Below are 72089 nucleotides of genomic sequence, written 5' to 3' on the forward strand. Positions count from 1 at the left end.
GGAGGCTGAGAGTTTTGCGACAGTTTGCCGGAGACATCTGCACACTGCTGCACCAACACCTGGAGCCCATAGGAGCGGGTGGACACCCCTTACCAGTGGCTGTCAAAGTCACCACCGCACTCAACTTTTTGCCTCAGGCTACTTCCAGGGATCATCAGCGACATCTCTCAGTCGGCCGCCCACTGTTGCATCACGCAGGTTACCGTTGCCCTTTTCGCAAAGGCCCACAATTACATCCACTTCCCAAGGGATCAAGCAAGTGTAACCGCGCATTCAGTTGGCTTTGCAAATATGGCAGGCTTGCCAGTGGTGCAGGGCGTCATAGACTGCATACATGTGACCCGTAGGGCATCCCATCACAACCCAGATATCTTTGTCAACCGTAAGGGCTTCCACTCCCTCAACGTACAGCTGGTGTGTAACCACAAAAAGGAGATTTTGCATGTTTGCGCCAAGTTCTGTGGTAGTTTAGTTGCCATGACTCGTTCATCCTGCGGAACTCTAGTGTTCCTCTGCTCTTCAATCCGCCAAATCAACTTAATGGATGGCTCCTCGGTGACAAGGGCTACCCCCTGAAGAAATGGCTAATGACGCCGATCAGGAGGCCAGCTAACGAGGCTGAGGAACGCTACAACGCCAGCCACATTTTGACCAGGTTCATCATCGAGGAAACTATTGGCTTGCTGAATATGCGATTCCGATGCCGCAACAGATCAGGAGGAGCCCTGCAGTACTCAGCAGCCAGGGTCTCCAGAGTAGTCGTGATCTGCTGTGCACTGCACAACATGGCACAGCATCGTGGCTTGCAGCTTCCTGATGAGCAAATAGCTCAGTTCATAGCCTCCTCAGATGAGGATGAGGAGGAGGACTGAGCGGCAGCACATCTACTAGCAGCAGCAGCACGCGAGCCCAAGGCTGCCCGTGATGCAAGGGATGCACTCATCCTGGCCAGATTTGCATAGGTTGCCCATTGTGGCACATGTGCTTGGCTCCTCCTTAACACATGATAGACAATGGACATGACTCTCTGGCCTCCTTTCACTCTGACCACCAACCTGACCACGCAAGTGTCGCGATGTGGAGCTGCCTAAGTCGAAATAACAGATGCCATCACGCCAACTGTTTGCCATCACCTCATTTTAATACATTCACACAGGGATGGCATTTCATCAATAAACAGAAACAATCATCCAAGGGCCTACCACTTGTAATGATATCAGCAAATAGTGATGGTCTTTGCCTGTTTGATTATGATGCCTTACCAGCATGTTTGCCTGACTGATTACTTATGCCTGACCAGCAGAGGGCATGTGAGAGACAAGCAGTTTGGTTTTACTTTTGTTCTAGATGGATCTCTAACATGATGTCTCCTGTAATGCTGTTAACTGAGTTGAACATACTTTAGATAAAAAGACATCTCTTTCATGAATGTGTCGTCATTGAACCCACATACAAATCGATACATGGTGTCAGAAGTGATTGAAAGAGATGAAGAGGAAAAATCTGAAGTTACATAGATACATAGAAGATAGGAGCAGGAGTAGGCCATTCGGCCCTTCGTGCCTGCTCCGCCATTTAATGAGATCATGGCTGATCCTTTAATTCAGTATCCCATAGATACATTAAATCAGCTCTCCACATATTAGCAAGCCAAAAGAGAACATCGTTACTTACCATTGGAGAATAGCTAACAAAGTGAAAAAATGGAAGGTTTACACCCACCGGCGAAGCTTCAATTGACAGGTAATGTGGCTGAAAATTGGAGGAGGTTCAAACAACGTTTGGAGTTGTATTTATCAGCAATCGGAGCTGATGAGAAAAGTGATAAAATGAAAGCGTCAGTGTTCTTACATGTCGTGGGTGATGAAGCGCTGGAGGTGTATAATAACTTCACATTCACTGCTGATGGAGACAAAATGAAGCTAGATAAAATAATGGAACAGTTTGAGGCCTACTGCATACCTAAACGTAACGTGACGTTTGAGAGGCACAGATTTTTCACATGTGTACAGAAAATGGGAGAGACTATTGATCAGTATGTGACTGAACTGAGAAACCGAAGCAAAACGTGTGAATTTGGGGGACTGACAGACTCGCTGATAAAAGACAGACTGGTGTGTGGTATTCCAGATAATGGTCTAAGGGAAAGACTGCTAAGAGAGCAAGATCTAGACCTGGTAAAAGCCATAGCACTGTGTAGGGCTACAGAGACTGTGAAATTGCAGGCAAAGGAGCTGTTCAGTGACAGTAGCTGCAACGTGGATGCAGTGAGTAAGAACGGACACAAACCGTTTAACAAAAAGAGTGCCAATGTGAAAAAAGAGGCATGGCCAGCGAACAAAAATGAAAGGGACAATCGAAAGTCATGTAGTCGATGCGGTACACAGCAACCACCAAAAAAGTGTCCAGCATATGGTAAAACATGCAATAGTTGCAACAAAAACAACCATTATGCCCGTTGCTGTAAGAACCAAGCGCAACAAAGCAAGGTCCATGCAGTAGATGAAAGCGAGATAGAGGAGTTCAATGTAGATGTTGTGTCTGAAAACAAAGAAGAAAAAAGAGACTGGATGTTGACACTAAAAGTGAATGACATACATATTCCATTTAAATTGGATACTGGAGCACAAGTTAATGTGATATCAGAGACTGATTTTAAGAAAATTAGACCCAGACCAAAGATACATGGAATAAAAGTGAAAGTGACAGGATACTCAGGTACTGATATACCAGTGAAAGGAAGATGCATTGTCAAAGTAACACACAAGGACAGAGAGCACACGCTAGCATTAATCGTGGTGCCAAAGGATGTGCAAGCCATACTAGGTTTAAAAGCCTGTGAGAGACTGAACCTGGTAAAGAGAGTCCTCGTTGTGGAAAGCGAAGGAGAGACAGTCTATGATGAACTCATGAAAGAGTACAACGACCTATTTAAGGGTCTAGGCTGCATTCCAGGACAACACACGATCAGAGTAGATAAAAGTATGCCAACGGTCATACATCCATGCAGAAAAGTTCCGTTTGCTCTTCAAAAGCAACTGAAGGCAGAGTTGGACAGGATGGAAAGCCTGAACGTGATTCAGAAGATAGATGAGCCAACTGAGTGGGTGAGTTCCCTCGTCGTTGTGGACAAAAAGAATGGAAAGCTCAGAATTTGCCTGGATCCAAGAGATCTAAACAGAGCAATAAAGAGAGAGCACTTCAAGCTTCCTACACGTGAAGAAATCATGTCACAGTTTGCAAATGCAAAGTAGTTCAGCAAGTTAGATGCATCATCAGGATTTTGGCAGATGAAACTGGACGAAGCAAGTTCAAAACTGTGCACGTTAAACAGTCCATTTGGCAGATACAGATTCCTAAGGTTACCATTTGGCATTGCCTCAGCTCCTGAAGTGTATCACAAAACTACCCATATGATCTATGAGCACCTGGAGGGAGTTGATACATCAATGGATGACATCATAATATGGGGAACCATGAGAACTGAGCATGACGAGAGACTGAAAAAAGTGCTGGAAGCAACAAGGAAAACAAACCTGAAGCTGAATAGAGAGAAATGCCAGCTCGGGGTGACAGAACTGACATTCGTGGGAGATATCCTTAGCAGTGAGGGCATCAGACCAGATCCCAGAAAGGTGTCCGCCATTGAGAATATGCCAAAGCCACAATGTAAAAAGGACGTGCAGAGGTTTAATGGAATGATCAACTACATGGGTAAATTCATATCCAACCTCTCAGAAAAGATGGCGCCACTGAGAAGACTAACTGAAAAGAACATAGTATGGGAATGGAATCATGAGCATGAGAAGTCATGGAGCGATCGAAAGAAACTGCTCACAGAGGAACCAGTTCTGAGGTTTTATGACCCAGCGAGACCCATCAAGATATCATCAGATGCATCACAGAGTGGGCTCGGTGCTGTTCTTCTGCAAAAATATGACTACTGGCAACCTATTGCATATGCATCGTGCTCAATGACAGACGCGGAGACGCGATATGCTCAAATAGAAAAGGAGCTGCTCAGCATCACATACGCCTGTGAAAGATTTCACCAGTTTGTGGCAGGACAAGCAATCAGTGTAGAGACTGACCATTAGCCTTTGATTGCATTGTTCCAAAAGCCACTAAATAGCTGTCCGCTTAGAATACAAAGAATGATGATCAGGCTGCAACGCTATACACTGAATGTTGCGTACACACCGGGTAAGCTGATGTATACAGCAGACACGTTTTCCAGAGCTGTTGACCCAAGTGAGCTTGCAAACACCAAAATGGATGAAAAAGTGAACGCCTACATGGACATGATCACAAGTGCACTGCCCATAGCAGATGCAAAAATGGAGCTCATAAAGACTGAGACAAACAAAGATGAAACAATGAGACGACTGAGGAAAAGCATCTTGGATGGATGGCCCAACATGAAGCAAGACTGCTCACCTGACATGGCAGAATACTGGAACTGCAGGGCGGAACTATCAGTGGTCGAAGACATCATCTACAAAGGAAGTAAAATAGTTATCCCAAAGAGTCTGAGAAAAGAGATGCTAAAAAGGATCCATGGAGGACATCTGGGAATCGAAAAGTGTAAGAAAAGAGCACGAGAGGTGATGTACTGGCCACGAATCAACCAAGATGTGACAAATGAGGTGTCAAACTGCACAATATGCCTGAAGTATCGAGCAAGCAATCCGGTAGAACCACTAAAGCCACACCCAGCACCAGACAGACCTTACCAGAAGGTAGGCGCTGACCTATTCGTATCACAAGGGAAGGACTATCTTGTAGTCACAGACTATTACTCCCTGTATCCAGAGGTTTGTAGACTGTACACCACTACTGCAGATGCTGTGATAACATGTATGAAAGCCATATTCTCCAGACATGGCGTGGCAAGCGAGGTCTTCACAGGCAACGGACCCGAGTTTTACAATGCAAATTTCCGACACTTTGCCAAAGAGTGGGACTTTGTCCATACAACGTTAAGTCCTCACTATCCACAGTCCAATGGACTAGTGGAAAAATCGGTCCAGACAGTGAAAAGACTGATGTACAAGGCAAAAGACAGTGGAACTGACTGCTACCAAAGTATGCTTATATACCGCACAACGCCGCTCGAGTGTGATATGTCACCAGCCCAACTCCTTATGGGACGTCGGCTAAGGTCAAACCTACCCATCCCGGAGAACCTCCTGAAAACAAAAGAGGGGGAGAAAGTGAGGAAGTTCAAAGAACAACAGAAAGAAAAGCAAAAGTACTACTATGACAGAGGAACACAAAACCTACCTGAACTCCACACTGGTGACCAAGTAAGGTTCAAAGACAAAACAAACATATGGACTCAGAAGGGAACTGTCCTGAGTGAAGTTCAACCAAGATCATACACCATTCAGACAGATGAGGGTGCTGTTCTGAGAAGAAATTGTCGAGATCTTCTCATGGGACCAGCCACAGCAAGTCAAAAGACTGATACTGTTGAACAACCTGATCACACGGCAGGTCAAAAGACTGATACTGTTGAACAACCTGATCACACAGCTGAGAAACCATCATCGGAGGCAACAACTCAGATTCAAGGACAATCAATCAGAAAATCCTCAAGACACGTGAAGCCTCCTGAGAGACTCATTGAGCAAATTTAAGGACTATTGTTATAGAAGGAAGTAATGTTATCTTATTCTTTCTTCAAGTTCTAGTGTATTTACATATTTCATGTGAACACACAAAGCAAGGTTAAAAAACCTTGATAATGATAATGATAATGTAAGTTCATTAAGTGTTACAGTTAAAATGCAGATTAATACAAAGAAAACATGTTGTTAGTTAAAAGTAAAATACTTTTGTTTTAAGAAAGGGAGATGTAATGATATCAGCAAATAGTGATGGTATTTGCCTGTTTGATTATGATGCCTTACCAGCATGTTTGCCTGATTGATTACTTATGCCTGACCAGCAGAGGGCATGTGAGAGACAAGCAGTTTGGTTTTACTTTCATTCTAGATGGATCTCTAACATGATGTCTCCTGTAATGCTGTTAACTGAGTTGAACATACTTTAGATAAAAAGACATCTCTTTCATGAATGTGTCGTCATTGAACCCACATACAAATCGATACACCACTGTGACTAATGGTGCTTTATTTTTCACTTACGTATGCTCCTACGTGGTGCTCCCCCTGTGGCTTCAGCAGAAGTGGAGGCCCCTTGTTCACTTTCACGCTGCTCCTGCTGCGATGCCTTTGGCGGGTGTCCTCTGGGTTTCTGAGCCTGTGAGGGCTCGCCAAACGCCTGCTCATCCTGCGGCAGTGCAGGTGTTGAGACGCCGATCTCAGTTGAATGCGGACTCTGGTGGTGCTCTGACCGAGGGCTACACAGTGACACGGAAGTGTGAGCACTTGGAGCCCCCACTTCCTTGTTCTCTGCCACCAACTTCCCTCTCATGGGTCAGGCCCACCTCAGCGCTTACAAGTGGCTTGAGAGCACCTTGCTGCACATCAGGGGGGCCATGGGGACCCATTTCTGCACTGGCAGTCCTACTGAAAAGGACATCCATGAAGCTCTGGTTTCTCTGCTCAGTAGCAGCCCATTGCTCTTCCAGAGATGTCAGTCTATTCTGAACATTCACCATGTTTTCCAGACTCTGGTAACTTAGGTCCTCCATGGCCATAGTCATCCTCTCCTCTACCATAGACACCCTTTCCAGAGAGGTAGACACCCTTTCCAGAGAGGTAGCCATCATAAGCACGGAGGTAGCCATCCTTTCCACTGAGGTTGCCATCTTTTTCGTGGTGGTGCGCTCATGCGCAATTGCCTCCGCAAAGGCACTGCTCACGTTAGAGTTGGACTCCTCCATCCTCTCCACACTCGCAGTGACCCTGGAGACAAAACCTGTTAGAGACTCCTGCACCTGCTCCTGGAGTTCCAGCACTGCTCTCCTTCTGGATGGACCCAGAGGCACAGGGTCCACATGCAGCAGAGCAGAGCTAGGAGTATCCTGCGCCCTCCAACGAGGACTCTCCACTGCTGTCCATGTCTCCACCACCTGCTGATGCTCACTTGTGAGATGTGATACACACGGTGACAACACTACTCTATGTCCCGAAGATCCCACCAAGGTGTGCGTATCTGTGCTGGTGCTGGGTGCGCTTACATCTGCTCACACTGCGTCCTCAGAGGATGCAGGTTCCCCTGAGGAGTCTTGCTGCTCAGCCTCTTCCTCATCGACAGTGGGGGGGCTCTGTGGATGGTCCTGTGGGGGAGTAAGGGCATGGGTTAGACATTTCACGGAAGTGTGGCATACACATGCAATAGTGCAGATGCTCAAGTGGCATTCTAATAATGTACACCAGCAGCCATTTCAGTCACTCAAGCAGTGTTAATGAGAGAGACGCAAAACTATTCTGTCACCAGCTTTGTCTACATCGCCCGTCTGTCCGTCCCCCACTTCCACCTCCGCCTCTGCACCAGCGATGTCCAGGGCCGCCTCTTCAGCCTGGGTGAGAAGGGCTAGGGAAGGTGGCCCTCCTCCTGTCTTCGCCCTTTCCCTTCTATTGTGGGCTCTCTTTTCCTGCAGTGAGGGAGACAAGTGGAGTTGGAGTGAGAATGATGGTGTGAGTGTAGAGTCCAGAGCATAAATGCTTAGAAGGAGACAAAGATGGAGTGAGGTTCCATGTCCAAGGGCCCTCCCTGTGCGTTGTTAGTCGTTGTCATTGCATAACATTGAAAAGGAGTGCGAGGGCAGCATAGTCGAATAGTGAAGTGAACGGGTTCATAGAGTGAGAGGGATGGTGAAGGGTGCAAGGGTTGTAAGGGTAAAGTGAGATGTGGAGGAGGAGGTTGACAATGCAGAGTGCTGGTAATGAGAGGCGAAGGGGAGCAGAATGAGGGTAAGGGTGATGGTATACTCACTTTGGCTGATCTTACAAGGTCATTGAACCTTTTACGGCACTGCAGCCATGTCCTGCTGCACACAGGTCTAGAGGTTATATCCCTTGTCAGCTGGACCCACACAACCTTGGTTTCTTTGGGAGGCCTCTTCCTCCCAGATGAAGGGAAGAGCACCTCCCTGCTAGCTCTCAACCCCTCAACCAGGATACCCAGCGCCTCATCCGAGAACCTCGGGGAGGCCCTTGCCTTGGAGTTGGCCATTCTTCAAGGAGATAACAGTTTGGAAGTGATGCAGCATCGACCAAAAACCAGTGGAATGAGCCAAGGCAGCAAGCAGCCCTTAAATGAAGCTGGATAAGTGACGTCAGCAGAGGCGAGTTTCAGTCCCAAAAGACTAATTGGCCCAGGGGAACCCACACCTCTGAAATTAACTGGCCAATTAGGGGAAAATCGCAAATTTTTACCACCTGACAGTGGAGGCGGGTTTAAAACCCGCCTCCAATGGGAAAATTGCCCCCATAGTTTCAGGATGAGGGGTCAGCAATTTAAGATTGATTTGAGGAAAAATGTCTTCACTCAGAGGGTTGTGAATCTTTGGAATTCTCTACCCCAGAGGGCTGTGGATGCTCAGTCATTGAGTATATTCAAGGCTGAGATAGATAGATTTTTGGGCTCTAAGGGAATTAAGGGTTTTGGGGATCGGGCAGGAAAATGAAGTTAAGATCAAAGATCAGCTCTGATCTTATTGAATGGCGAGTAAGCTCGAGGGGCCATATGGCTTGTTCCTGCTCCTGCCTCTTACGTTCTTATGATCTTATTTGTCCCTTAGCCAACATCATTAAAACAGATGATCTGGTCATTATCTTGTTGCTAGTTGTGGGAGATTGCTGGGCACAAATTAGGTGCCGTGTTTCCTACAATACAATAGAGACTACACTTCAAAAGTACTTCATTAGCTGTAACGTGCTTTGGGACTTCCGAAAGGTGCTGTATAAATGCAAGTCCTTTCTTGCATGCCATTGATAAGGTATTTCGATAACAGTCATGAAATGCACATTAAAAGGATGTTGTTCAATATTTTTTCTAACAAAATTATTGACAATTTTCTTGCGTGATTCTACCTCTGACATTACTAAGGGGCTCTGAGGGGAAGGACGTGTACCACTTTTGTCTGCTCTTCGCTTTCATTTTACTTTTGCCATCATAATTTTGATCTGTCAGTGTGATATTCAGAACAAGGTACATCAGGAAGTTGAAATTTGAACAAAAATTATGGTCGCATTTATGCATTTATTAAACCAGTCAAATTTATGCTATACCTCTTCAGGTAAAGTACATGCAGTTTTAAACAAACACTTTGAATTGTGCAGTAACATTTGGAGGGGTATAAATAAGGAAATTGATGCTTAAAGGCAACTTTTTTTGTTGTTTGATTAGGTTTATTTAATAACCAGTTGGTCCAAGTGTAGTGAAGGTATTCTGAGTGACAATAGATGTGACATATTTTCTCCACTGCAAAAAGTAAGTTTGCTACCTAGACCAGAGAGCAGAGAACAAAGGTACAGTATATACTGAGATAATAATGAGGTGAGGTTAGCTTAGTATCTATTAATGATTCTTTCGGAAGTCTCTGTGGATTGAGTTAAGGAATAAAAAGGGCTTCCTGCCTGGATGTGAGCAGCCCCTCTGCCAGTTCCTGCCTGCTCCTTGGCATTGTGTGCCAACTTGTCCACTTATCGCGCAGAAATAAGGGGAGCTTATTAGTGAATGGCTCTGTGTAATGCTTTTTGAGGTCATTTGAGCTGAAAAATGGAACACTTGCCTACTCTCTGCACTCAGAATCAAATATTTTCAGGTCAGGTTGCACGGGTTAGATGCAAATCCTCTGCTCAGCCCCGGAATATTCTTTATCCCCAACCAAGAAAAATACCAGTATGGCATTTTGTCTTTTACGTCAATGATATTAGTGAGATTGTCAGATTGGAGCAGTTTTGAGTTGTAGGCTAGCACCCACTAGGAACAGGGCTGAGACTATTTGCACCATGAATTCTTTATTCATGTGACACAAAAGGTTAGTAATGCTATATTAATTAGACTTTATTATCAACATAACCAGATTCAAACGTTAATGCCTGAGTTATATTGATCATCTGTGCACTGTCACAGTATGTTTTTTGTATATTGCATTAATAGAAAGCGTGCAGTATAACCCTGACAAATTGTCATTGGCTTGGCATTTTGAACAGGGTACAATGGGATATATGCCTAAAAAGTACACTAGCTACTACAGTTAATGCAGTATTGGTAGAAAACTGACCCACAATGCATACTGATGTCAAGAGATCAAAGCAACCACACACCACAGTATACTTGCAGGCACCAATGTTAACATGTCTTGGCACATGCATTTGGGTTGTACATTTGAGTTTGCAATTGTGCGATTCTGAAGCAGTTTGAGCAACAATATAACTCCATGCCATCTTTTTACAGTCTTTCATGTCGTTACCAACGGCACAAATGACGCATCAAACACTATGCTATATGGCCAAAGGTAATGTACAGTATGTGTTTGGGTAATATGTTTTAGAATAGACAGATCTTATAATTGGATTTTTCACTGAAATCTCCAGCAATTAAATGGCATTTTGAATTCTTAGAATGACCATTAGTTATCTATGAATCTGTTTGTATTGAGCATTTTTAATGCCTTTAAATTATATTAAAATTCTTTCAATTGTACAAAGTCACACAAGTATCACATTGTACTAATTGGATATAAAAAAGCTGCAGTGGGAACAGAACACAGGTTAGTACCACACAGGGTATGTTTTGTTCAAACCTAAATGTAGGTTTGTGGCTGTAACAGAACTGAACCCTGACACTACTAGGAGTGGCTGCAGAGAGCAGAGCATGTTCATCATGTCGGGGGAGGGGGCGGAGAATCAGTGATACACAGCATCAGCAAATAGATATAAAATTAGGGAAATATATTTGTACTATGACTGTGTTATATCAATTTTCACTCTTAAGATACGCAGTCAATGGACTCAACACTGCAGAAAGAAATCTGGCTGAAGTTGTAGTCAAATCCTGATGCCTTTACCTTTTAGCATAAGGGTTAAGAACAAGCTCATACTTTACTTCTAATTTTTTTATTTTATTTCTCCTTCTAAGTTATTCATGTCTTCTCCTGAGGCAATCATTTCATTCATGACAACTGAGTAGGGCACTGATCTCAGTTATACATTTTATCCTGAAAGGGAAAGGAAATATTTAAAAGCCTTTGCAGAATAACAAATTGCACCCTATACCGTTTTAATGTTTATTTTGCTCATGTGCCTGAGTGTCAAGAAGACCTTAGCAACAGCACATGAGAGAGAAAGAGACAACAAATAAGGGAAGGGTTGGAGGGTTGTTTTTTAAAGACGGACAACATGATTAATATTCCTTTTAGGTTTGGGACAATACCAGATGTTAATATATAATTCATCATTTTCAGACCAGTTAATTCATTTGTGCAGTTTTTAGTTGGCCCCTGGTTTAACATTAGACAGTGTCTGCTCATTTATTTTATTTGAAAGAAGCTAATGCAGTTGGAACAGACTCTTATCAATAGTGCGCACTACCCATATGGCAATAAAGAGTATTAATTAACTAAGAAGCAAGTAACTCCCAACTCACCTCTACAACTTGAACCAAACAGAATGCACTGTGATGTGAAAGGGAAAAATCTACTTTAAAATGGATACTGAAATGGTATGTGATACAATTCACATAATAACACACTGCAAATAACCAAAAGTAGATAATACATCAGATGCCTTAAAAACTTAATTCAGTATTAATTCACTCAAAACTCTTGAATGCTGGGTTACATCTCCAGTTATCCAAAGTAGTTTGCATAAGTTAACACTGAGTACAGTTACGTAATGGACAATTTGCTGGTACTCCTGAGCTGTGAGGACATTAACTTCTTCCAACACCACCATCAGTGCTAGCACCAATGCATACTAATTTCTTCATATTGTTGCATTGAAATAAAAATAAAAATAAAGAATTTGTAGATTGTATAGAAGTCCTGATTCAAACAAACCATGTCCCAATTATTTGGATATAGCTAGAAATAACTGCATATATAGAAATCAAATCACTTTTTCTGTAAAATCAAGCTTAATTTAGATTGAATTCCTGGATGAATAATTAAATGGGCTGTGGTACAAATATTTAGTAAATAGGCTATTTTTATCCTCAGTTCATAGAAATCCTGATCCAAGCATAATCTTGATTTGAAGGTAACATTTATGCATGCAGTAGTTCAGTAATAATTGGGATTTAGCTGTACTGGGATTGCAGGTGCATTGTATCCTTCCAGACATTCTTTAATTGGACTGGGTACCATTTAGCATTGCTTGCAGAATCCATTTTTACTTCAATCACATGTCATAAAACCACTGCAATTTTTATTCAAATGCTAAATGTTAAAACTCTTTTTAACCTAAATATAAAATTGAAATTTAAATCTGCATATGCATAGATCTCCTGGCATACGTGTTTTTTCCCCCCGCTAGTACCAGTGTACATGGCTTTCTCGGTAAGTCAGAATAATATTCCACAGCTTTCTACTGTGGAATATTTTGTAGGTTTCAGTGATCTTAAAACTGCGAAAGAAGGTACACTGTCCCGTTTGAAATAATTTTGTAGTTCTAAGTTTTAAATAGTACATGCTGTGCACATAAATCGAATCCAGAATTTATTACTTCTGAATCCGTTTTTTCTCCTCCAAATCACTGATGCACAGTACCAGCATGAAATACAATTCTGTCCTATTGTGCAGGAGTGTTTTTGTTGAGATGCTGATGAATACCAGCACATTTCCAAGGTCCTGGAGCAGCCTGAGCAGTCAAGGCCAATTTCAATTTCATCAGGTTTGATTAAAAGCACCAATTATTGTACCTTAGCCAACTTTTCACTTCAAAATATAGGTAATCAGATTTGATTGTTTTTTCCAGTCTTCTTGAAAAATTGCCCATGCCATTTTGGACTGACAGAATATATTAGATACAATTACTGTTCAGTTGCTGATTGCACTTGAAACGACTGGAGCACTTTTGTTTATTGAACATGCTGCAATTTCATAGCCCAAAGTGCAGAAGTTTATTGTCTTCATTAGTATTCTGCAGGGCGTAAGTTGCATATTTAGTGTTTGGTATTTGATTTTTACAATTGTGCTTTGAGGCATATAAATCCTAAATAACTAAGACACAGTCAGTCGGCGCATTAAAAGCAATATAAGAACTCCATCCTTTTGTGTTGACTGCTGATATGGAATAAAAACTGAAAAGAAGGATGTTATAAAGCTCTCTTGTCTACAGTAATGACAGAAATTCATTGATGTAAAGTGTTTTATATTACATTTGGTTGTGGATTGAGATGACATTCCTGATGACATTGCTGTCTTTGGGAAAAAATGGAAAAAATGTAAGATTTAACAGCTAGGCTAAGAATAGAATCAGTTAGTGTAGAACTAAGAGCCAAAAGAAATGGATAATGGCTGTGGGAAAAGGACTCCGATGTGGCTTCAATTACAAATTGGAAAATATGTCTTTGGAAGTTGGATCATTTTACACAATAAGTTTAAGCTTGTACGATGGAAGCCATTAGATATTTCTACGGATGAATTTTTAACAGAAGTTAGCAATAGGTCATCAAAACTTGACAAGATTAGCTGATCTGAGAGACCAGGCAAGTATCTTCGAAGCATTCCCAATTCTCCTTATTAACCATGACTGTCTGCTGCATTTCATCCTTTAAGTAAGATCATGGAGGAAGATTAGGTTGCTATTTCTAGTAAATCTGCAAACATGTTCTTTTAGAATGCTTTTACGATTTTTCAACAAACATGTGCCTAGAAATTCAGTTGGCTGCGCCAGCTATTAGCGCCTTAGGAGGAGTAGATCTCGAGTGCTAGGCGCTTAGTGCCCGGGCGCAGCACGATCTGCGCCTCGCCCCAACTTCAGTAGACATTTAGCGCTGGCGCAAAGTCTTTGCGCGCGCTCATCTGCGCGCGCAGATCATGATGTCATTTCCTCGTGCAACACCCTTTGTGCGCCCGGAACCGGAACTTCACTCGCGCCGGTCCATTGTGCGCCTGGCGGCCATAGCGACTGTTGAGTCGAACGGTGCTCAGCCGATGCGGGCCGCGGGGAGCGCAAATTAAAGGGCACTCCTGCAGTAGAAAAGGCAGCCGTTTTGCAACACTCCTTCTTTGGGAGGAGGAGGAGGAGGAGGAGGAGGAGGAGGAGACCACATAACAAACTGATGGAGAGAGGCCCTCCCCAAAAACACAAATACACTAGTCACGACCTTTCAAAAAAACAAATCCACCCTCCCCCTTTAAGAGCTCACCGGAGCCAGAGTGTCTGCCAGCAATCAGCAGCTCGCCGCACCTGCCCTGCACCCAACTTCCGGTGTTAGCGCCCCGGGCTGCCGGCTTAGCGCCTAATGATAGTTGTGCATTGCCTGTTTTAGCGCAGCAGCAACCTCTTAGGGCGATGCAACTGAATATCGGCGAAGGGGGCTCGACTTTGCGCCGGGCGCAAACTTTAGCGGCCGCCCGACTTTACCGCCCCAAAAGTGGCTATACTGAATTTCTAGGCCATGATATTTTCCTATTATATTCCTAATCTTGCTGACATAAAGCAACCAGAAATTATCTTTCCTCCCCTAGTGCCCCATATATCTCTTCTTGATGTCTATTTTTCCCAACTTGTCTTCCTTTCTTTCTCCTTAACTTAAACTAACAATTGATGTCAATACATAATCCATTAGCTACTCCTGTGCAGCTAATACCTTGACAACATCTGGAAAGAACACGACAATCTGTCTGCAAACATGAATAACATTACATTTATCCTTGTTTACTGAATGGTGCAGAGAAACCTTGGCCAGAATTTTCCTTACCTTGACGGATCCGCTGCGACCGGTGTCCATGGCGGTCCCAACCACGCTCCATTGCGCTGTTAAATGGGGCCTATTAAGCCCACCCAGCGCGTTACCCAGTCCAATTAGATGGAGTGGGCCTGGTGACGTCACTCATGACATGTTTTAAGCCGGGATCCTTAAAGGGACCCTGGCCACATTAAATTTTAAGTTTAATCTGACATAATGGGTGTTGACTCTTTACTGTACAATAATATACTAAAATTGTATATGAGTGACAAATATTTAAATAAAATTATCATTAAGTAATATGACTCCATCTAAAGATACGATCAAGAACATAATTTAAAAAGTACATTAATTGGGAAGTTATTGGTGCTTTAGTCACAAATCTGTAGACTTTTGGATCAATAACTGGTAGAAATAAAAGATGTGTGTTTATAGGTAATACATAAAATTAAGCAGATTTTAAATGTAATTATTTTATGCAAGTTCAGTGGAAGAGCTGCGGAAACCCTGACAGTGTAAGTGGTGCTTACAATGTGTTTCTGGGATTTCTGCAGCTCTTCTGTTGAAGTTAACAATGGACAAGTGAGAGACCCTTTCCAGAAATTCACCCTAAAATCTCAGACTGAAAAATTAAATTAGTCATATTCCGGGACTGAAAGCAAATTGAACCAGTGGAATGAGTGATGAGAATGAAATTGTTATGGTTGATGACTTGATTTAATCTGTAACTGGACAATCACAGTATACTGTGAGAAAAACCTGACCAGAAACAACACAAAAATTTATTGAAATGGTATATGTCATTTTTTATAGTGCAGATCAATTCACTGCAATTACTGTTCAGTTGGAAGGCAACATCCGAGAATGGCCAGTGAAAAATTTACATTTACCAGTAGCTTTTCAAGTAGAATAGAATCTCCATCAATCTGTTAGCTGATGTAATCAACATATTTTATTTTGGTTTGTTTTCCATGCTGTCAAGCCATCAGCTGGAGTAATAGTCGCGGAACTCATGCCTCAGGTTGACAGACATGGTTCCCGAGCTGCGTAAATCCCATGACCATGCAGGGAAATTGTAAAAAGTAGAGGGAGAAAGGCTCTTAAGTACCTCATAATGATTTCAATTGAGTCCCCCGCCGCTGTCGGTTGGGTTGGCTCCACGCTGACAGATGCACCTGTGGGAAAGGCGCGTGGGAGCAAGTTGACAGCAGGTTCTTAACTTTCCCACCCGAACCGCCACCAATCGCGCCCGCTACCACCACAGGAAATTCAGCCCATATTCACTTGCCATCAGCAACAAACACATGTGGGGCCGATTTTCGTCTCACTACCACCTCATTTACATCTAAAAGTGAGATGGTAGTGGAACTAAAATGAGAACAAAAGTCCTGCCGGCTATCTTTTCCAATATTCGAGTGGTCCTTGATTTAGGTGGCTAACACTGCTTCTGGAAATGTGTGGGGTGGGCGGGGGCTTTAATGTTTGCAGATAGGGATCAGATGACGACCGGGCCCCCAGCACCACTATTGTCTCAACCCACTGCTCCCACAACTTCCTCAGCATACCCACAAACCATGCGTGGTACAGGTCGGGAGGTGGTCATTCCAACAGCATTTAAAGGGATCCTTAGCTGCAGTTAGGTAAAGCTGGAAGCAGCTCTGGCACTCACATTTTTCTGCAATCTCTTGTGTGTTTTGAGCCTAAAGGCATCCATTATTTCATTTCCTTGCTGCTGTGGGTGTTACAAATCCTCCTTGCTGCTGTAAACTGCTGTTCTGTGTCACTCCTGGTGCTTCCACTCCTTGCCTTTTGAGGTGCTGCTACAGGTCCATGATGATCAGTTGCCCTACTAGATTTCCTGTCCTCCCAAATGACAAGCTACCTATAAACAGCATGAATAGAGCTGGCCCCTCATCTAGTCAATGCAAATGAGGCCTGATCACAAAAACTGATCAAGCCTCCTGCTCACATCATCAGACAGAGCAGACACATTATCCACTCGATATACACTATAATTGAAAATCGCCCCCATAGACTCCAGTAAAAGTACTGGATGGCTCACAGGGAAAGTAAAAGCTGTGAAGGAACAATGAAGCATACATGGATATACAATCATCCCCTTGTTAATAAAATTCTTTCGAACTCCAAAGAGCAGTTTGCAATTTTACCACACCCATGTACCTGCTATGTTTTCTTCTGGTCAACAAATTCAGTGCGAGTATAAAATTAGGAAACCGGTTTTATTCTTGCACTGATTCTTTTGCCAGTATTAGTGACCAGGGAAAAAATACACATGGAGACAAAAATGTCATCTTCATCAAAAGAAATCAACAGACCACTGCAGATATGAAAGAAAGACTTGCATTTATATAGCGTCTTTTGTCACAAAGTGCTTTACGGCCAATGAAGTCTAGTTACTGTTGTAATCATAGAATCACACTGCATAGAAGGGGGCCATTCAGCCCATCACGCCATGTAGAACTATCTATTTAATCCCACTCCCCTGCTCTTACCTCATAGCTCTGTAATGTCTTTCTCTTCAAGTATTTATCCAATTCTCTTTTGAATGTTGAATCTGCTTCCACCACCCTTTCAGGCAGTACATTCCAGATCACAACAACTTGCTGTGTAAAAAAAAAAAATGTCCTCCTGTCGCCTCTGGTTCTTTTGCCAATCACTTTAAATCTGTGTCTTTTGGTTACCGACCCTTCTGCCGCTGGAAACAGTTTCTCCTTATTTACACTATCAAAACCATTCAAGTTTTTGAATGCCTCTAACAAATCTCCTCTTAACCTTCTCTGCTCTAAGAAGAACAATCCCAGCTTCTCCAGTCTCTCCACATATCTGAAGTCACTCATCCCTGGTACCATTCTAGTAAATCTCCTCTGCATCATCTCCAAGGCCTTGACATCCTTCCTAATTCCCAGAATTGAACACAATACTCCAGCTGAGGCCTAACCAGTGTTTTATAAAAGTTTTGGCTTTCTTGCTTTTGTACTCTATTCCTCTATTTCTTAACCACACGGACTGCTGCAGCTCAAAAAGACGGCTCACCACCATCTTCTCAAGGGCAATTAGGGATGGGCAATGAATACTGGTCTTGCCAGAGAAGTCCACATTCCGCGAATGAATAAATAAAAAATTGACAATAAAGCTAAGGATCTCATATGCATTTTTAACAGCCTTCTCAACTTGACCTACCACCTTCAAAGATTTGTGTCCATACACCCCAAGTCCCTCTGTTCTTGCACCCCCTTTAAAATTGTACCATTTAGTTCAGATTGCCTATCTTCCTTCTTCCCACCAAAATGTATCACGTCTCTGCATTAAGTTTCATGTGCCATGTGTCTGCCCATTTCACCAGACTGTCTATATCCTCCTGAAGTCTGTTACTATCCTCCTCACTGTTAACTACATTTCCGAGTTTCATATCATCTACCAACTTTGAAATTATTCCCAGTATACCCAAGTCCAGGTCATTAATATATATCAAAAAGAGCAGTAGTCCTAATACCGACTCCTGGGGAACACCACTGTATACTTCTCTCTTCCATGACAAACAACCATTCACCACTACTCTTGGCTTTCTGTCCCTTAATAAATTTTGCATCCATGCTGTTACTGTCCCTTTAATCCCATGGACTTTAATTTTGCTAATAAGTCTATTATGTGCTAACACATGTGGTAACACGACAACTAATTTACGTACAGCAATGTCCCATAAACAGCAACGTGATAATGAAATTAATGAAAATTATAACTCAAATGTTTTCAGGTAGTGCATTCCAGATCTTAACAACCCTCTGTGAAAAAAAGTTCTCCTCATTTTCCCACTAGATCTTTTGCCAATTATTTTAAATCTGTGATCTTTGGCTTCTGACCCACTTGCGAAAGGAAATAGTTTCTCCCTACTTGCTCTATCAAAACCCCTAATAATTTTGAATACCTCTATTAAATCTCCCCTTAACCTTCTCTGGTCTAAGGAGATCAATCCCAGCTTCTCCAATCTCTCCACATAACTGAACTCCCTCATCCCTGGTTGTATCCTGATAAACCCCCTCTGTACCTTCTCCAGGGCCTTGACATCCTTCCAAAAGTGTGGTGCCCAGAATTGTACACAATACTCCAGCTGAGGCCTAACCAGAGAGTTGTAAAGGTTTAGCATGACTTCCTTGTTTTTGTATTCAATGCTCCTATTTAAAAGCCAAGTAACCCATACACTTTCTTAACTGCCTTCTCAGCTTGCCCTGCCACCTTCAAGGATTTGTGAGTATGCACCCTCAGGTCCCACTGGTCTTGCACCTTCCTCAAAATTTAGATTTAAATTATTTTGGCCTAGAAATTTGTGTCGGGGGCTTCCCGCGGGTGCAAGCCCCCGACCTACACTTACATTGCGCGCCGACAGTTGAGGCCTGGGCCTGCGTGGATTTCCTGTCTGTGGCTTGGTCCACCTCCCGGCGCGCTGTGCTTGCGTGATCCAGCGGCGTACTTAGTGCGATGCGTCGGCTGGGATCACGTGAGCACAGGGCAACCAATCGGAGGAGGGAAAAGTCCATTCATGAGTTTGACATAAGACCTGTCAAACTCATGAAAACTCCGGGCGCCCAAAACAGTACATAACCTTAAAATAATTTTTTTTTAAATCACACTATTTAAATCAACTATAAATAACATTAAATAACCATTTTAAACAATAATTTAAATTTTTGAAAAAAATAATTTTATAAAAAATCGGTGCTAAAAATACACTTACCTTACTGTAACGTATTTAAAAATAATAAACCTGTGGAAAAAATGTTCTAATTTTAATTTATTGACCACTTACCTTTTAAAATGAAGTCCTTACGTCTGCTTTTATAATGTATAAAAAGTGGAGGCCTTCACGCACGGGCAAACCTGTCAAAAAACAAAGAAGTTCAACGTGCACGTGCTGCCTCATACGTCGCATGCGTTTCACCTCTTAACCCCTGCTTTCAGGGAACCGGAAGTGCCATTTTCCTGCGCATGCGCTGTGCATGCAAGAAACCGGCACTTCCATCGGGTCCACGCGTGAGTACCCGTGCGTACTCACGCGTTGGGACCCGAATTACTGGGCCAATGCCTCTGTCTGTTGTTTCTCCCAAAGTGCATCACTTCACACTTAGCTGCATTAAATTGCATCTGCCATGTGTCTGCCCATTCACCAGTCTATCTATGTCCTCCTGAAGTCTGCTACTCTCTTGTTCACTATTTACTACGTTGGCAAATTTTGTATCATCCGGAAACTTTGTACTCCCTATACCCAACTCCCGATCATTTATATATAAAAAGAAAAGCAATAGTCCTAATACTGACTTCTGAGGGACCCCACTGGATACTTACTTCCAGTCAGAAAAAACATCCATTCACCACTACGCTCTGCTTCCTGTCCCTAAGCCAATTTCATACCCAAGTTACCACCATCCCTTTTATACCATGTGCTTCTATTTTCTGAATAAGTTTATTATGTGATACTATATCAAATGCGTTTTGAAAGTCCATAGATACAACATGCACTACCTTCATCGCCCCCCCCTCTGTAACTTCATCAAGGAACTCATTCAGGTTAGGGACTCAATCAGGGAACTCGATGTGTTTCTCATTCTCCTCATCCATGATGATTGCAGTCCTTTGATCTTCTGAGTATATTGAGAAGGATGTGGGTTCTGAAAATATTTATTGCCTTCAGACACTCGCAGGACTCTGGATGGCAGAACTGGCAAAATGGAAGATCCCAGTAACAGAAATCTGAGTGATCAATTGCCGAGTGCAGAGATGATACTCCAAAGCTTTAATAGTTCTCCCAGGCTCAGAATCCTGTGAGAGTCATAAATTACATTGCTACCAGGTGATCAAGGGCCCACCTGCGCCCTTGCTTTTCAGTCTAAGTGGTTGCGGCGCAAAAGCTAGTGTAAATGCAGGAAATTAGCTTTAACCATTACCTTGAATGGTGGGGGTGGGGAGGCAGAGCTATGATAATGAACTTTTCGTTTAATGGCGCAAAAGTTCCAGGAAATTGTGGCAAAGTGTGAATAGTGACGTAACTCACTTTTCCTGGGACTTTTGCGCTGGAAAACGGACCCATCAACATAGATCTGCCCTTCGAATGGTGCAAGTTTCCAGGAAATTCCCACCCATTACTAAGGAGAACAGATCCTAATTGTAACGTTCTCTGACATATCACAGCCTCTAATACAATGCACACTTCACGTGACTCTCAGCAATAGAAAACTCATAAAATATTACATCAAAATGCACTCCTTATTAAAATACCCTCACAGAATTATGAAGATCTGCTTTAGTAGTATTTACTTAACCAGCAAACATGAAGGAAATGCAGTGTTCCATTGTAATAGATTAATGCTGCACTTTTATAGAGAAGAACATAGTACTAAAACATTATAACAAATGTTGAGCTGTGCAGAGTTTTTTCAAAATTATTTCTATATCACTCTGTATATTCCAGCTCATAAAAGGTTTACAGTAGAAAACAATTGGTTTAATGCAAAAGTATATAACTATAATCCATTCAATTCTGGAAAAAAATAGATTGGAAATTAAAGCTGTCTAAAGGCTGTGTTAGTGCATCTATAAGATAGAATGCTTTCCTGGTAATGCAGTATTTTTAAGTTGTCCAAAGAAACGTATTTACTTCATTGTATTCTTGCCATTTAAAAAAAATGGAATGGGGAACAGAATTCATTAGGAACATAGCTGAAGGACTTTGGGTAACATGTTTCCTGGATTTTTCCCCTGTGGATATATGGTCTTAAGGTTATTTCAAATGTTGTGAAATTACACTGCCACAGGCAATGAACTTTTGTGCAGATGTTGAATTAGGTCAATACATTTTGCACTAAATAGTTGATGTAGCTGCAGTTCTTCAAACATTTGTGTGGTAGGCAGACAAGGAGAGAAAAACTGAGAGAGTGTAACCTTTAGAGCCCTTAGGACTGAAATGAATATTGATCTATAAAATCAATAAATCCTGCTCATTGGACAAATAATTGGTTGTTGCTTGATGACATTTTCATATGTTGTGAGCAGTACGATGGCAGTATATATCTGAGTCTAGTTTAGTTAGCCATCTGGGAAAAATTTACATTTAAAATAAATGTACAGCATAGAAATTCAATGAAGTCCAGATGATAAAAAAATGAGAGAGTGCAGCTTGAGGAGTTTATAAACCTTGGGGTCCAGTAACTCCATCCCATCCATTTCAGAGAATTTAAAAAACTGAACAGTATGTGTACTTGTTGCATATAGTTGGAAAAGTTGTATTAATGAGATAATTTACTGGCCACAAAATTCCTTGCCATTTTTGGTGTTTCTGAAGTGCAAAATTGGCACAACTCAATTTACTGGACCGCACATTGGGGCAGAAGCTATTTCTGCTGATTTTCCTGCTCAAAATATCTGCATTTAAGGTTCCGATCATTCCCGGGGAAGAATTAAACTTATTTAAATGAGGGCCAGCGACAGTGGTGCATTAAAATCCCAGAAGTATTGTTTAAAATGCACCAGGGGAAACTTTGAAGAGCACAGAAACTTTGACTATTAGAGCTTAAGAAGGAGCTTTTGCCATGTGCTTTTTACCTAGACAGTTGAACTTGACTTGGATTGCTTGAGGGATATTTTTGCCCCCATCCACAGTGAGAGTAATTGAGGACCAAGTATAGGAATCTGAATGAACATTCAATTTTTTGCCATTATAATGAAGGAGTAGTAGCAGGAGAGGATGGAGGAAAGAAGAATGAGGCAGCATATAAAGAAGATGCATCCTTCAAGAATTAGCCATTTCCCCAAAGAATTTACAGGCCATACAAGTTCTATGCAGCCTGAATGAGGAATCTGTGTTAGAGGAGTATGCTTCACCAAAGATTCAACAGGGGAACTTGTGCCAGCTATTACATGAAGACCTGTGGTCATTTGCCCAGATAGTTTTACCTGTGACTCTGAAGGACACAACTGCACTCACCATTGGACCATTTCAAGTTGCCATGGGGGTTCTGTGTAATATCAACCAGGGCATTATTCAGGCATATATTCACCAGATAACTTTGCAATCCAAAGAAAGGTCTTATCATAGTGCCCCGCCGCCCCCCCCGCCCCGCCCCACACCCCCGCTTAATCACAATGCAGTGTGAAAGCTGGATTGTTCAGATAATAATTTCCGTGAATGAACAAGGTGGTTTTTTTTATTCGTTCCTGGGATGTGGGCGTCACTGGCAAGGCCAGCATTTATTGCTCAGTCCTAATTGCCCTTGTGTTAATACCAAAAGAAGAAAAGGGTGAGTGGCCGATTGGTTACCTTGCTTTTTTTATGTCATTAAATTTCTTCTGGCACTGGTCTGTAGTCCTAGGGGTAAGATAGATGCCACTCCCATCTCCATCCTCTTGGTAACTGAAAAACATTTTTTGAGGTTTCCTCCCATGAGCACCCAGCATTCTGTTTCTCCTTGGCTGCATCTCATCCAGAAAGATTTGTATGTTGCACTGTAAGATACCCTAGTCATGTATACATATATACGTAGGGTTAGGATTTGGTTTAATCTCATATAATTGAGATTTTTATTTTATTTTTACTTATAAATGGCTTGTGGATTTCTACTGTAGCTAGAAATAATAAAACGGTTAAAGTTGTTCATTCTCAGGATGCTTTAGAATTTAATGTATCAGGGTACAATTTGGCTGACTGTGCTGTTGAGCTTCTGCTGAAAGTGCAAGATGTGTGATTCATGCCTGTTGTCTTCTTCTTGTCAATAAAGTGAGCCCAAGATAATGATAGGAAGTGAGACAATAGGGCCAAGATGATTAGTTTCATGCCTAGATGGGAAACAAGTTGGCATCTGATGTTTTGTAGGAACTATCTGATTTCTGGGGGACTTGTTTACAACAAATTCTTATCAGGACATAATGAATTTAGGACAGTGTGCATGACTAGAGGCTTATAAAGATCTTGAGCTTCCCTTCACAATTTGTAGAGAGAAAGTCAGGACTGAAAAGATCGATGAAGGTTATGTCCCTACCCAGGGGAGAAACCGGGTAATTGTGTTTATTTCTCTGTATGTCTACTGCTTAAAGATATTGTACATGTCAAAGACTTGGCCAAACACAATAAAAAGATTAAGTTGCAAATTATATTTAGTTGTCAGATTCAAAGGTTCTTACAGTACGCTTTAAAAAAAAAAAAAAAAATTTGAGCCTTTCTTCTCTGTTTGCTTGTAATGACCTACTCCCTTTTTAGTGTGCCCATGCAAGGTCCTCCATTTGAAGACATGCTTTAAAAGTAGCACAAAATCACACAGGAGTCCTCTATGACATGTACCTGACAGAGAACTCAGTCTGTAAAACAGGTAATTGTTGCTCGCCCAGGCTGCACCTACAATCTTCAGTCATTCTTGGCTTTTTAAATTCTGCATTGCTAATTTCCAAGCTCCCTCAGTACAATACAGTTATGTTACACAAAATTTGCATGAATGAACATACAAAAGAGTTGACTCTGCAAATGTAGAGGGGTGCAACACTGATGTAAATGGCCCTGTGCAATTTTGGCCACTATTTATATGAAAAAAAACTTCGAGATGCTTCTACATATGTAAATAGCTTATTCTGAAGAAACTGAAACAATGATGTACAAAAGTAGTGAAGTTATGCTGAACCTTTATAAAGCGCTGGTTAGGTCACAACTGGAGTATTGCGCCCAGTTCTGGTCACCACACTTTAGGAAGGATGTGAAGGCCCTTGAAAGGGTGCAGAGGAGATTTACCAGAATGGTTCCGGGGATGGGGGATCTTAGTTACAAGGACAGGTTGGAGAAGCTGGATTTGTTTTCATTAGAACAAAGGAGGTTGAGGGGTGATTTGATAGAGGTGTTCAAGATTATGACGGGTTTGAATAGACTAGACGGGTAAAGGCTGTTCCCACTAGTTGATGGTAAAAGGACTAGAGGATACAGATTTAAGGTTTTGGGCAAGAGATACAGGGGGGATGTGAGGAAAAACCTTTTTACGCAGTGAGTGGTGAGGACCTGGAACTCGCTGCCGATGGAAGCGGAGATACTCGGGGAAAAATTCAGTTGTTTGCATCTCCCGTTCGCGCCTTAAGAGGACACTAATGGGGCGCAAAGCAATTAGCACCCGGGCGCAGTGATGTTTGCGCCGCTCACGAAATTAACTAGACATTTTGCGGTGGCGCTAAACATTACCACCACGATCTCCTGCACCAGCAGATCGTGACATCAGTCGAGTGCACAATGCCCCAGTAGCACTCAGGACCGGATATTGAGTGGCGCCCCCTGCCTTACCGCCTGCCGCTAGCAATGACAGGTTGAGGGGAGCGTTTTGCAGTCAGAAAGGGACTGATAGAGCGCTATTTAAAGGCGACCGCTTCCTGCCGTTTTTTGTTGGTGACATTTTTGCACTACGCATTCTGAGAGAGAGCGAGAGAGAGAAGACTGGAGAGATTCAACGCTGTGTAAAGGAGTTTTGGGTACTGAGCAGCACTTGCAGGTTCATTTTGATTTTCCCTTCTTTTTATCGATTTAGAAGAGACTGTGGGGGCTGCACGCTGAGCTCTTTCCCTGGGTTTCTCCATTGTTCTTTCCAGCAGATTTGATGTACAGGTCTCTCCAGGCCGAGATTCAAGGCTGCAATGAGCAGGTTGTGGATGGAGAGCAAAATCAACCCTCCCCTTTAAGATAAAAACAGATAATGTTGGAGAAACTCAGCAGGTCAAGCAGCATCTGTGAAGAGAGAAACAGAGTTAACGCTTCAGGTCGATGACCTTTCGTCAGAACTCCCCTTTAAGAACTGGCCGGCGCCAGTGTGTCTGTGTTCCATTGCTGACTGACATCACATGAGCTTCGCCAGTGCTCTGAGGTAGCGCCCCGCTCCTTGGCCTTTGCGCCTTAAGACAGGTGTGAAGCGCCTGATTTAGCGCTCCAATCACCTCCAGGGGTGATAAAAGCTAAGTTTGCCGTCGGAGGCGATAATTAGCGCCAGGCGCTAAACTTTGTGCACGGCCGATAATGGCGCCCCAAACGGGGCGATACTGAATATTTCCCCCTCAATGTTTTCAAGGAGTGACTGGATAGGCACTTGAGGGAAATAAACTTGCAGGGCTACGGGGATAGAGCGGGGGAATGAGACTGACTGGATTGCCCTACAGAGAGCCGGCACAGACTCGATGGGCCCAATGGCCTCCTTCTGTGCCGTTATGACTCTATGGGCTGGATTTTGTCAATGGGGACGTGATGGAGGTGGGACTCCCACTTTTTGGGTTGTAGTCCCGCCTCCATCGACTTGTGGCCAACCCACGCTATTTTCCCTTGATTGACCTTGTTATGCCCGCCCAGCGGGCTCAGCAGGTCAATTAAGGGACACCTGGTTACCGGTGACATCAGTGATTGACATTTCATTTGTCAAGAGCTTTTGACAGATGAAAAATAAACGTTTGACAGCTCTGTGAAGCTGTCAAACACTGACAATCTGTCTTCTAACTTGAGTCCTTTTACTCAGACTCAGTTAGAAATCTCTCCAGACCAGAAAGCAGAATGTTGCAGATTTTGACATTTCAGCGGCCATTCTGTTTTCTGTGCCGGTGAACTGAGGGGCTCCCGAGACCTGAAGGAAGGAAGCCTGTAGGAGAAAGTAAAGGTAAGTAAAACTTATTAAAACACTTTACACACACCTCACACACTTACTTCTGCACACATGCACCCATCACTCACCTGCACAACGGACATCTCGACCCCTCCAACCCCTGCAGACTGGCGGTCCGCCTCGTTAACTTGGCGTGGTTCAGAGCCGTCGGTAAGCCCACACTTCAGGGCTAAAAATAGGGATTAGGCAAAAAACTGCCTGTTAACTATCTGTTAACAGGCAGTTAATTGGCACTAATCCCCTTCCCGCCTCAGGGAGGCGGCTCCCAGCACAGGTCGGTTACCCACTTCCTGGGACATTGGCACGGAGGCAGGTTGGGGGCAGAATGGGCTCCTGCCCCCTGATTCTGCAATTTTCCCACCACTCCCACCTCCAAACCCGCCTCCACGGAGGTTGGAAATTCGAACCCTATGACTCTGACTCCGTGATGCACCTAAGCATCTTCATTTATATTTAAATATTTTCAGTTACGCTGACAGCAGTCTTAGAAAATTCATGTTCCATATATAGATTTGCTGTGTGAAATGTAATGAGTGCAGGTAATACCTTGCAAGTTTCAAGGAGAGTTTTTTTGAGCAGAATAAAAGTAATAGTCAGTCACTTCTGATGGCACATAAAATTTGGATCTGTATGCATCAAAAATTCAAATAATTGAGCAACCCAGGTTGTTCAAAACATTGTTGGATTATATTCACTGACAATACAAGTCTTCGTGGGTTTCTGTTCCCTACATCCCTTTCAAGTACTGAGAACATTCTCCCACCTTTATGTTCATGTAACTGTCTTCGTCCTTGAATTTCTAATCCTAACTCTTAAAGGAGAACAAAGAATGCATGAAACCAGAAGTCCTTTAACCCATCAAGCCTACTAGTTCTACACAATGTGTCGAACCATCATCATAGACTATGCCCAAACTGAAGAAGATACAGGCCTAGAAATTGGGTTGGGGCGCAAAAGTGGCGCAAAAGTCGCCTGAGCGCAGGTTTTAGCGCAGCGATCGGAGTGATACCGATCGCCAGAAATTCAGTTTCAGTGCCCCTCGAGGGAGACGGGGCGAGGCTCGAGGCGCTCCACGTACCTCTTAGGGCGCTGAAACTGATTATCGCAGCGCAACGTGCCGCAGCGCCACATGCTGCGACACGGCACGCTGCAGTACTGCAGGCCTTCCTCCCACTGTTAAGGGGGAGGTGCCTGCAACAGCGCGATCTCCGATCGCGAGTGCCGGCAAATGAGCCCGGCACCAAGGAGAAGTGCCGGGCTCTCGGGAAACAGCCGGCAATGCTGCGGGGGGTGGGGGGTTAGGAGGCCGGGGACGGAGGTGCTGGCAGGCGGCCGCCGAAAAAGCGGCTGTGCCGCACCTCCACCTTAACTTGCGCCGCTGCCGGCACAGTAAGGCCCCGTGAACTGGGCGCGGGTAGCGAGCGGCGCAACTGTGGCGTTCGCTACCAAATATCGCGAACAGGGCACGAATGGGGCGCTGCGCACACCGATGACATCATCGGTGTCGGCGCAGCGCAAATGCCTAGCGCCTCTACTGAATATCGCCGGAGACGCAGCCAGTGGGGCTACAGCCACTGACTGCCTCTTTAGGCGCTAACAGGTGGCGCTACTCACCCAATTTCTCCCCCACTGTGTCTTGAAGGTGATTTCTGCATAATTACACAAAAATATCCAAGCAAACGCCAGAATATTTGTTCATCTCCATTCATTAGATTGGCCAGCTCTCCTTTGCAATTCATCTACAGTAGAAGTAGGAATTCTCGTCCCATTGGGTAAAAAAGAACTTTAATTTATATAGAGCTAAAAATTCTGGGGGGGGGGAGAAATTCGGTTGCTTTGCGCCTCCCGTTAGCGCCTAAGAGGGCGCTAATGGGGCGCAAAGCAACTAGCACCCGGGCGCTAGATTCAACGCTGTGTGAAGGAGTTTTGGGTACTGAGCAGCACTTTGCAGAATCATTTTGATTTGACCTTCCTTGCATCAATTTAGAAGAGACTATGGGGGCTGCTCTCTGAGCTCTTTCCCTGGGCCTCTCCATTGTTCTTTCCAGCAGATTTGATGTACAGTCCTCTCCAGGCCGAGATTCAAGGCTGCAATGAGCAGGGTGTGGATGGAGAGCAAGATCGACCCTCCCCTTTAAGAACTGGCCAGCGCCAGTGTGTCTGTGTTCCATTGCTGACTGACATCACATGAGCTTCGCCAGCACTCTGAGGTACCATCTCGCTCCTCGGTGTTAGCCCCTTAAGAAAGGTGTGTAGCGCCTGATTTAGCGCTCCAATCACCTCCAGGGGCGATAGAAGCCAAGTTTGCAGTCGGAGGCAATAATTAGCGCCAGGCGCTAAACTTTGCGCCCGGTCGATAATTGCGCCCCAAATGGGGCAATACCGAATTTCTCCCCCTGGGTCTTTATGCCACCTGTATCGGCAAAAAGAAGCAAAACTAGGCCGGCCGCCGCTCTTTTACCAGCTGATGCCAGGTCCCGCGGCGTCCGCCATTTTCCGAGGCCTAGCAGCGCTGCCGGTATGATCGATGGCCCTGCAGGTTTAAATGAGGGAGAGGTGACGTTAAGTCAGTGTTGCACGCCATTCAGTGCTGAGGCCTAAGCTTGCCCTGAAAACACAGCGTTCAGTAGATTCACAGAGGCACTGTCAGCGCCCATTAAAGGGACATACACATCTTTCAGGTAACTTTGCAGTTGAGCTTTTGGACTGGACTTTTTTGATTTTATTGAAGTAGTGACTTGCTGCAATACATGTTAAAAGTTTTTTAAGTGTGTGGGGAGTGCTGCTGGATGCTTCCAAGGCCTCAGATAGTAAAGGAAGGCAGAAAATGCTGCAAAAAATTAGCAGGTCAAGCAACATCCGTGGAGAGAGAAACAGAGTTCACGTCTCAGGTCGAGATGCTGTCTGACCTACTGAGTTTTTCCAGCATTTTATGCTGTCCTTTCAGATTTACAGCATCCGCTCGCAGAGGGAAGAGGAAGACACAGAAGAGGAGGAAGCCAAAGAGGAAGATGCCAAAGCGGAGGAAGCAGAAGGAAGGAGGCAACCCAGATAGCCCCTTTCTGGCCAGGATACCCGGGATGGAATCATCCGCCTGCGGTACCAGTGACCCCAACCCCAATTCCCCTTTTAACATTTGTCCCACACCTTACCTTCCCTCTGTTACTCACCATCACAGTGTCCTCTTGGCCACAATGCTGAAATAAAAGCCACCACAAAGCAAATTTTCCAATCCAACTTTATCTATATATGCATCCAATATGACATCAAGAAATCAACTCATCACCCTTATGTCTCCCCTTAGTGATTGACTTGTGTGTGCTTTTACCTATCCTACTGATATCACACAGTTCTACCCCAGTGTCTGCAGCATGGCTGGTGGAAGGCTGCTGACTTTCAGTGGGGGACACTGCAGATGGCCTTGCTGGTCGACCATGAGGAGCTGGTGGCTGGGAGTGTGAAATCGAGTGATGGTGTTGCTTCTTCTTCCTCACTCTCCTCTTGATCAACCACTGGCTGGACAGGCTGCATTTCTTGGGTGTGAAATGAGGAAGGCACCAGGATGGAGTTTTGGTGAGGGGAGGGCCATAAAGCAGGAGGTGCATGTGAGGAGGAGGATAAAGTATGAGGATACCAGCATCTTGTATCCTTTCTACCCCGCTGCTGGCCAAGGGCTCAGCCATGCCCCTGCCAAGAATAGCCAACGCTGTCTCCTCCTTGACCAATGGCCTGAGGTCATGTAGCTTCTTTGGGCACTGGAGTCAGGTGGTGGGGTGATGTGGTCCCACATCGTTCTTGCTGGAGGGCCTCCTGGCCCCTGTGGGTAGAGGACCTCTCTTGCAGTGTTGACCACCTGCACAAAGCTGGAGTGCTGCATGCGAGGCCCTGGGTGCCCCTTCCCTGGCTTGCTGAGCCATTTGTGTTAGTGCTGAAGCACTTTTCCCATTTTTTGAGGTGCGGAAGGGAATTCAGCTTTAAGAGATGAAGACCACCATTTGAGACTTCTTTTTAATGTTAATTTTTTTTTAAAGGCATTAAGGGCTGAAAACTGCATATTTTCACTTCATTTTAATTTGTATTAGTTCTGAGTGCATTGCCATTTTAATGCATTGCCCTTTTAGTGTCCCACAATTCCTAGCGAACTCATTGCCTCACTTCCAGAGGCTGTTGGAAGATGGAACGCCACTTCTTGCCTTCAACTTCGCTACCGATGCCTGCACTGTTGCCACCAGGAGGGCGTTACATGGTGAGTTAGTGCTAACCCAAGGCTGTGATGACACCGGCAACTCTCATGGCGGCCACACATTTCTTGGCTATGGTGGCTTTTACATCTTCAAGAGAACTAAAAGTGTTTCACAGCCAATTAATTACTTTAAAGTTCAGTCACTGCAAATGGCAGCCAGTTTGCACACAGTAAGGTCCGACAGAAAGGAAAGAGCTAAATAACCAATAAATCTGTTTTGGTTCAGTTGGTTAAGGGGTAAGTGTTAACCAGCACACCAAGTAAACTTTCTTGCTCTTCAAATAGTGCACCTGATCAGGCCTACGGAGCCTTGGTTAATCTCAGTCTTGGTTGATCTCTCATTAGAAAGGTGGCACATACAACAATACAGCACTCTCAGTACAGCATTGAAGAATCAGCCTAGATTATGTGCTCAAGTCCTTGGCATGGGGCCTGAACTCATGAACTTCTGACTCAAGTCAACTCACCCAAGGTAGCAATAATCAACTCAGTCTACTCTTAAGAAAGACTTGCATTTATATAGCGCCTTTCACGACCACCGGACATCCCAAAGCGCTTTACAGCCAATGAAGTACTTTTTGAAGTGTAGTCACTGTTATAATGTAGGAAACATGGCAGCCATTTTGCACACAGCAAGCTCCTACAAACAGCAATGTGATAATGATCAAATAATCTGCTTTTAGTGATGTTGATTGAGGGATAAATATTGGCCAGGATAACTCCCCTGCCCTTCTTTGAAATGGTGCCATGGGATCTTTTACGTCCACCTGAGAGCAGATGGGGCCTTGGATTTACGTCTCATCCGAAAGACAGCATCTCCGAGTGAGGGAGTGCTGCACTGAACTGTCAGCCTAGACTTTTGTGCTCAAGTCTCTGGAGTGGGACTTGAACCCACAACCCATAACTCAAAGGTGACATTGCTACCAACTGAGCCACAGCTGACACTTACCCCCATAAACCTTTCCCAGTAAGAAATGTATCCATTTCCTATGTGGGGAAGTTAGTCAATATAGCTTTTGCTGGGATTATGGTCCATATATATTGGTGGATCATGTTCCCCTCGCTTTCTTTTCTCCAGTGTAAACAAGTACAGGTCTGCGTGTGTTTCTTCATAGCTTACAGCCCAAGTTCCACAGCTATCCTTGTTCTCCTCTAAACCATTACAGTCCTTATGAAAACAAAGTGCCTAAAATTCCTAAAAATGTGATCCAAACAAAGCTAAATTATAAAAAGAAAATACTGCAGATGCTGGAAATCTGATGTTCCATTTCCTGCTTTTTTCCAGTTCTGACAAAAGGTCATCGACCTGAAACATTAACTCTGTTTCTCTCTTCACAGATGCTGCCTAACCTGCTGAGTATCTCCAGCATTTTCTGTTTTTATTAAAGCTAAATGATATATTGCTTCGCTCTACAATCCACCACATAGGTGCTCACCTGGGATGCCTGTCAGATGATCTGCATGCACAGCACTTTAAATGTTGCAGTTAAACCAGCAACAAACAAGAAAGTGTGCATGAGTATAGCAAGGTAACTCTCCTTTTGGGCCCTCCCTTCCTGCCTATGGGGAAATACCTGCCTCTACTCTGCTTTCCCATACCAGCACAACTAAAATTAAGCACTTGTGAAGGATCTTGAATGAGCAACTATGCCATCCTCCTTTTATGGAGCAGTAAATTTGTACCTGTTTGTGGAACCTTATTATGTGCAAATTGACTGCCCTGTTATATTTTTGCAGCAGAGACCCACTACTTTGTGGTCTTGTAATTTACTATTGGAACAGTGGTGCCCTCTGTTGGTCTGCTAAATGTGCTGAGCTGGTTCAATATGGCAGAAAATAACATCACACTGTAGACATGCTGACATCAGCTTAGCATCAAATTCTCTGGCCCACCTCTCTCAATACATTTTGCAAGATGCCTTTGCATATGTAGAATCATAGGGCATGCATGTGCAATTAATAGGTTCAACAGGGTTGGGGCCCATTTCCAATGGGTCTACACAGAATCCAGAGCAAGGCAACATTAGAAGTGTGGCAGAACAACTCATGTAGTTTGGCTTTGGTGCCACCTTTCCTGTATCTATTATAAAGGCTGTGATAACAGGACACTTAGAAAATATCAACGGGATTAGACAAAGTCAACATGGATTTATGAAAGGGAAATCGTGTTTGGCAAACCTACAGGAGTTTTTTGAGGATGTAACTGGTAGAATAGATAAGGGAGAACCAGTGGATGTGGTGTATTTGGGCTTGCAGAAGGCCTTTGATAAAGTCCCACATAAGAGGTTAGTGTGCAAAATTAAAGCACATGGGATTGGGGGTAATATACTGGCATGGATTGAAAATTGGTTAACAGACAGGAAACAAAGAGTAGGAATAAATGGGTCTTTTTTGGGGTGGCAGGCGGTGACTAGTGGGGTACCGCAGGGATCAGTACTTGGGCCCCAGCTCTTCACAATATATATCAATGATTTGGATGAGGCAACCAAATGTAATATTTCCAAGTTTGCTGACAACACAAAACTAGGTGGGATTGAGAGTTGTGAGGAGGATGAAAAGAGGCTTCAAGGCGATTTAGACAAGTTGAGTGAGTGGGCAAATACATGGCAGATGCAGTATAACGTGGATAAATGTGAAGTTATCCACTTCAGTAGGAAGAACAGAAAGGCAGAGTATTATTTAAATGGTGATAGATTGGGAAATGTTGATGTACAAAGGGACCTGGGTGTCCTTGTACACCAGTCACTGAAAGCAAACATGCAGGTGCAGCAAGCAGTTAAGAAGGCAAATGGTATGTTGGCCTTCATTGCAAGAGGATTTGAGTACAGGAGCAAGGATGTCTTACTACAGTTATACAGGGCCTTGGTGAGACCACGCCTGGAGTACTGTGTGCAGTTTTGGTCTCCTTACCTAAGAAATGATATACTTGCCGTAGAGGGAGTGCAGCGAAGGTTCACCAGACTGATTCCTGGGATGGCAGGACTGTCGTATGAGGAGAGATTGGGTCGACTAGGCCTGTATTCACTAGAGTTTAGAAGAATGAGAGGGGATCTCATTGAAACGTGTAAAATTCTGACAGGGCTAGACAGATTGGATGCAGGGAAGATGTTTCCCCTGGCTGGGGAGTCTAGAACGAGGCGTCACAGTCTCAGGATACGGGGTAGGACATTTAGGACTAAGATGAGGAGAAATTTCTTCACTCAGAAGGTGGTGAACCTATGGAATTCTCTACCACAGAAAAATGTGGCAGCCTAGTCACTGAATATATTTAAGAAGTAGATAAATAGATTTCTAGGCACAAAAGGCTTCACGGGGTATGGGGAGAGAGCGGGAATATGATATTGAGATGGAGGATCAGCCATGATCATATTGAATGGTGGAGCAGGCTCAAAGGGCCGAATGGCCTACACCTGCTCCTATTTTTCTATGTTTCTATCTGAGTGCCACGGACCCAAATACAGAAGAATTATTTAACACTAATGCAATCAAGTAGACAGTTTTATGGCGCCTGCTCATATCAGTTGAATGGAGGAAGAACTGTGCTGGCACAGCATGCTTATTCTGTACCTCTGACTGCTTAATTAATGGGATAACCAACTCTTTTCCATTATTAGAAATATAATCATTTTAACCAACAATGCTAGCAAATGTAAACCTACTCTTTCTGGGTGACCTTGATACCAGCACCAGAGCTTTGATTTTGTAAGTTGAGTAGCTACAAGATTATGCTGCATCAATATCAAATGAGCAGTGTTGTTAAACTATACCTTAGAATAGTTTGGCAACGTCTTGTGTTCTGGTAAGGATAGAGTGTTCTCATACTAAATGGACAGACTCTTGTTTCTCTTGCCATATACATTTGTAGTCAGTTTATTTTGCCTTAGGAGTGTTTCCGTAATCATTGACTGAGGTTTCTGGACAAATTCTCCCCATACAGAGGGAGTGACAGTGTATTAATGCCTGATTAATGAATCACTGGACAAGCAAGGAGCTCCATGGTCGATACTCAATTATTAAATTACCAGCTTTACCAGACAAGACGAAAAGGGCTGCAAAAGGAGTCCGATTTGTGCTTTTCATTGTTCATACCTCAGGAGTTTCTCTCAAATAGGTTGTCTCTTCTTACACTGACAACTGTCCCAACATCCTTCACAGATTTGAAAGCTGCATTGTGGTTTCTCCATTTTTTTGTATTGCTGTGCTTGAGGTTCTGTGCTGGGTTTGTACATCTAAGTCCGCAGGACATTCTCCATAATGTAAATCGGTCACATTTGGCAGAGTTTAAAGTAAATGGGGATATCTCAAGGCAGTTAATGAAATGTTAAACTACAAATTACAGCTGGTACTTTATTCTGATCAAACTTTCACTTTGCTGCCAAGTGTGTGTTGTATTTTATTCTGATTGTCTCCTGGGTCTTTACTTAGTATCATCAAGCGATCTACCTTAATAAAGCTCCAGCAAAGCTTAAGGCAGATTGCCCAGGGATGTTAAGTGCTTGAAGCTCCCTTCAGTTCTATTGCAGTCTAATGCTTTTAAGCATTTTGTTTTGTTATAGAAGTGATGGCTTTGTTAAACAGTAGTCCACATGAGCTTTAAAATCACAAGGGTCCGTGCTTCAACATTGTGTTAAGTAATTGTCGTGTGACTAAAACTGTAATTAGGCAAAGATCAAAGGCAATTCGTTCCACCTTCATTTGTGTTTATGACCATTATGATGCCAGGTACATAGTAATTAATTGACTCATGATTCGATTGATTTTAACTCCTTTGTACAAAAATGCATTGCTCTTACAATAGTTTGACACACCCGATTTATTTCATCTAGTTTCTCTAGCTAGATGTATGTTCACCAGAGAGATGTTTGAGATGATCTGTTGTTTTGGTGATGGAGGATCTAGCATCAATTTGTCTAACTTCTTGCATACATCTACTATGTAAATTGTGTAGCTTTCCCCTATTCAATTTAGTGCACTTTGTGTACAAATGATGTACAGGAGTGCTGGTAAAACTGACCAGATGACTCTATCACACTCAGAATCATGATGCAATCTTTGTGTGATGCAAAGATGCCATGTCAGTTTTAAGATTATCAATATGTTCTTATGTAACCCTATCTTTGTCCCATGGCAAATAGCCTACAGTTTAGATATTAGATAGAATTTTGAGCCCCTAGGATATTTTAAGTGTTTGTCACGTGGCTAAGTTCCACGCTAGATGCAACTCTAGAAACAACTTAAACAGGTGATTAAAGACCATAGTAAGAACGCACACTAGCTAGTTTCTCTTGCTATATTTTAATCCAGTGAATGCTTCTCTTTAAAGGCCCATGGGTGGTCCTTGTGTTGCTTGGAAGAGTCAATAGATTCTGTCCTAGTTCTGGCTCTTTTGACCATTTTCCGCAGTGGATTTGATAAGAGGTTAATTTAAATGTTGTGCTGTGACGTTTAGTATATTCCTGCAAGCAAAAAAGTCTGTCTGAGATAGTGATCAGTGAAGATGTTAATGACCTGGTTTTGATGCTGTTTGCTCATAGGCTAAAGTAATAAGCAATTAGTTCTGTGCGGGAATTGATCAACACCCACACCCATTGTTTTTGATATCTTTCTGGATGTAAATATCCGAAAAACAAAGCAGAATCACTGACACCGATACAAACAGCTTGGCTTTTGGAAGCAGTAGGCTTCGAGGCAGCACAAAGCCACCAGGACAGGATTCTGGAGAGCTGAGTTACAAAATCAGCTTCAAGTTGAGCAAGATGACCTACTGAAGTGGATAGCTTAATTTGTTCATTATTTTCATGTTATTTGAAGACAAATTGTATTTATGGAAATAAATGAATCTGATCATAACAGTTGTTCTGCATGCTCACCTGATGGGAATTAAAGCAACTTAAAGATTCATATCAAGTTTTATCTCTCCAAGTGTGTGCTTGGTCTGCCTTCAGAGAAATTGAAGAAATACATCTGCGAAAGACACAAACATCTGGTCCAGATCACAAGGGGATGCTATTGTTACATTGCTGGGTTGTGCTGCTGTATAAGTAGATATAGGACAGTGTGAGTCAATTCCCTTAGAAGTACAGTAATATATTCAGACTGCTTAAGGGAGTGACTGATGCCACGGAACCCAAGAAGCTATCTATGGCGGACCTGAATTCATAGCAAACTCCCTCCATTAATGTCATTCAATGGATTTCCTTAACCCATCACCAGTGTTTGGCTTAAATTAATGTAAAATTGTGTTTTTTTCAGTATGAAGTACTCTGGTCTCTGTAACAGCCTTTTCAAGCTGTTCAAAGTGCTTAATGTTCAAGTTGTGCTGTTCATTAAACAGTACAAAGTTTGCTTTTGTTCATTACTAATTTAACTTGGTGTTGTAGATTAACAGACAGTTTGTGTGATCTACCACCAGCTGCAAGAATGCTTGCTGCAAATGTCTTAATTCTGCTGACTTGCACATTTTTATAACCTTCCACTCCCTGCTACATGACAAGATATCAACAACAAGAATTTTGAATTATATTTAAAAAGAAAACTGACATGCAAACTTTTTCCCCCTAAAGTAACAAGTATAAAATGATAATTTGTATTCCAGATTTAACAGTGCGTCAAAATATTGAAGAAACTTTTTCTTTAAATATCTAGTCCTGTCACACAACAGTAACACCAACAGTATAAAGTAGTAGAACAACAGAATGACTTGTAAAATGAGAGTACACTCCTACAATATGCTACCCACACTTTGCACGGTGCACCTAAGTATGCTCCACGAGTCCCATGCAACACTTCCATTTACTCACTGTGGTATGAGATACTGAATATATCTAGACACATCAATCCTGTTCTGAGAGCAACTTACCAGCTATGTAGTGGCTATGATCAGGTTATTTCATATGTGCAGAGACAGCACGTATTAAAATAACTTAAAAGACAGCAAGATCCATGTGGGCTGTAACCTCTTTACTAATTTGATGCAATATTTACCCTTATCCATTAAACCCTTGCACCTCTATTATTGGCCTTTTATCTATATGTTACGGTAATTCTATACTGTGATACCATCCCAAAAATATATTAAATCAAGCAACATTTTTATAACAGCAAAGATGAACATTTTCAAGTTTGACCATTTTGGGGGCGGGGAAGTAAAATAAGGAAATAAAATGTAAAATAACCAAAATTTCACATTTACTTTGGTTCAATTTTCTGGAAGCTTCCCTAATCTCCTGTGATCCATTGGCCCAGAATTTGCGGTCAACAGCGAAGTGAAAGCATTCGCTATTGGCCCTGAAGTACGGTCCGCACAAGGATCTCGCAATCCCTGTGTCGAGAACTTCGGGTTTTCTGACCTTCAATTCAATTCAACAGACTGTAGTGGGGATTCCCTTGTTCAAACTGCTGTGACATCAACAGGCTATCTAAGCAGCCAATCAAAAGGCAGACAGCGAACAAGGAAGTGAGTAAGCTCTTAAAATTCTAACTTTTTAAAATAGTTAGAGAGAGCAAAAGAAAGATTGAGGCTCTCACATGGGGAAAAGGCAAACCTGAAATAAAGATGGACAAACTTTAAAAAAAAAAAAAAAAAATTTTTTGTAAAGTTTCTTAAAAATTTAGGGCTAGAAATTCATCTACTTACCACCACTCCATAGTGCCATGAAATGGTGATAAAATGGCGGCCACCGCTCTTTCGGTAGCTGCCATATTCCTCTCCCCCTTTGCGCATCCGATAACTGGCAGTGCCCTGGAAAATAAAATTGCGGTGTGGTGACGTCAATCGGTGTGCAACACTGACTTAACGTCACCAACGTGAACTTCGACCCTAGCACTGGATTCAGCACTGGGACCTAAGCATGCCAGGTTAACCTGCTGTGCAAGCAGGCTGACAGGGGTGATATCTGCAGCTCTTAAAGCGACACACACATCATTCAGGTAAGTTTTTTTTAAATTTTATTGAAGTGGTGGCTTGCTGCAATAGATGTGAATTTTTTTTTAGGTGTGTAGGGAGTGCTGCTGGTTTCTTGGAAGGGCTTGAATGGTAAATGAAGACCTTTGAGAAGACAGAACATGCAGTGAATACTCAGCCGTTCACGCAACATCCGTGGAGAGTAAAACAGAGTTCACATCTCAGATCGACATGCTACCTTACCAGCTGAGTATTTCCAGCATTTTATGCTGTCATTTCACATTTGTAGCACCCACTTGAAGAGGAAAGAGGAAGATGCAGAAGAGGAGGAAGCCGAAGATGAGGAAGCTGACGGAAGGATGCATCCCAGACAGCCCCTTTCTGGCTGGGATATCCAGGATGGAATCATCTGTCTGTGGTCCCACTAGCTGGACAGGCTGCCTCTTCTTGTTGACCCACTGGCTGGGCAGGCTGTCTCTTCTTGTTGACCCACTGGCTGGGCAGGCTGCCTCTTCTTGTTGACCCACTGGCTGGGCAGGCTGCATTTCTTGGGTGTGTGAAATGAGGAACGGTGACAGGAGGGCGGGAAAGCATAAGGTGCATGCCAGAAGGAAGATAACGTATGAGGATACCAGCATCTTGTATCCTTTCAGGCTGGCCAAGGGCTCAACCATGCCACTGCCAAGAATGGCCTGCACCGTCTCCTCCAAGTGGGTGTGGTGAGGCTAGGAATGGGAGATGTGCCTCATCATTAGTGCAGATTGTTGGTAGGTGAATGATTCGGGGTTGTGCATTGAGCAGTGTGTGAGGCTAATGGTGCAGTTGGTAGGAGACAGCATTTGAAGATGCATTCTCTGACCTTGACCAGTGGTCTGAGGTCATGAAGTTTCTTTGGGCACTGGAGCCAGGTGGTGGGGGCGACACTGCTGGCAGTGATGGCCTTAGTGATATACTACCACATTGTTCTTTCTGGAGGACCTCCTGTACCCTGTGGGTAGAGGGCCTGTCTTGCAATGTTGACCCCCTGCACAAAGCTGGAGTGCTGCGTGTGAGACCCTGGGTGCCCCTTCCCTGGCTTGCAGAGCCATTTGTGTCCGTGCTAAGGCAGTTTTCCAATTTGTTGAGGTTAGGAAGGTAATTCAGCTTTAACAGCTGAATATTCACATTTGGAACTTCTTTCAAATATTGAATATTTCTTAAAAGACAGAAAGGGCTGAAAAATGTATTGATTCACTGCATTTTATTTTTGTATTGCTGCAGTACAATTTAAATCTCAGACCACTTCATTGCCCACAATTCCCTGTGAGCTCCACAGCTTCACTCACAGAGGCTGTGGAAGCTGTAACGCCGGACCTGTGATGTGCCTCAATAAATCCGAGACTCAATGTTAGCGGAACAAAACAAGGCTTTTATTAACTTAGAAGGTAACACACAGTGGAGAGGTGTCTTCCATCCAGAGGTCTGCAGTACTGGATGTGAGGCACGCTGAGCCTGCTTACATAGGGGCCAGGTATGGGCGGAGCCCTACACACAATACAATACAAGGTGAGGAAACGGAACTGAGGTAAGGGAAATGAAACTGAAACCAAACCACAGTCACAGGCACAATCACACAGAGAATACAGATGAGTGATGAATGGCATATTTCATCACATTCACCCCTTCTATAGATTTAGTCTGTTCGGGGGTTTGATAGTCCTCTGTGACCGACGTGGCTGTTGTGGTGCCGCGGGTGTCGGCTGGGTGTCCCCGGTGGCCTCCTGGGTCTCTGCCGGGGGCGCCGCCAGGGTTGTTGAAGGGGTAGTTGGTGGGGGTACCGTTGGTCGATGTTCTTCCGGGGGTGATGAAAGAGTAGTGGGTGGGTAAGAGTTGCTGTGATCGTTGTTGCTGCTGTTGTCGTGGTTGTTGTCGTTACCGGCTGGGGCGACGTCTTTTATGGACACGGTGTCCTCCCTTCCATCGGCGTGCCGGACATACGCGTATTGGGGGTTGGCGTGGAGTAGGTGCACTGACTCCACGAGAGGGTCCGTCTTGTGGCCCCTCACATGCCTTCGCACGAATACCGGACCTGGGGTGGAGAGCCATGACGGCATGGATACGCCTGAGGTGGATTTCCGGGGAAAGACAAACATTCGTTCATGAGGCGTGGCATTAGTGGCAGTACACAATAGTGACTGTATCGAATGGAGCACATCTGAGAGGACTTCCTGCCAGCGGGAGATAGGGAGGCCCTTGGTCCTTAGAGCTAGAGTGACTGCTTTCCATACTGTCCCGTTCTCTCGCTCCACTTGACCGTTACCCCGGGGGTTGTAGCTGGTGGTACGGCTCGTGGCGATCCCCTGGACAGCATGTACTGGCATAGCTCTTCACTCATGAAGGACGCCCCCCCTATCCGTATGGATGTAGCTCGGCATACCAAACAGGCAGAACAGGCTGTTGAGGCATTTAATGACCGTGGCGCTGGTCATGTCTGGGCAGGGGAAGGCGAATGGGAAACGGGAGTATTCGTCCACAATGTTCAGGAAGTAAACATTGCGGTCGACGGACGGGAGGGGGCCCTTGAAGTCTAAGCTGAGCCGCTCAAAGGGCCGTGTAGCTTTGATTAAGTGGGCTCTATCTGGGCGGTAGAACCGAGGCTTGCACTCAGCGCAAGTGCGGCAGTTCCTGGTCAGAGACCGAACTTCCTCAATCGAGTAGGGTAAGTTACGGGACTTTATGAAGTGGAACAGCCGCGTGACCCCTGGGTGGCAGAGGTCGTTGTGGAGGGCCTGTAGCCGATCCCCGGTGGCGCTGGCACACATCACTCGTGAGAGGGCGTCGGGGGATTCGTTAAGGGCCCCTGGCCGGTAAATAATGTCATAATCGAAGGTGGAGAGCTCGATCCGCCACCTAAGAATCTTATCATTTTTAATCTTCCCCCTCTGTTTATTATTGAACATAAATGCTACCGACCGCTGGTCGGTAAGCAGGGTGAAGCGTTTGCCGGCTAGGTAGTGGCGCCAGTGGCGCACTACCTCCACGATGGCTTGGGCCTCCTTTTCCACGGAGGAGTGTCTGATCTCGGGCCCTTGGAGGGTCCTCGAGAAGAAAGCTACGGGCCGCCCCGCCTGGTTGAGGGTGGCCGCCAAGGCAAAGTCAGACGCATCACTTTCCACTTGAAAGGGAGTGTTCTCGTCCACTGCCTGTAGCGTGGCCCGCTCAATATCCCGCTTAATGCTTTTGAAGGCGGCGTGGGCCTCAGCAGAGAGCGGAAAAGAGGATGCTTTCAAGAGGGGGCGGGCTTTGTCGGAGTAGTTGGGGACCCATTGGGAATAATAAGAAAATAACCCCAGGCACCTTTTCAGGGCTTTGGGAGTGTTGGGCAGGGGCAGCTCCCGTAGGGGGCTCAATCGGTCGGGGTCTGGTCCGATTTCCCCATTCTCCACCACGCTGCCTAGTATGCAGAGGTGCGTGGTGTTATAAACGCACTTGTCCTCGTTGTAAGTGAGGTTGAGTTTTTGTGCGGTTTTCAGGAACCTCTCGAGGTTCGAGTCGTGATCCTGCTGGTTGTGACCGCAGATGGTGACATTGTCGAGGTAGGGGAAGGTTGCCTGCAAGTGGTGGTCATCGACCATGCGATCCATCTCCCTCTGGAAGACCGAGACCCCATTCGTCACCCCAAAGGGGACTCTGAGGAATTGGTAGAGGCGTCCGTTCGCCTCGAAGGCGGTGTACGGGCGGTCCTCTGGTCTGATAGGGAGCTGGTGGTACGCTGACTTGAGGTCGATGGTGGAGAACACCCGGTATTGGGCGATTTGGTTCACCATTTCTGATATGCGGGGTAGCGGGTAGGCATCTAGTTGGGTGTACCTGTTGATCGTTTGGCTATAGTCGATCACCATCCGTTTCTTCTCGCTACCCCTTACCACCACCACTTGGGTGCACCACGGGCTGTTGCTGCGTTCAATAATGCGCTCCTTCAGGAGCCTGTCTACCTCGGTCGCGATAAACTGCCTGTCCTCCCAGCTGTACCTCCTGCTTTTGGTCGCTATTGGCCGGCAGTTAGGGGTAAGGTTCGCGAATAGCGAAGGCGGCTTTACCTTCAGGGTAGTCAGACCGCACACTGTGAGGGGCGGCTGGGACCCACCGTAATTGAGCATGATGCTTTGGTGGTGGCACTGGAAATCCAGGCCCAAGATCACGCTCGCACATAGATTCTTCATGATTAGTACTTTAAAATTATCGTATACAGTTCCGTTAACGGACAATTGTACCGTGCAGTAACCCATAATGGTCGATGTCTGGGTTTTAGCAGCCATAGAGATGGTACCCCGAGTAGGGACCACCTTTAGGGAGAGTTGTTGTGCTAGTTCAGGGTGGATAAAACTCTCCGTGCTTCCACTGTCAATTAAACATTTAACCCCGCACTCGTTTACCTCGATGTCCACCATTGATTTGGATAGCGGGTGCGGCCTGGTCTGGTCCACTGTGACCGATGCCACTGTAGGGCCCTGATTGAGACAAGATGGTGCCCACGCTGTCTGCTCACAAGATGGCGGACCCCACGAGGTCGGGCAAGATGGCGTCCAAGATGGCTGCTCCCACGGCGCACACGCAGCGGTGGCGGGTTTTCCGGCGGGGTTCCCTCTGCACACCTTCCCGAAGTGCCCCTTCTTACCGCACTTAAAGCAGGTGGTGCCTTTCGCCGGGCACAGGTTTCTGGTGCGCTTCGACTGCCCGCAGAAGTAGCAGTTGGGTCCCCGACGCGTCGCGGCTGTCGTAGGGCTTCTGGGGGGAGAGCGGGGCCCCGACGGTGTCGGGCTGCCGGGCGGGGAAGATGCCTTCCAAGATGGCAGCGCCCTTGGTGCACACGTGGCGGCGTGGGCGGCGTGGGCTGAAGAGTAGGCGTCCGAGTTTCTCTGGGCCGCATCCAGGGATCGCGCTGTGTCCACAGCCTGTTTCAGGTCCAATCCCGTTTTTTCCAGCAGTCTCTGCCGGATGTAAGTGGAACTGAGGCCTGTGATGAAGGCATCGCGAACAAGCTCGTCAGTGTACACTGCGGCTTTTACATCTTGGCACTTGCAGTCTTTGCCAAGCGTTTTCAGGGTGACTAGGAACTCATCCAGTGATTCCCCAGGTCGCTGTGCGCGAGTAGCGAGCAGATGCCTAGCATACACCTCATTCGTAGGCTGCTGGTAATGCGCCTTTAAGATGTCGCAGGCGGCCGGGTATGTGTCGGCGCCTTGGATGAGGGGGTAAACCCTGTGGCTTACCCAATTCCGCAGGATTCCGAGTTTCATACTTTCAGCGTCCGTAGCGCCTGTGACGGCTGCGGAATTGTCCAGGAAGAATTCCATACACATAAACCAGTGTTCGAAGCGTGCCGATGCGTCCGAAGCATGCTGGTCCAAATCCAAACGTTCGGGTTTCAAGAGTTGATCCATTGTGTTGAAAAGTAAGTTAATAAAATTGATGTGCCTCAATAAATCCGAGACTCAATGTTAGCGGAACAAAACAAGGCTTTTATTAACTTAGAAGGTAACACACAGTGGAGAGGTGTCTTCCATCCAGAGGTCTGCAGTACTGGATGTGAGGCACGCTGAGCCTGCTCACATAGGGGCCAGGTATGGGCGGAGCCCTACACACAATACAATACAAGGTGAGGAAACGGAACTGAGGTAAGGGAAATGAAACTGAAACTAAACCACAGTCACAGGCACAATCACACAGAGAATACAGATGAGTGATGAATGGCATATTTCATCACAACCTGGACAGGAACTTCCTGTCCCGGATCCCTCCAACAATGCCACCAGGACGGCGTTACAAGGAAGGTGAGCGCTGCACCACCTATCTCCATGCCCCCCAGACCAATTTCACTCGATTAGCGTTGCGGCCATTTCCAGCAGCTGTTAACTAGAGTTGTCGATACCTTTGCTGGCGAACAAGACTTTTCCCCCCTAAATTTTTATTAAAAAAGATTAATTTCACACTGCACACAATTAAAATTAGTTTTCCAGGCCCTTAACATTTGTTTAGCAGTAATGACACTGTCAAAACCCCAGTTACACCTAGTTCCTTTGGGTCTAACTTCTAGTGGGAAATGTAACAGTGTAATTACTGTGGAAGAGCTGGAGTTTTCATCAGTTTCAGTGATTTGGCTGATTACACAGATTGCCAGCTCTGTATGGGGTGGGCGTGGGGGCGGCGAGGCGGTGGGCACAGCGCAGCCTTTTTTTGAGCGGTCAATGACGGACTGCAGCTTCAGGATTTCTGCATGTGCATGCGCCAAATCCCAAAGTTGCGGTCTGTTTTAAAGACGGCATGATGGCAAACGCTGCCAGTTCGCCGTCACCCCGACCGCAAATTTTGGGCCATTATCTTGATGTGTGAACGCAGATGGTGATCGAACTCCCGATAAATGTTCTTTTCTAGCATGGGTAATAGATTACAACGAGGAGTAGGAACTACAGGCAATTATCTTCTCTCTACTGCCGCATGTTTTCTAATTTTATTCTTGTGTTGTAAAAGTGGACAGTTTTCACGACTAGATTAAAAGGCCCCACGCTCACAATTAAAATGATTTCTCAAGCATCATTTAGCAGGACCATTTAATGTTGCAGCTGCTGCATTATAATGAAACATAATCAAAAATAATAGAGTTCAGTCCTTTGCTTACTATTACCATGTTTGCCATTGTGAGTAGTGAAGGGTGGGTCTGTGGTAGTAGGTGTATTCACCTGAGGATTGTGTCTCATCCACAGTCTTGCTTCCAGTTTCCATTGTGGTTGGAAAAAGACTAACAAAAAAAGCAGATTCATGAGATATTCATGAATTACGGCGGCATACCATTAAATATTTATTTATTTTAAATGAAGTGCAGATCTTCATTTAGGATCCTTCATACAGCTTGGCCAATATCATGCAGTATTTATTTGTATTTTTCATGTTTTCATTGATCCAGGAAAAAATTGTCCTTTATTTGACAGTCCTGAAAATTGAATGGAAATATCCAGTCTTCACACTTTTCATGTCACAATCATCACTGGAACACTGTTCAGATGAAGAAAATTGCAAATGAACTTTTAGCCAACACTAACTATTACAGACGCGTATTTGAATGAATTCACATTTGGATTCGACCATAAAATTAAATGAGGACAGCGCCCGAATGGGGTAGGTAGTTCCACTAGCCTGACAATAATAGCATGTACTTGGATATATACATGAATCCTTCCTGTATTTATTGAGCCATATTTGACTTCAAGAAGCCTATGCTGATTTTTGTAAGGAAAGAGGAAAAGATTTGTAGGACCTCCCATTTGAACAAAATATTTCAAAGATTGTATTTTTCTATAGCTTTATCTGATTAATTTTACTTTACTAAAGAGTTGACCAGGTAATTCTATATGCTAGTATTCCATATGTGTGATTTAGAATAAATCTACACTATCAATTCACTAACAAATAGATTGTTTATGTAATATTCTCATTCAGATTTGGCATATGTGCTCTCATGTAATTCAACACATTTTCCTTTTTTATTCTCTATTGTAGAAAATGTTACAGATGTGTTTTTTTTTAAATGTCTAAAAGCACCGTGTATAAATCCATAGAAAATAACATCAATCATAATGGGGGAATAAACAACAACCATATCCTATAATAAGACATGGGGCTCAACCAATGTACTGCAGCAATAAACCATCAGGATTAAGCATTGGGGAGCTCAAGAATCCAGGAAAAGCCAGCAGTCCAACAGACCTCCATAAAAAAGTTCAGGTTTGCTTTTATAGATGTACACAATGTTAGTCGTACATAAGTTTCTCTGTAGTCTGAAGATATTTTGATTTGAGCCCAAACATTATGGTGACTCTAAGCTTAGCGATCAACTGTAATTCTTTCTGCAATTTTGTTGTTCAAGTGATCCTCAGCAATTTGATTTTAGTATTCTATACTTTGCAAAAGGTTCCAGCATAACCTGGCAATAAACTGTGCAGTATCATTTAACATGTTATAGTACAAGAACAAAAAAGGCTGGAAACACTCCAGTTCTGAGGGAGGGTCAATATGTGAAAAGTCGTTCAGATTTCTGCAGCATTTGTTTTTTTGTTCAAATTTTATAGTGTTTCTGCTTGAATTCTTCTTTAGTCATCATCACCCAGCACAACTTTAATACCACTGTGATTTAGTAAAATATTTGTACTGATAAAGCCTGTTGAGTGACACTGTCAATATCAGTGAATCATGGGGATTTTTTGAACTCTATTAGCTTTCTGACTCTCCAGATCTCTTATATAACTTTCTTATCATATTGGCAAAGGGAAAAAGTGTGAGACATGTAAAATGTAACTGTAGCTAAATAAAATGTTATAAATGTTTATAAAATTTCCACAGCAAAAATTTTTAAAATGTAGATTTTAATCAAACATTAAATGCCTATAATCATATTCTGTTGGATTGTAATACAATATTTTTGAAGCGTGACTGGTTCAAATCAGATTTTCTGAAGAAAAAGTTGATCTTGCCGAAGTATGGATCTTGAATTTTTTTTTTGTGTGTATTATTTTCATAGTTTCTCCCTACCTACTCCCACAGTACAGTCAGAAATCTATGCAGAAAATGCATTTAATTTTTCATAGGTGACTCTCAATAATCCAAGGTTGTTGTTGGACCTCTTCCACGCTGCTCATTATTTCATGTGTATTCACACACAGAAACACAGAATCACACAGAAACCCCACAGTGCAGATAGAGGCCATTTCGGCCCATCGAGCCTGCACCGACACATATCCCACCCGATCCCTGTAACCCCTACACCAACACATATCCCACCCTATCCCTGTAACCCCACATATTTAATCCCCCTAACACTAAGGGTCAACTTATCATAGCCAATCAACCTAACCTGCACATCTTTGGACTGTGGGAGGAAACCGGGGCACCCGGAGTAAACCCACGCAAACACGGGGAGAATGTGCAAACTCCACACAGACAGTCACCCGAGGCCGGATTTGAACCCGGGTCCCTGGCGCTGTGAGGCAACAGTGCTAACCACTATGCCACCGTGCTGCCCGTATTGTAAGCTGATTTCAGTCTTTGCATGCACATTGACACATGATTGATGGTGAATAAGGGTTTGAGCCTTTGTGAAGTCATCTGTAGACCCAGGGAAGAAAATAAACGTCTTATGACCCCCACGGTGCGTACGAGGTGCGCACGCAGCGTAGGGGCCACGCATGTTTCGGGTTCAGGCCTGCAAAGCGCATGCGCTGAAACCTGGCACTTGCGATCTGTCAAGAATTCTCTTGACAGATCCTCCGCATCCCCAGGAGAAGGGCCTCTGCGGGTGGAGAGTTGCGCTATTTGCACAACTTCTGCCCACTGAATGCCTGTCAAATTCTTACGCCTGGTAAAAGCAGGCGTAAGGCCTGCTTTTACCAGCATAAGAGTTTAAAAAAATAGAAAAATAAAATTTTATCACTCATTTATAAATTAAAAATACTCTTCAAAAAGTTAAGTTTATTTTTAGCCCCGTAAAAACATTTAATTTTTTTTTCAGAAAGTTAATTTTTGTTTAAAATATTTAATTAAATGGCATTTTAATTAATTTTAAGTATGTAATGTTTTAAATTTATTTTCATGTGTTGGTGTATTTTTAAGTGATCCCCATTCATACTTACGACAGTTCCATACGTACAGAACTGTCAAAAGTATGAATGGGGAATCTCTTCTTTTATTGTTTGGTCCAGCCCACGTGATCCCAGGAGCGCCTATGAACCGCAAGCCGCCATTCCACCCAGCCCACCAGGCACTTTTGTAGACATTTTGCAGGTCGGAGGTGTCCACCCACAGGAAGCTTCTGATCGCAAATGTTGACCCAAGCATCTAAGTGCCAATCTATGTGGGATTGTTAAATATACACACCTTGGGGGTGATTTTGTGACTGGTGGTGCGTTGGAGGCGGGACTGCTGTTTGTCGGATCGATGTCCCGCCTCCATCGATTTGTGGCCAACCCACGCTATTTTCCCTTGATTGACCTTGTTAAGCCCGCCCAGCGGGCTCAGCAGGCCAATTAAGGGAAAGCCGGTTGCAGAGCACATCAACGTATGACGTTTCATCTGTCAAAAATTGTCATTGTTTGACAGCTCTGTGAAGCTGTCAAACAGTGACATTCTCTGCAGTTTAATGAGGTCTTGCATACAAGACCTCATCAACCTTCTTTCTTTTACAGAAATTAGATGTTTGTTGCATCTGAGAATGCAACGGCCATCTCTCATCTGCAACACGAAGGCACAAGACTCTCCCATACAAAGCGACTGAAGACTGCAGGAAGAAACAAAGGTAAGTACAATTTTAAAAACAGTTTGCACTTACCTCAGATACTCACCTCTACACTCTTGCACCCATCACTTACCTTCACACCACACTTTTGCACCCCCACCCCACCCCCAACCCCTGCAGTCCCAGTACTTGCCTCGCTGAGCTGGTGGGTTTTGGAGCCTTTGGGAAGCTTGCACTTGTGAGGGCAAAAAGGGGAGAATCCTATTTTCTGCCTGTTAACTACCTCCTGGGAAGATGGCATGGAGGCGGGTTGGGCACCCGCCCCCAAATTCTGCCATTTTCCTGGCTCCATACCCACCTCCCCAAGGCTGGCAAAATCACCCCCCTTGTTTCTGTTATACAAATAACCATGTTTACTGCCAGATTACATACAAAGTGGGAATTGTGCAGCTTGTCCTGACTAGTTCCTTTGTGGTTCATTGATCAGCAAAAATGTTCGAGATAAAATAGTCAATATGTAATTTATTTTGTGCCGTACATTTGTTGAAGCTTTAATATGTGTACTATTGTTGTTTTACACCCTTCCTGTTTCTGCGGTTTTAATGAACCTGACTAGCAAATACTAGGAATGAGTTGCCACTGGCATCTGAATGCAGGTAAGAGCCAGAAAACAGGAAACTAATGCCCATCAGATTTTGATTTTTTACAAATTACTTTTTTTTTGGGGGGGGGTGTAATTAACACCATCAATGCTTGTGGTTAATGCTGGAAATCTTTCAATTTTTAAAATTCTTTGTGCTTTCATATAATAGACAGGAATACTTTTGGATGAATTCAGTCCTACAGAGAGAACAGATAGCAAATCAGAGGGATTCTTTCCAGCTCTGCTCCCTTTCTTTTATTTACACATGTTTCATATTTGAGGCTATCCTTCAACGATTGGCTCGAATACCACATTGATACAGTAAAGGCTGTAAAGGAACTTGTATAACTTCCATTATCTATTTAATTGCTGGATCAACTTAGTAAGCTCCCTGTTATTTTCTGTTCATTTGAAGAAACAAATACTTCAGTACAAAGAAACAGTTTTCCTATTTTATGCACTAACATCCCAAACCTGAGTGGGTACAAAATTCTTTGGAAATTTTAGGAAACACAACAACATTTTTCATATTATATTTGGAAAAAGTAATAAATGAATTCAGCAAATGGCACATCCCTCACCCAAGTCTCTGATTCAGGTATGCTAACAGACATGATGCATTTATCACATCTGCCTAGGAATCAGAGCTATAGATGAGTGAAAATATGTAGCTGCAGCTTGCTTAGCTCACCCACCTTCACTTTTACCCCCTACCCACTAAGTGGACTTGATCCCCAGTATAAGTGGTGCTATCTCAATTGAACCTTCAAAACCGAGCTAGGTAAACATTTACTTAGGAATGGGATTGGAAGTTATAGTAATAAGTATAGTAAGGATAGACTGAAGGAGAGCATAATGGTTCTCATGACTCATGGGAATTAGGCGGAGAGTATAAAGATCTCGGGTGGAAAAGCGGGGTGAAGAAAAGTCCATGGTTGAGGTAGTTGTGCATATACTATGAAAGCGATCGGCGTGATGAGCAGAATGGCCTTTTATTTTCCCAAGCTTCCTTGAGTCCTTGAGGCTGATTTTCACTGACAGCACGGGCAGTAAACTGGCTGGATGCCCCATCCAATTTTCAGTTCCATTAAAGTCAATGGAAAAGAAATCAAGAAGGGCGTATAATGGGCTGGTCGGCAACCGCCAAATTACTGCCCACGCTGAAAGTAAAATGTACCCCCCTTAAGTCTCGAGGGGTTGGGGCCAGGGAAAGGGATATTGTTAATGGGAAAGGAAGGGAAGTTAATCAAAATTGAGTAGTGGCGATGGATAGATATTAAAAGAATTATCTTTGGGGAATCAATGAGTGGTAATGCAGAAACTTTCTTGAGATAATTTAAGTAGAATAGAGTTCCTTATAGAGTAGATTGCATATGGTCTGTGGAACAAGATGGCTTGGCAGAGAAAATTGGCATTCTTAAAATAAATACTAATTAATTTATCTTCAAGAAACAATGATCAGAGGAGCTGAATATTGAAACTACAGTTGGCTCTAAAAAGTAGTCTTTGTTTGAAATCACTGGGTAGTCATTGCATGCATCTATATCTTGTAATAGATATAGTATATAATTGTACCTATTTGCATTTTGTTGTACATGCAGAACAGCCTGTACCATCTGTCACTGTGGATATGCACTTCAGAGACTACTGTTGTTTTTCACAGTTAATTTTTTGATTGGTTGAGTTTTTCACAAAAGCTCACAAGCATCTCTGTCACATCTGTTCTACTTCTTGAACCTTTTTCAAGTTAACTGAAGAAAAAATTGCTGAACTTTTCTTACCTTGAATGGAATACTGCAGGATCAGAGTGAACACTTGCACTTGGGTAAGCTGTTGAGGAAAACCTTAGTTTTGTCTCAAAAAACTAAAAGGGAATAAGTGCAAAAAATTATTGGAAATTACAGGTAGAGTTGTAGAAGAATGATCAATCTGGCAGCGAGCTGACTGGACTGAAATGCATTTCAGAAATGTAGAGTAGCGGGGAGGTGGCCCGTGATCGGGAAGGCTGGGGGAGGAGGCCTGCTATTGGGAGAGCTGGGGTGCAGGGTGGGGCGAAGCTAGAGAATGGGCCTTTAGGAGGAGGGACCAGGAGGGAGCAGTAAAAGAGCCACTTATCTTGGGGAGCCAGCAGCCCCCACCTTTTCATTGCCGAGTTTCCCGACTCCCGAGAAACCCACGAAGTTCCAGTTAATTTCAAATCTGGCTCCCAATTACACTGTAGGAGACTAATTTAAATATGTTAATAAGCATCCCATCTCTCCATGGCAGGACACATGGATGTCCCGATATCCACTGCCGTAAAAATGGTGGTGGGCATGTGCATGGTGTGTTGGGATTGGGTTACGTGGAATATCCCATTTTAACCCCACCCCCATGACCCTCTCCCACCCATCATGAGGGCTTTAATATCGAGGCCATGGAGTCCACCGCCCCACCAAGCATTGCCTCATGCATGCTCTCGATATCACTCACTCCGGTCGCACAGACTCACTTTATTTTGTAACTGTCCTAGTCCCAGTTCCATATCATCCGTCATCTCATCTGATGCTTTAACAAAGTACTATTTTGTTAGTTTCAATTAACAAGGGCCAGAAACTCAAATATCGTTTTCCTGCCAACCTACCTCGTGATCTCTCTTCTCCTTCATCTCCTTCTGATCCCATCTCTCCTCTTAACTTCATCCCTTGTTGGATTTTTATTATTCCCTCTGACTTTCGCTCTCTGATCCCAAACGATCAGTCCTCAGCAAGGGTCTCAGTTTCATGACATAATGAATTCCGAGCTTGACATGATACCCGAGCTCTTCTTTTGCCGTCTTTATCTCCGTGCTTTCTCTTATTTGGCCTTTTGCCTTGTCTTGATCTTTTCATTGAGAGCTGCTCCCATATTAGCCATCTCCGTTTCTCCACTCCTTTCCCTCAGTAATTTATCTTCCTCTACAGAAGTTACAATATGGAAACAAGCCATTGGGCCCAACTATTATGTGTCGGCATTTACCCTCCACACGAGAAAATACTAATTGCATTTACTCACCCTGTTCCCACATACATGTACCTTCAACTTCTTTTCCTTCATCCATCTATTCAATCTGGTCTTAAATGTTGTCATAGTTTCTACCTCAACCATTAACTATGGAAGTGAATTCCACAGCCTCACAACTCTTGGTGTAAAAAAGATCCTCCTCTCCTCTGTTCTAAATCTTTTACATTTAATCTTGTATTTACAGCCCTTCAGTTTAGACCTTCAAGTACTGAAAACAAGCTGTTTCTATCTACCATGTCCCAGCCTTTCAGAATTTTAAACACTTCTTGTATATTGCTGCATAATCTGCATTGTTCTAATGAAAACAAATCCTAATTTTTAAAGCCTTTCTTCATGTTTGCTATCCTCCCCATAATTCCATACACTTTAATCTTCTTTCTTACCTTGGTGGTACTTTGTCAAAGGTTTTCCTGAAGTACATGTACACTACATCCACTGAATTTCCTCCCATCTACTATGTCTGTTACCCTCTCAACGAACGCTAAGGTTTTTCGAGCAAGATTGTCACTTTTGAAATCCAGCTGGCTAGTTCTAAGTATTTTCTCTTGATCTAGATATGTGTTGAATTCATCCTATATAAAGACTCTAAAGGAAGAATTTTAACTCCTGGGCAGCCTGTGAAATACACAGGCCGACTACCAAAGAGGTGCAGGGGGAAGTGATTTTAGCAGCTGGCCCCGATTTAAATAGAGCTGATGAGCTGCCCACCCCAAATAGGCCCGGGTTCGGGAGATGCAATATGGCTGCCCATCCAGCAGCAAGATAAGTTATCGGGCGGGTTCAGGAGAGTTTCAGGCATGTGTCAGGGTGGGGGGGTGGTGTCAGGGTGGGGGGGTTGGGTGTCAGAGTGGGGGGATTGGGTGTCAAGGTGGGGGGGTTTGGGTGTCAGGGTGGGGGGTTTGGGTGTCAGGGTGGGGGGGTTGGTGTCAGGGTGGGGGGGGTTTGGTGTCAGGTTGGGGGGTCAGGTGTCAGTGGGGGGGTGTCGGGTGTCAGGGTGGGGGTGTCGGGTGTCAGGGTGGGGGGCTTTGGTGTCAGGGTGGGCGGTTGGGTGTCAGGGTGGGGGGTTGGGTGTCAGGGTGGGGGGGTTGGGTGTCAGGGTGGGGGGATTGGGTGTCAGGGTGGGGGGTGTCGGGTGTCAGGGTGCGGGTGTCGGGTGTCAGGGTGGGGGGGTCGGGTGTCAGGGTGGGGGGTTTGGATGTCAGGGTGGGGGGTATGGGTGTCAGTGGGGGGTTGTCGGGTGTCAGGGTGGGGGGGTGGTGTGTCAGGGTGGGGGGGTGTCGAGTATCCGGATGGGGCTGTCGAGTGTCAGGGTGGGGGGTGGGGGGGGCGGGGTGTCGAGTGTCAGGGTGGGGGGTTGGGGGTGTCGCGTGTCAGGGTGGTGGTGTTGAGTGTCAGGGTGGGGGGGTTGGTGTCAGGGTGGGGGGGGTTGGGTGTCAGGGTGGGGGGTGTGGGTGTCAGGGTGGGGGGTTTGGTGTCAGGGTGGGGGGGTTGAGTGTCAGGGTGGGGGGTGTTGGGTGTCAGGGTGGGGGGGTTGAGTGTCAGGGTGGGGGGGTTGGGTGTCAGGGTAGGGGGGTTGGGTGTCAGGGTGGGGGGGTTGGTGTCAGGGTGGGGGGGTTGAGTGCCAGGGTGGGGGGTGTTGGGTGTCAGGGTGGGGGGTGTTGGGTGTCAGGGTGGGGGGGGTTGGTGTCAGGGTGGGGGTGTTGGGTGTCAGGGTGGGGGGGTTGAGTGTCAGGGTGGGGGGGTTGAGTGTCAGGGTTGGGGGGGTTGGGTGTCAGGGTGGGGGGGTTGGGTGTCAGGGTGGGGGGGGTTGGTGTCAGGGTGGGGGGGTTGAGTGTCAGGGTGGGGGGTGTTGGGTGTCAGGGTGGGGGGGTGGGTGTCAGGGTGGGGGGGGTGGGTGTCAGGGTGGGGGGGGTTGAGTGTCAGGGTGGGGGGTGTTGGGTGTCAGGGTGAGGGGGTTGAGTGTCAGGGTGGGGGGGTTGGGTGTCAGGGTAGGGGGGGTTTGGGTGTCAGGGTAGTGGGGGGTTGGGTGTCAGGGTGGGGGGGGTTTGGGTGCCCGGGCAGAAGCAGCCCAAATTATTTTTTGGGGTCCAGAGGAGCATTCCTTCTCGCACTGCAAAATTATGTTTTTTGACTTACCCTGAATCACTTGTCTGGCATCTTCAGAGTGCAGCATCCATCGTGCACAGAGGACCGGAAAATGGCCTTGGGGTCTCATCTATGCAATAGGACCCCAATTATCATGAATTCTTGAGGCCTCTGCTCGAGTCAGGCAGGCACCTCAGCTGTCCAGCTTTAACATAGCTGTGGGGTGGAAAAAGAACAGTAAATGCACAGCTTTGATTTTCACTCCCATACCGGCCAGTTTCCAGGAGGAAAGAGGGAGTTAAAATCCCCCCCCTTAATTTTTTTTCTTTTCCACAGATGTTAAGATAACTGGCCTATAACTTTTTGTATTAGCTCAGTCTCCTTTTAAAAAAAAAATGAGTACCACATTGGCCACTTTCTCATATTTTGACACATATCAACACTCAATAGAGCACTAAAATGTAATTGCTAAGGCCACAGCAATTTCCTCCCTCATCTCCTTCAATATCCTTGGCTGTGTTTTGTTGAGCTCTGGTGCTTTGCCTTCCTTTAACTAACTAACTTATCGAAAATTTTCATTTTATCCATCATAATATTGCTAATCTCACTTTCGACCACTTCTCTTCTCTTGTGGAGATATTCCCTTCCTCCCCTGACTGCCTACAACCTCATAGTTCACCAACTCCATACAGCACGTTTTCCCCAAGATATACTAACAGGACTGCCTTGGTAAATCATTTGGTTCCACTTGCTCCTATTTTGCTGAACTAATTCCCTCTTCTCACGATGTTTTCTCTCTCCACCTCCTTTCTTCAGTTCCTACCCATCTACATTCATTACTCATAAGAACATAAGAACATAAGAATTAGGAGCAGGAATAGGCCATACAGCCCCTCGAGCCTGCTTTGCCATTCAATAAGATCATGACTGATCCTCGACCTCAACTCCACTCAAATCTCCATATCCCTTGATTCCCCTAGAGTTGCAAAATCTATCAATCTCAGCTTTGAATATACTCAGTGAATCAGCATCCACAGCCCTTTGGGGTAGAGAATTCTGAAGATTCACAACCATCTGAGTGATGAAATTCCTCCTTATCTCGGTCTTAAATGGCAGAGCCTTTATCCTGAGACTATGTCCCCTAGTTCTAGACTCTCCAGCCAGGGGAAACAACCTCTCAAATCAAATCAAATCAAATCAACTTTTATTGTCATTGTTAGTGCACAGGTCAATCCCTGTCAATCTCGCTCAGAATCTTCTATGTTTCAATGAGATCACCTCTCATTCTTCTAAACTCCAGAGAGTATAGGCCCAACCTACTCAATCTCTCCTCATAGAACAACCCTCTCATTCCCAGGGATCAATCTAGTGAACCTTCATTGCACAACCTTTAAGTCATGTATGTCCTTTCTCAGATAAGACTCCTCTAAAGCTATCTGCCATTTTAACAATTTCACATTCTGTAGTCCTAATGATCTCCTTTTCACTGTAGCCATACAATCCCACCTGCATCCTTCACTAGGATGGCCTATGGGTCCTTCGCTTCTTCCTGAACTGTAGTCTACTTGTCCCCATCCACTACCAGACTCTGTTGCCTGGCTGAACTTGTTCTCATCTTGAAGAACTTCTCTTTTAAGTCCACTCACTTCCTGTAGGTAAAAGGCATTGCTATAGGAACTGACATGGGTCCCAGCTATGCCTATTTTTTGTAAGGTCTGCTGTACTTTCGGGTTGTCCCCCCTAGAACTCTTCTGCTACATTGGCAATTGTGTGAGTGCTACTTCTTGCTCTCATTCTGATCTTCAGAATTTTATAAACTATGGGGGTGATTTTCCCACTGGAGGCGAGATGGAGGTGAGTTTCAGTTTGGGTGGGTTTGAAACTCACCTCCACTGATAGGTTTCAAAATTTTGCGATTTGCCCATGATTGTCTACTTGATTTCAGAGGTGTGGGATGCCCTTGCTCAATTAGAGTTTTGGGACTGAAACTCGCCTCTGTTGACAGCACTTTTCCAGTCTGATTTTATGGTTTCTTGCTCCCTTGGCTCACTCCACAGCATTTCTGCGTCTCCTGCACCACCTCCAATATCTTTTGAGAAACCACTATGTCCAATTCCAAGGCAAGAGCCTACCCGAGGCTCTTGGATAAGGCACTACAAATGTTGTTTGAGGGGGTGACAGCTAGCATGGAGGTGCGCTTCCACTCATCTGGGAGGAAGAGGCCTACCAAAGAAACCAAGGATGTGTGGGTACAGCTGGCAAGGGATATAACCTCCAGATCTGTGTGCAGATTGGGAGACTGTTTCTGTGTATTGATGAAATGCCATCCCTGTTGGAAAGCATTAAAATGATTTGAAGCCAAAATGTTGGCGTTTTGCCATCTGTTCTTTCGCCTTGGGAAGCTCCACATTGCGGGCACTGCCACACTTGCATTGTCTGGTTGGTGGCCTGAGTGAAAGGAGGCCAGAGAGTCATGTCCATTGTCAATGATGTCCTAGGATGCAGCCAAGGACATGTGCCAACTTGGGCAACCTATGCAAATCTGGCCAGGATAAGTTCATCCCTTGCATCCCTGGCAGACATGTGCTCGCGTGCTGCCGCTGGTCTCTACACCGGCGCTCTGACCTCCTCCTGCTCTGCCTCCTCCTCCTGCTCTTCCTCCTCTTCCTCCCCCTCCTCAAGATCCTCCTCCTCCTCAGCCTCCTCCACCTCCTCCTCATCTTCATCTGAGGAGGGCTGGAACTGAACCGCTTGCTCATCAAGAAGCTGCAGGCCATGATGCTGTGCAATGTTCTGCAGTGTACAGCAGACCACAACCATTCTGGAGACCCTGTATGGTGTATACTGCAGGGCTCCACTTGATCGGTCAAGGCAATGGAAGCGCATCTTCAACAACCCAAAGGTCTGCTCTATGATGGACCTGGTCAAAGTGTGGCTGGTGTTGTAGCACTCCTGAGCCTCGTTAGCTGGCCTCCTGGTCGGCGTCATTAGCCACTTCAGGGGATAGCCCTTGTCACCAAGGAGCCATCCATTAAGTTGGTTTGGTGGATTGAAAAGCGGAGGAACACTAGAGTTCTGCAGGATGAAAGAGTCATGGCAACTTCCACAGAACTTGGCGCAAACATGCAAGAACTCCTTCTTGTGGTTACACACCAGCTAAACGTTGAGGGAGTGGAAGCCGTTTCGGTTGACAAAGATAAGCTGGGTTGTGATGGGGTGCCCTAAGGGCCACATGTGTGCAGTCTATGACGCCCTGCACCATCGGCATGCCTGCCATATTTGCGAATCCAACTGAACGGGCAGTTATACTTGCTTGATCCCTTGGGAACTGGATGTAATTGTGGGCCTTAGCAAAAAGGGCATCGGCAACCTGGGTGATGCCGCTGATGTCTGCTGATGATCCCTGGAAGGAGCCTGAGGCAAAGAAGTTGAGTGCGGTGGTGACTTTGACAGCCACTGGTAAGGGGTGTTCACCCGTTCCTCTGGGCACCAGGTCTTGCTGCAGCTGTCCGCAGATCTCTCGGCCAACCTCTCGCGAAAGTCTCAACCTCCTTTGGCACTGCTGCTCACTCATGTTGAGGTAGCTCATCCTTTGTCTGTAAACCCTCTGTGGGGGGTATCTCCTGCGGCGAGGTGCCTCGATGCGCTGGTGCCTTCTGCCCTGTGCAGCATCAGGTGGCTGGGCAGGAGGTTGAGGCCCCTGCTGATGTTGCTGCTGAGCTGCCTGGTTCCACTGCTGCCCTGGATGGTCCTTATCCTCATCTGAGGTCCATGGTGAAAGAAAACAAATGGTTCCCATGCTGCTTGTAGATGCCTCCTTTGGGGAAGCGCTCAGTGCAAGCAGGGAGAGAGCCTTCCATGGAGGTCCCACAGTTGATGGAGTCAAGCTGCAGCACCTCCAACTTCGGAAGACCTTCTAAAAGTGCTCAGAGACCTTTTAAAGCCAAGGTCTGGCACCTGCAAGTAATCCTTGCTGCAATAAACAATGTCTTGTTAGACCTGCAGCAGTGAGGAGGTCACCACGAGTCAACCCACCAGGTTTGCCTGGCGTGGTTCAGGGGGTGCGTGGAGCATGCCAAAATGCTGGAAAAATCACGAGGGCCTCTCAAAATAGGCTCAGAGAGGCCCTTAACAAGCATTTAAGGAAGTTAATTAGCGCAATGGCCAGCTGGACGCGGGAGCGATCCCCGACCTCCAAAACCGGCACCGGCAAAATCCCATGGAGGCGGGTTCCAAACCTGACCTCTTTGAATCTGATTTTCCTGCCTTTCCCACCTCCAAACCCGCCTCCTCCGAGGTCAGAAAATCGCCCCCTATGTTTCCAATTTCTGAGCAACCCTCACCTGCATATAGTCTAGCTGATTCCTCCCTTCCCTTTCTGTACTTTCTATCTCCAACAGTGGGGTTTGTTTAACATTTATTACAAGCTCCCTGATACCCACAATTACCTGGAGTGTGCTTCTTCCCACCTGTTCTCTACCTCTGTCCAACCTGCTCTGACAGCTCTACTTTCTGCACCAAAGCTTCTAAAATCTCCTTTTTCCTCAGCTGCTGATTCATTCTACTGTGGTCAACAAGGCCCTTGAACAGGTCTGTACCATTTCCTGTGTTTCTGCCTGATCCTCTGCCCCTTCCTCTCACAACATGGTCTTCACTTTTCACTCTAACTGCATTATTGTGAGAACATTTAATACTTTTCAATCATTAAAACCCTTTTTTCAGAATCCAACCATTCCCACTTTGATTTTTGTGGAAATCTATTCTGTTATGTTTATAAGAAGGGCACATTTTAGTAAAATGTTTCGTTCTGTAGTCTAACCATACAATGCAGAAGATTAATAGCTTCAATTTTCACTTTTGTAAGTGCTCATCTGTTAATTGTAAATGTGAAAAGATCCATCGATCATCTTGTAATATATACAGATTGTAAAACAGAGTACATTATTTCTCAGCAAAATGCTGTCTTCCTGTCAGCTAATACCATTACAGTAATGGCTTAGTATCATCATGTTGTAAAACAGCCTTTTCCTCTCGCAGAGCAGCATGGAAAAATTTGACATCTATAAAGGCAGTAATAATTGGTGATACAAAATGCAGTGGGATGGTTCTGAAAGTTAAAACCAAACAACCGCAATCACTTGATATTCTAGTAAAAAGCTGGTACAGGCACAATGGACTGAATTGCCTCTGTCTGTGCTGCAGATTTTTAAACTTGTAAACTTCTCTGGTCAATATATAATTTAAAATACATCCATACTTGTTTGTCTTCTATAATTTATTAATAAATTACTCTGTAAATTCAGGAATCATTTTATTATTTGAAATCAGAAGAGGCAAGTTTCCTTTACCTCCATATGTATAAACTATTTAATGATCTGTATGGTTGAATGAAAGTTAAATGTGTTCTGCAATCTAATATTGAATTGACAGAGCTAAGTAGACTTGATGAGGAAGCAAGTGCATAAATGAATAGGGCAGGACATTCAAAGTCACGTCTGTTTTGAGAACAGAAGAGGACTATTCTTTGTGCTGTGAAACAAACTAAAGCCAAATGTAGGCAAACGTTGTGATCGTGCATTAATTTTAAGCTCTTTATATGGATACTATAATAGAGAGGATCTCCTTTGCTTGAATTGTCTGCCCTTGTAAAAGATGTGTCCTTTTTTCCCCTTATTTCTACATATTGTATTTTTGTTTAAATGTAAATATAATTGTAAATTTCTTTTGGATTCCTAATGTGTTACCTTGCAAAATTATTTTCATATCAAGTACTATGATGCATTTATTCTTATTTATACAACATTGGGCCAGATTTTGCTGTGAGCAGTGAACGAATGGCACCCGCCATTTGTTAGACTTGCACTTGTCCATTGGATTTCTATGGGATTTTGCATGGCAAGTTGCTGTCAGCGGGACATCCAAACAACGCAGCACCCTCTACGGGGCATCTGGGAGCTGTGTGAACAGGGAAAGCCACTGTGTATCTCCTTAACCAATCAGATTGAAGAATCGTTAATGAGCAGCGCAGAGTCTGAAACAGGAAGTGTAAGTTAGAATAGTGAATACAATGTCAAATAAGGTACAGAAAGCAAAATAAAGAGAGGAAAAGAACAATTGTATTAAGAGATAATGTTAAAAGAGGTAGAAAATGTAAAGAATTTTTTAAAATAAAATTTCATTAACAGCAATAATTAAAATCTGAAGGAACGAGACTCCACCCTTATAAAAATAAATTTTCAGTGCCAGTGAGGTTGTTTGACAGTAATTAAGGCCTACCACACCGTTAAAAATGTACGTAGACTGGAATGGACAAGTCCTAACTTTGTGTGGTGAGTTTAATCCATTTCTACAACGTCAGTACAGGAACTTCGGCCCAGAAATTCGGGTCGGGGGCTTCCCGCGGGTGTAAGCCCCCGACCTGCACTTACCTTGCGTGACGTCCGTTGAGCTGTAGGGCCCCATGAAATTCCGCTCCGGGGCCTGGCCCAGCTGCCGGCGCGCTGTGTTTGCATGTCCCAGGGGCGTAGTTAGTGCGATGCATCCCCTGGGATCACGTGAGCCATGGGCAGCCAATTGGAGGAGGGAAAAGCCCATTCATAAGATTGACAGGAAGACCTGTCTAAACTTATGAATACTACGGGCCTCAAAATAGCATTAAACCTTCAACTAAATGTTTTTTTAAATCACACTTTTTCAATAAAGTACAAATTACATTAAATAACTATTTTAAACAATAATTTAAATTTTTGAAAAAGTAATTTTATAAAAAAAAGGGCTAAAAATAAACTTACCTTGCTTTAAAGTATTTAAAAATAATAAACCTATGGAAAAAATGTTTTAATTTTAATTAATTGACCACTTACCTTGTAAAAAGCAGGCCTTACGCCTGCTTTTTAAATGTGTAAATCCTGCAGGCTTAACCTCGCGTGAAAACCTGCAAAAAAAAACTAAGTTCAAAGCGCACGTGCAGCCTCCCCTGCGCGCGCGTTCGACCTCTGAACCCCTTTGTTCAGAGGATCGGAAGTGCTGGTTTCCCGCGCATGCGCAGTGCATGCAGGAAACCGACACTTCCATTCGACCTACGGGTGAGTACCCCGTGCGCACTCACCCGTGGAGACCCGAATTTCTGGGCCTTCATGGTGTTCAATACATTTTAAATGGGAGCGAGATAGCGAGTAGTTTACGAAGGAGGGCCGTAACCTCCGGATTTTTTCGTTTAACTGTGCATCTCTGCTCGGCAGAAGTTGCTCTCCGATTCGTGCATAAATAATTTGCTATTAGTCTCACCATTAATAGTAATAATAATAATCAACTTTATTGTCATTGTTAGTGCACAAGTGCAGTACAACGAAATGTAGGCTTGCGGCTCCCGAGAGTGTACATTTAGATTAAGACATTTAAACATTCAACATTCATTTGGCTTGTAATACATTAACATAAACATAATAAAGTGCATTGGCAGATGTGCAGGCTTTAGAGTTTATTTGTGGAGTTCAGTAGGATGACAGCCCTGGGAAAGAAGCTGTTCCTAAATCTGGTCGTTCGGGTGCGAATGCATCTGTAGCGTCTCCCAGATGGCAGGGGGGCGAACAGACTGTGGCTGGGGTGGGTAGGGTCTTTGATGTCCGTGACCTCCGTAAACAGCATTTCTGGTATATGTGCTCTATGGTCGGTAGCCGGGTGCCGGTAATGCGTTGGGCAGTTTTGACTACCCGCTGCAGGGCTTTCCGGTCATAGTAGCTACAGCTGCCACACCATACTGTGATACAGTTCGTCAGGATGCTCTCTATTGTGCAGCGGTAAAAGTTAGAGAGGATCAGGGGTGACAGGTTACATCCCTTCAGCCTCCTTAGGAAATATAGGCGCTGCTGGGCCTTCTTCACCAGAGAGGAGGTATTGAGGGACCAGGAGAGGTCTTCCGTGATGTGGACTCCGAGGAACTTAAAGCTGTCCACCCTTTCCACCACAGCCCCATGGATGTGGATGGGGGTGTGACTTCCGCCTTTAGATTTCCTGAAGTCCACAATGATTTCTTTGGTTTTCTTGATGTTAAGGGCCAGGTTGTTATCGGCGCACCACTTCACGAGATGCTGGACCTCCTCCCTGTAGGCTGACTCATCGTTGTTGGTGATCTGGCCTACTACCGTGGTATCATCCGCAAACTTGATGATGGTGTTGGAATCATGAACAGCCACACAGTCGTGGGTGAAGAGGGAGTAGAGGAGGGGGCTCAGCACACATCCTTGTGGGGCCCCCGTGTTCAGGGTCGGGGGGGGGAGGTGTGGTTACCTAATTTGACAGACTGGAGTCTGTTTGTTAGGAAGTCCAGGGTCCAGTTGCAGAGGGAAGTGTTCACGCCAAGAGTGTGGAGTTTGGTGGCCAGCTTGTTGGGGACGATAGTGTTGAATGCTGAGCTGTAGTCTATGAACAGCATTCTCATGTAGGTCTCTTTACCGTCTAAGTAATTCAGTCCAGAGTGTAGAGCAGTTGTGATTGCATCCTCCGTTGATCTGTTTGCACGATAGGCAAACTGGTGTTGGTCAAGGGAGGCAGGAACACTGGCTTTGATGTGAGCCAGGACCAGTCTCTCGAAACACTTCATTATGATGGGTGTGAGTGCGACAGGTCGATAGTAGTTCAGACATTATTTTTATGGCAAAATATTGTAGGTTAACGTTAACTTATTACATATTTGAATGAAATGTTTAACGGTTTATGCACAGCAATCGCTACAGTATTTAGTTTCAATTCATAGTTAATTCATAATAAGCTTTTTTAACACCTCAATTAAAAGTAATTGTTTAGAAAGAAAACAATGATTTTATATGGAATTTGATCACAGACATTTAATATATTGCAAGTATTCACAGCAAACACGGCAGTGTTGTCTAGAGCAGTTTAAAGATGCACTAAAGACTACTGGTACTGAATCAACATGTTGATCAGATCACTGAAACTTTTATATCTTTGCAGGAATGATGATTAAGTGAGTGCAACAAGAATGTGTCATTCACACAGTAGCAAGGGGGCTTGGAAGCTACAACTCATTAGCATGACTGGGTCCAGGCCACATAAGCACCAGGATAGAATATCTATAATGTCCCACACTAGAATTAAAAAAATATGAAAATGGAGTTAAATTACTTTTCTTTGACTGTGCCACTGGTGATGAAAGATTGCAGCTAAAATCTAGACTATTCAGAACATCCCAGGGGGATATGATTTATTTCATGCACACGTTGATTCATTTTGTAAATGGGACCTACATAGCTCATTCCCATTTATGGCACTTGTGAATTCTTGCTCACTGGGGATACATTTTGTATTCTAGTGCTGGTCATTGAATATTTCTGAGTATGTTCCTCTTAAATATTGTAAATAAGGCAGATGTGTATCTGAAAAAGTTGCAGTTTGCACAATCACTGTGCTTGGTGTCTGGTGTCACCTGTGGCTCAGCAGGTAGCACTCTTGCCGGAGTCTGAAGTTTATGGGTTCAAGACCCACTCCAGAGACTTAAGCGCAAAAATCTAGGCTGACACTCCAGTGCAGTACTGAGGGGGTGCTGGACTGTCAGAGGGGTAGTACTGAGGGAGTGCTGGACTGTTGGAGGGGCAGTACTGAGGGAGTGCTGCACTGTCGGAGGGGCAGTACTGAGAGAGTGCTGCACTGTCAGAGGTACCGTCTTTCAGCTGAGACGTTAAACCATGGCACCTTTTGTTCTCTCAGATAGACGTAAAAGATCCCATGGCACTATTTTGAATGAGAGTCAGGGAGTTATCCCTGGTGTTCTGGACAATATTTATCTCTCAATCAACAACACTAAAACAGATTATGTGGGCATTATCACATTGCTGTTTGTGGGTGTCAGGGTGGCTGTCATGGGGCCATGTAGATACAGGGCCGTGCTGTCCGGGCGAGGTAGGTTCTGGACCCAAGTGCAGACAGACAAGGCGAGAAGCAGGTGTGCAGTCTTAAATAACAGTACTTTACTAGAATCACACAGGTAAACAGTAACAAAACATAGGGGCTCTAGACAAGCTACCACATAGGCAAATGGCTAATCAAGATAGGAACTCAAGACAAGCTACCGTGAGGCAACCGGCTTGTCCAGACTGAGCTCAAGACAAGCTACCCCAGGGCATCCGGCTTGTCAAGATAGGAACTCAAGACAAGCTACTGTGAGGTAACCGGCTTGTCAAGACTGAGCTCGAGACAAGCTGCCACAGGGCAACCGGCTTGTCCAAACTGAGCACCTTATCAAGACTGAGCAACTTGTCAGCACCTTGTCAAGACTGAGAACAAAGGGAAAAACCACAGAACTTAATACAAGCAAAACATAACACAGATAAACAGTTATAGACATAGGAGCTCAAGACAAGCAACCACTAAGGCAACTGGCTTGTCAAGGCAAGCTACCACATAGGCAAATGGCTTGTCAAAACAGAGCACCTAGTCAAGACTAACTCCCTTGTCAGGACTGAGCCCAGAGGGAAGAAACCACAGAACTTAAATACAAGCAAAAACAGGTGAAACCAATAAACCAGATGAAAGGCAGTTAAGTAATAAACAGGAGAAACAAGTAACAATTAACAAAGGGAAACCAACCAGTGAAGGTGCCATCTAGGGGTTACTGAAGGAACTGACCGGCACCCTCACAGTGGGAGCTTGCTGTGTGCGAATTGGCTGCTACATTACAACAGTGATTACACTTCAAAAAGTACTTCATTGGCTGTAAAGCACTTTGTGACGCCCTGAGGTCATGACAGGTGCTATATAAATGCAGGTCTTTCTTTTTTTGGGGGGTGAAAAACCTGTTGAGACTTCCCATTGCTGTCTAACAACCCCACTGGAAAGTGTGTGTGGACTTCTGCTGAAGACCGAAATCTAGCTCAGCTGTGATGTCTACTACAGTTCAATAGGCTGGTGGCACTCAGTCCAGACTCAGACATGCAAAATGACTATTTGAGCAAAGTTACAGAAGGCTTCTGACACTCATGAAACTTTACCCCAGCATCAGTGTGTCTTCAGAAGAGATGGAGAGAGAATTGAAAGGAGAGGGGAGTCGTAACAAATTAGTTATGTGTTTAACTGAAATGCATTATAGCATTAGAAGCAACAGCCTATTGCTTCATATAAACTTTCTATTCCAAGTCTTTAGAGAATGCCATGGCTCTACTCTAAGGTTTCACTCAAAACTAGCAAGAGACACTTGCAAGTGACCAACCTCAGCCACTGACGTGACAGTTTTTACTTCAGTAGTAAATAGGGTTGCCAACTGTGGTTGGATGTTTCCCTGGAGGTTTTGCCACATGACCTCCCACCTCCAACCACCCCACGCCCACTCTCACACCTTTGGTCGCCCAACACATCCATCCTCATGATGCACCACCTTACCCAGCGAATTGGAAAGTGAGCTGACTCATCGGCCCCGATTTTCCCCCAGCCGTCGGGCGGGGTTTCAGGCGGGCGGGGGCTGAAAATCCTGAATTTGGGGGTCCCGACACCATCCCGCCCAAAACCCCGCCCGACGTAAGTTTCAGGGGCGGCGGGTACCCGCCCCACACTGGGACCTGCCGAAACCAGGCGGGAAGGGATTAGTGCCAATTAACTGCCTGTTAACAGGTAGTTAACAGGCAGTTTTTAGCCTAATCCCTATTTTGAGAGGTTTCGTGTGGGTTTCCCGACAGCTCCAAACCATGCCAGGTTAGAGCAGGTGGGCCTTCGGGTTGAAGGAGTTGGAGGGGTTGCGATGTTGGCGCTCAGGTGAGTGATGGGTGCATGAGTGTAAAGGTAAGTGTGTTTGGTGTATCTAAAGTGTGTAAAGAACTTTTACTTACCTGTACTTACCTTCACAGCCTTTCTTCCTGTAGCCGTTGGGAGCGCATCACTCAGCCGGAACTGAAAGCTGAACGGCTGCGATCTGTGAAAAGTGACAGCCTTCAGCTTTGAGTGCCGGTAAGAGTTCTAACTGAGTCTGTGCAGAATGACTCATGTCAGAACTCAGACTGTCAGTGTTTGACAGCTTCAAACAGCTGTGAAACACTGATATTTCATCTGTCAAAAACTCTTGACAGATGAAATTTCAGTCTGTGATGTCACCTGTTGCTGGGTGGCCCTTAATTGGCCTGCTGAGCCCTCTGAGCGGGATCAACAAGGTCAATCAAGGGAAAATCATGCGGATTGGCCGGACGTCGAAGTTGGCGGGTCAAAAATCCGAAAGGGGAAGTCCCGCCTTCTTCCCGACAGGTTCGGGAAAATCTACCCCATCGTCCCAATTGGTTGATTCTTGACTGCTTTTCTCCCCCACCTCTGATATTTTTATAACAAATAAACAAAATTGTACAAAGAAATTTAAAAACACACAATCATTTTTATTGTCCCAATAATTTTTCGCTGGATTTTTGTGCCCAGCAGTGTCCAGATCATCAATTTTCTCTGTGAGTTGCAAACACAAAAAAAGAATGCAACCAGATAAAAGCAGAGAGTAGTTACTCTGCACTGCACTGTCACTGCAGATAAAAGCAGAGAGTAGTTGCTCTGCACAGCACTGTCACTGCAGATAAAAGCAGAGAGTAGTTGCTCTGCACTGCACTGTCACCGCAGATAAAAGCAGAGTAGTTGCTCTGCACTGCACTGTCACCGCAGATAAAAGCAGAGAGTAGTTGCTCTGCACAGCACTGTCACTGCAGATAAAAGCAGAGAGTAGTTGCTCTGCACTGCACTGTCACTGCAGATAAAAGCAGAGAGTAGTTGCTCTGCACTGCACTGTCACTGCAGATAAAAGCAGAGAGTAGTTGCTCTGCACTGCACTGTCACTGCAGATAAAAGCAGAGAGTAGTTGTCCTGCACTGCACTGTCACTGCAGATAAAAGCAGAGAGTAGTTGCTCTGCACTGCACTGTCACTGCAGGGAGAGGTTGTTCTTTACCTTCAAGAAGTTGCAGACACACCTGGCTCAGGACCTTGGAAAAATCCTCTCTCAATATAGATTCATCTGCCCCCACACCAGCCCCGGCTGATGCTCCATCATTCAACGTGGTGAAACGGTTCTAGGCATGCGCATTCGACAAATCCGGGTATTCACACTCCTCACACCCGGGCATTCACACTCCTCACACCCGGGTATTCATACTCCGCACACCCGGGTATTCACACTCCTCACACCTGGGTATTCACACTCCGCACACCCGGGTATTCACACTCCTCACACCCGGGTATTCACACTCCTCACACCCGGGTATTCACACTCCGCACACCCGGATATTCACACTCCTCACACCCGGGTATTCACACTCCGCACACCCGGGTATTCACACTCCTCACACCCGGGTATTCACACTCCTCACACCCGGGTATTCACACTCCGCACACCCGGGTATTCACACTCCGCACACCCGGTTATTCACACTCCGCACACCCGGGTATTCACACTCTGCACACCCGGTTATTCACACTCCTCACACCCGGGTATTCACACTCCTCACACCCGGGTATTCACACTCCTCACACCCGGGTATTCACACTCCGCACACCCGGGTATTCACACTCCTCAAACCCGGGTATTCACACTCCGCACACCCGGGTATTCACACTCCGCACACCCGGGTATTCACACTCCGCACACCCGGGTATTCACACTCCTCACACCCGGGTATTCACACTCCGCACACCCGGGTATTCACACTCCTCACACCCGGGTATTCACACTCCGCACACCCGAGTATTCACACTCCTCACACCCGGGTATTCACACTCCTCACACCCGGGTATTCACACTCCTCACACCCGGGTATTCACACTCCTCACACCCGGGTATTCACACTCCACACACCCGGGTATTCACACTCCACACACCCGGGTATTCACACTCCTCACACCCGGGTATTCACACTCCACACACCCGGGTATTCACACTCCTCACACCCGGGTATTCACACTCTGCATATGCAGACATTCACACTCCATGCACCCGGGTATTCACACTACGCACACCCGGGTATTCACACTCCGCACACCCGGGTATTCACACTACGCACACCCGGGTATTCACACTCTGCACACCCAGGTATTCACACTCCGCACACCCGGGTATTCACACTCCTCACACCCGGGTATTCATACTCCACACACCAGGGTATTCACACTCCGCACACATGGGTATTCACACTCCGCACACCCAGGTATTCACACTCTGCACACTCGGGTATTCACACTCCACACACTCGTGTATTCACACTCCGCACACCCATGAATTCACACTGTACACACTCGGGTATTCACACTCCACATACCCGGGTATTCACACTCCGCACACCAGTGTATTCACACTCCGCACACCCAGACATTCACACTGCACACACCAGGGTATTCACACTCTGCAAACCCGGGTATTCAAACTCCGCACACCTGGATATTCACACTCCGCACACCCGGCTATTCAAACTCCACACACCCGGATATTCACACTCCACACTCCCGGGTATTCACACTCCGCACACCCGGGTATTCACACTCCACACACCCGGGTATTCACACTACGCACACCCGGGTATTCACAGTCCGCACACCCGGGTATTCACACTCTGCACACCCAGATATTCACACTGCACACACCCGGGTATTCACACTCCGCACACCCGGGTATTCACACTCCGCACACCCAGACATTCACACTGCACACACCATGTTATTCACACTCTGCACAACCGGGTATTCAAACTCCGCACACCCGGGTATTCACACTCCACACACCCGGGGATTCACACTCCACACACCCGGGTATTCACACTCCACACTCCCGGGTATTCACACTCCAGACACTCGGGTATTCACACTCTGCACACCCAGATATTCACACTGCACCCACCCGGGAATTCACACTCCGCATACCCGGGTATTCACACTCCGCACACCCAGACATTCACACTGCACACACCCGCGTATTCACTCTCCGCACACCCGGGTATTCACACACTGCACACCCGGGTATTCACACTGCGCACACCCAGACATTCACACTGCACACACAAGGGTATACGCAGTCCGCACACCCGGGTATTCACACTCCGCACACCTGGGTATTCACACTCTGCACACCCAGATATTCACACTGCACACACCCGGGTATTCACACCCCGCACACCCAGACATTCACACTGCACACACCCGGGTATTCACACTCCGCACACCCGGGTATTCACACTCCGCACACCCGGCTATTCACACTCCGCACACCCGGGTATTCACATTCCTCACACCCGGGTATTCACACTCTACATACCCTGGTATTCACACTTCACACACCCAGACATTCACACAGCACACACCCGGGTATTCACACTCCGCACACCCGGGTATTCACACTCCGCACACCCGGGTATTCACACTCCGCACACCCGGGTATTCACACTCCGCACACCCGGGTATTCACACTCCTCACACCTGGGAATTCACACTCCACACACCCGGGGATTCATACTCCGCACACCCGGGTATTCACACTCGGTACACCCGGGTATTCATACTCCACGCACCCGGGTATTCACACTCCACACTCCTGGGTATTCACACTCCAGACACTCGGGTATTCACACTCTGCACCCCCAGATATTCACACTGCACACACCCGGGAATTCACACTCCGCACACCCGGGTATTCACACTCCGCACACCCAGACATTCACACTGCACACACCCGGGTATTCACACTCCGCACACCCGGGTATTCACACACCGCACACCCGGGTATTCGCACTGCGCACACCCAGACATTCACACTGCACACACAACGGTATGCACAGTCTGCACACCCGGGTATTCACACTCAGCACACCTGGGTATTCACACTCTGCACACCCAGATATACACACTGCACACACCCGGGTATTCACACTCCGCACACCTGGGTATTCACACTCCGCACACCCAGACATTCACACTGCACACACCCGGGTATTCACACTCCGCACACCCGGGTATTCACACACCGCACACCCGAGTATTCACACTCCGCACACCCGGGTATTCACACTCCGCACACCCGTGTATTCACACTCCACACACCCGGGTATTCACACTCCACATTCCCGGGGATTCACACTCCGCACACCCGGGTATTCACACTCCACACACCCGGGTATTCACACTCCACACTCCCGGGTATTCACACTCCACACCCCCGGGTATTCACACTCCACACTCCCGGGTATTCACACTCCACACTCCCGGGTATTCACACTCCAGACATTCGGGTATTCACACTCCGCACACCCGGCTATTCACACTCCGCACACCCGGGTATTCACACTACGCACACCCAGGTACTCAAACTCCGCACACGCAGACATTCACACTTCACACACCCGGGTATTCACACTGCGCACACCCGGGTTTTCACACTCCACACACCCGGGTTGCCACACTCCACACTCCAGGCTCTTCACACTCCACACCCCCGGGTATTCACACTCCACACACCCGGGTATTCACACTCCACACTCCCGGGTATTCACACTCCGCACACCCGGGTATTCACACTCCACACACCCGGGTATTCACACTCCACACTCCCGGGTATTCACACTCTGCACACCCGGGTATTCACACTCTGCACACCCGGGTATTCACACTCCGCACAGCCAGACATTCACACTCCACACCCCCGGGTATTCACACTCCACACACCCGGGTATTCACACTCCACACACCCGGGTATTCACACTCCACACTCCCGGGTATTCACACTCTGCACACCCGGGTATTCACACTCCGCACAGCCAGACATTCACACTGCACACAACCGGGTATTCACACTCTGCACACCCGCGTATTCACACACCGCACACCCGGGTATTCACACTGTGCACACCCAGACATTCACACTGCACACACAAGGGTATACCAAGTCCGCACACCCGGGTATTCACACTCCGCACACCCGGGTATTCACACTCCGCACACCCGGGTATTCACACTCCTCACACCCGGGTATTCACACACCGCACACCCGAGTATTCACACTCCTCACACCCGGGTATTCACACTCCTCACACCCGGGTATTCACACTCCTCACACCCGGGTATTCACACTCCTCACACCCGGGTATTCACACTCCACACACCCGGGTATTCACACTCCACACACGCGGGTATTCACACTCCTCACAGCCGGGTATTCACACTCCTCACACCCGGGTATTCACACTCTGCATATGCAGACATTCACACTCCATGCACCCGGGTATTCACACTACGCACACCCGGGTAGTCACACTCCGCACACCCGGGTATTCACACTCCTCGCACCCGGGTATTCACACTCCGCACACCCGGGTATTCACACTACGCACACCCGGGTATTCACACTCCGCACACCCGGGTATTCACACTCCGCACACC

The sequence above is a fragment of the Somniosus microcephalus genome, chromosome 10, assembly GCF_052327205.1.
Source record: "Somniosus microcephalus isolate GS21.2 chromosome 10, FLI_Smic_1.0, whole genome shotgun sequence".
Classification (NCBI taxonomy): Eukaryota; Metazoa; Chordata; class Chondrichthyes; order Squaliformes; family Somniosidae; genus Somniosus; species Somniosus microcephalus.